Here is a 63,210-nt window from a genome sequence, read left to right on the forward strand (position 1 = left end):
TTAGTGCTGGTATGATCGCACCCATGACATGCCCTTCGAAACTCCCTTTTATGACAAAGCAGCAGACCTCGACGGCCCGAGACATTCGCGCCGCCGGGGCCGTTCTGGCGTAGCATTCAACGCGCTGGTCCCGCTATGCGGCATGGCACCGCCAGTCTCCGGACTCAGTTTATTTTCGGGGGAAAAAAATTATCCGAAGAGGAAAAGCCAAAAGCCGAAAAATTAAAAATAAATATTATCAAAAAATAAAAAAGCGGGCAAAAAATAAAAGGGGTGCAACACGAGGACTTCCCAGGGGGTCACCCATCCTAGTACTACTCTCGCCCAAGCACGCTTAACTGCGGAGTTCTGATGGGATCCGGTGCATTAGTGCTGGTATGATCGCACCCATGACATGCCCTTCGAAACTCCCTTTTATGACAAAGCAGCAGACCTCGACAGCCCGAGACATTCGCGCCGCCGGGCCGTTCTGGCGTAGCATTCAACGCGCTGGTCCCGCTATGCGGCATGGCACCGCCAGTCTCCGGACTCAGTTTATTTTCGGGGGAAAAAAATTATCCGAAGAGGAAAAGCCAAAAGCCGAAAAATTAAAAATAAATATTATCAAAAAATAAAAAAGCGGGCAAAAAATAAAAGGGGTGCAACACGAGGACTTCCCAGGGGGTCACCCATCCTAGTACTACTCTCGCCCAAGCACGCTTAACTGCGGAGTTCTGATGGGATCCGGTGCATTAGTGCTGGTATGATCGCACCCATGACATGCCCTTCGAAACTCCCTTTTATGACAAAGCAGCAGACCTCGACAGCCCGAGACATTCGCGCCGCCGGGCCGTTCTGGCGTAGCATTCAACGCGCTGGTCCCGCTATGCGGCATGGCACCGCCAGTCTCCGGACTCAGTTTATTTTCGGGGAAAAAAATTATCCGAAGAGGAAAAGCCAAAAGCCGAAAAATTAAAAATAAATATTATCAAAAAATAAAAAAGCGGGCAAAAAATAAAAGGGGTGCAACACGAGGACTTCCCAGGGGGTCACCCATCCTAGTACTACTCTCGCCCAAGCACGCTTAACTGCGGAGTTCTGATGGGATCCGGTGCATTAGTGCTGGTATGATCGCACCCATGACATGCCCTTCGAAACTCCCTTTTATGACAAAGCAGCAGACCTCGACAGCCCGAGACATTCGCGCCGCCGGGCCGTTCTGGCGTAGCATTCAACGCGCTGGTCCCGCTATGCGGCATGGCACCGCCAGTCTCCGGACTCAGTTTATTTTCGGGGGAAAAAAATTATCCGAAGAGGAAAAGCCAAAAGCCGAAAAATTAAAAATAAATATTATCAAAAAATAAAAAAGCGGGCAAAAAATAAAAGGGGTGCAACACGAGGACTTCCCAGGGGGTCACCCATCCTAGTACTACTCTCGCCCAAGCACGCTTAACTGCGGAGTTCTGATGGGATCCGGTGCATTAGTGCTGGTATGATCGCACCCATGACATGCCCTTCGAAACTCCCTTTTATGACAAAGCAGCAGACCTCGACGGCCCGAGACATTCGCGCCGCCGGGCCGTTCTGGCGTAGCATTCAACGCGCTGGTCCCGCTATGCGGCATGGCACCGCCAGTCTCCGGACTCAGTTTATTTTCGGGGGAAAAAAATTATCCGAAGAGGAAAAGCCAAAAGCCGAAAAATTAAAAATAAATATTATCAAAAAATAAAAAAGCGGGCAAAAAATAAAAGGGGTGCAACACGAGGACTTCCCAGGGGGTCACCCATCCTAGTACTACTCTCGCCCAAGCACGCTTAACTGCGGAGTTCTGATGGGATCCGGTGCATTAGTGCTGGTATGATCGCACCCATGACATGCCCTTCGAAACTCCCTTTTATGACAAAGCAGCAGACCTCGACAGCCCGAGACATTCGCGCCGCCGGGCCGTTCTGGCGTAGCATTCAACGCGCTGGTCCCGCTATGCGGCATGGCACCGCCAGTCTCCGGACTCAGTTTATTTTCGGGGGAAAAAAATTATCCGAAGAGGAAAAGCCAAAAGCCGAAAAATTAAAAATAAATATTATCAAAAAATAAAAAAGCGGGCAAAAAATAAAAGGGGTGCAACACGAGGACTTCCCAGGGGGTCACCCATCCTAGTACTACTCTCGCCCAAGCACGCTTAACTGCGGAGTTCTGATGGGATCCGGTGCATTAGTGCTGGTATGATCGCACCCATGACATGCCCTTCGAAACTCCCTTTTATGACAAAGCAGCAGACCTCGACAGCCCGAGACATTCGCGCCGCCGGGCCGTTCTGGCGTAGCATTCAACGCGCTGGTCCCGCTATGCGGCATGGCACCGCCAGTCTCCGGACTCAGTTTATTTTCGGGGGAAAAAAATTATCCGAAGAGGAAAAGCCAAAAGCCGAAAAATTAAAAATAAATATTATCAAAAAATAAAAAAGCGGGCAAAAAATAAAAGGGGTGCAACACGAGGACTTCCCAGGGGGTCACCCATCCTAGTACTACTCTCGCCCAAGCACGCTTAACTGCGGAGTTCTGATGGGATCCGGTGCATTAGTGCTGGTATGATCGCACCCATGACATGCCCTTCGAAACTCCCTTTTATGACAAAGCAGCAGACCTCGACAGCCCGAGACATTCGCGCCGCCGGGGCCGTTCTGGCGTAGCATTCAACGCGCTGGTCCCGCTATGCGGCATGGCACCGCCAGTCTCCGGACTCAGTTTATTTTCGGGGGAAAAAAATTATCCGAAGAGGAAAAGCCAAAAGCCGAAAAATTAAAAATAAATATTATCAAAAAATAAAAAAGCGGGCAAAAAATAAAAGGGGTGCAACACGAGGACTTCCCAGGGGGTCACCCATCCTAGTACTACTCTCGCCCAAGCACGCTTAACTGCGGAGTTCTGATGGGATCCGGTGCATTAGTGCTGGTATGATCGCACCCATGACATGCCCTTCGAAACTCCCTTTTATGACAAAGCAGCAGACCTCGACGGCCCGAGACATTCGCGCCGCCGGGGCCGTTCTGGCGTAGCATTCAACGCGCTGGTCCCGCTATGCGGCATGGCACCGCCAGTCTCCGGACTCAGTTTATTTTCGGGGGAAAAAAATTATCCGAAGAGGAAAAGCCAAAAGCCGAAAAATTAAAAATAAATATTATCAAAAAATAAAAAAGCGGGCAAAAAATAAAAGGGGTGCAACACGAGGACTTCCCAGGGGGTCACCCATCCTAGTACTACTCTCGCCCAAGCACGCTTAACTGCGGAGTTCTGATGGGATCCGGTGCATTAGTGCTGGTATGATCGCACCCATGACATGCCCTTCGAAACTCCCTTTTATGACAAAGCAGCAGACCTCGACAGCCCGAGACATTCGCGCCGCCGGGGCCGTTCTGGCGTAGCATTCAACGCGCTGGTCCCGCTATGCGGCATGGCACCGCCAGTCTCCGGACTCAGTTTATTTTCGGGGAAAAAAATTATCCGAAGAGGAAAAGCCAAAAGCCGAAAAATTAAAAATAAATATTATCAAAAAATAAAAAAGCGGGCAAAAAATAAAAGGGGTGCAACACGAGGACTTCCCAGGGGGTCACCCATCCTAGTACTACTCTCGCCCAAGCACGCTTAACTGCGGAGTTCTGATGGGATCCGGTGCATTAGTGCTGGTATGATCGCACCCATGACATGCCCTTCGAAACTCCCTTTTATGACAAAGCAGCAGACCTCGACAGCCCGAGACATTCGCGCCGCCGGGCCGTTCTGGCGTAGCATTCAACGCGCTGGTCCCGCTATGCGGCATGGCACCGCCAGTCTCCGGACTCAGTTTATTTTCGGGGGAAAAAAATTATCCGAAGAGGAAAAGCCAAAAGCCGAAAAATTAAAAATAAATATTATCAAAAAATAAAAAAGCGGGCAAAAAATAAAAGGGGTGCAACACGAGGACTTCCCAGGGGGTCACCCATCCTAGTACTACTCTCGCCCAAGCACGCTTAACTGCGGAGTTCTGATGGGATCCGGTGCATTAGTGCTGGTATGATCGCACCCATGACATGCCCTTCGAAACTCCCTTTTATGACAAAGCAGCAGACCTCGACAGCCCGAGACATTCGCGCCGCCGGGCCGTTCTGGCGTAGCATTCAACGCGCTGGTCCCGCTATGCGGCATGGCACCGCCAGTCTCCGGACTCAGTTTATTTTCGGGGAAAAAAATTATCCGAAGAGGAAAAGCCAAAAGCCGAAAAATTAAAAATAAATATTATCAAAAAATAAAAAAGCGGGCAAAAAATAAAAGGGGTGCAACACGAGGACTTCCCAGGGGGTCACCCATCCTAGTACTACTCTCGCCCAAGCACGCTTAACTGCGGAGTTCTGATGGGATCCGGTGCATTAGTGCTGGTATGATCGCACCCATGACATGCCCTTCGAAACTCCCTTTTATGACAAAGCAGCAGACCTCGACGGCCCGAGACATTCGCGCCGCCGGGCCGTTCTGGCGTAGCATTCAACGCGCTGGTCCCGCTATGCGGCATGGCACCGCCAGTCTCCGGACTCAGTTTATTTTCGGGGGAAAAAAATTATCCGAAGAGGAAAAGCCAAAAGCCGAAAAATTAAAAATAAATATTATCAAAAAATAAAAAAGCGGGCAAAAAATAAAAGGGGTGCAACACGAGGACTTCCCAGGGGGTCACCCATCCTAGTACTACTCTCGCCCAAGCACGCTTAACTGCGGAGTTCTGATGGGATCCGGTGCATTAGTGCTGGTATGATCGCACCCATGACATGCCCTTCGAAACTCCCTTTTATGACAAAGCAGCAGACCTCGACAGCCCGAGACATTCGCGCCGCCGGGCCGTTCTGGCGTAGCATTCAACGCGCTGGTCCCGCTATGCGGCATGGCACCGCCAGTCTCCGGACTCAGTTTATTTTCGGGGAAAAAAATTATCCGAAGAGGAAAAGCCAAAAGCCGAAAAATTAAAAATAAATATTATCAAAAAATAAAAAAGCGGGCAAAAAATAAAAGGGGTGCAACACGAGGACTTCCCAGGGGGTCACCCATCCTAGTACTACTCTCGCCCAAGCACGCTTAACTGCGGAGTTCTGATGGGATCCGGTGCATTAGTGCTGGTATGATCGCACCCATGACATGCCCTTCGAAACTCCCTTTTATGACAAAGCAGCAGACCTCGACGGCCCGAGACATTCGCGCCGCCGGGCCGTTCTGGCGTAGCATTCAACGCGCTGGTCCCGCTATGCGGCATGGCACCGCCAGTCTCCGGACTCAGTTTATTTTCGGGGGAAAAAAATTATCCGAAGAGGAAAAGCCAAAAGCCGAAAAATTAAAAATAAATATTATCAAAAAATAAAAAAGCGGGCAAAAAATAAAAGGGGTGCAACACGAGGACTTCCCAGGGGGTCACCCATCCTAGTACTACTCTCGCCCAAGCACGCTTAACTGCGGAGTTCTGATGGGATCCGGTGCATTAGTGCTGGTATGATCGCACCCATGACATGCCCTTCGAAACTCCCTTTTATGACAAAGCAGCAGACCTCGACAGCCCGAGACATTCGCGCCGCCGGGCCGTTCTGGCGTAGCATTCAACGCGCTGGTCCCGCTATGCGGCATGGCACCGCCAGTCTCCGGACTCAGTTTATTTTCGGGGGAAAAAAATTATCCGAAGAGGAAAAGCCAAAAGCCGAAAAATTAAAAATAAATATTATCAAAAAATAAAAAAGCGGGCAAAAAATAAAAGGGGTGCAACACGAGGACTTCCCAGGGGGTCACCCATCCTAGTACTACTCTCGCCCAAGCACGCTTAACTGCGGAGTTCTGATGGGATCCGGTGCATTAGTGCTGGTATGATCGCACCCATGACATGCCCTTCGAAACTCCCTTTTATGACAAAGCAGCAGACCTCGACGGCCCGAGACATTCGCGCCGCCGGGCCGTTCTGGCGTAGCATTCAACGCGCTGGTCCCGCTATGCGGCATGGCACCGCCAGTCTCCGGACTCAGTTTATTTTCGGGGGAAAAAAATTATCCGAAGAGGAAAAGCCAAAAGCCGAAAAATTAAAAATAAATATTATCAAAAAATAAAAAAGCGGGCAAAAAATAAAAGGGGTGCAACACGAGGACTTCCCAGGGGGTCACCCATCCTAGTACTACTCTCGCCCAAGCACGCTTAACTGCGGAGTTCTGATGGGATCCGGTGCATTAGTGCTGGTATGATCGCACCCATGACATGCCCTTCGAAACTCCCTTTTATGACAAAGCAGCAGACCTCGACAGCCCGAGACATTCGCGCCGCCGGGCCGTTCTGGCGTAGCATTCAACGCGCTGGTCCCGCTATGCGGCATGGCACCGCCAGTCTCCGGACTCAGTTTATTTTCGGGGGAAAAAAATTATCCGAAGAGGAAAAGCCAAAAGCCGAAAAATTAAAAATAAATATTATCAAAAAATAAAAAAGCGGGCAAAAAATAAAAGGGGTGCAACACGAGGACTTCCCAGGGGGTCACCCATCCTAGTACTACTCTCGCCCAAGCACGCTTAACTGCGGAGTTCTGATGGGATCCGGTGCATTAGTGCTGGTATGATCGCACCCATGACATGCCCTTCGAAACTCCCTTTTATGACAAAGCAGCAGACCTCGACAGCCCGAGACATTCGCGCCGCCGGGCCGTTCTGGCGTAGCATTCAACGCGCTGGTCCCGCTATGCGGCATGGCACCGCCAGTCTCCGGACTCAGTTTATTTTCGGGGGAAAAAAATTATCCGAAGAGGAAAAGCCAAAAGCCGAAAAATTAAAAATAAATATTATCAAAAAATAAAAAAGCGGGCAAAAAATAAAAGGGGTGCAACACGAGGACTTCCCAGGGGGTCACCCATCCTAGTACTACTCTCGCCCAAGCACGCTTAACTGCGGAGTTCTGATGGGATCCGGTGCATTAGTGCTGGTATGATCGCACCCATGACATGCCCTTCGAAACTCCCTTTTATGACAAAGCAGCAGACCTCGACAGCCCGAGACATTCGCGCCGCCGGGCCGTTCTGGCGTAGCATTCAACGCGCTGGTCCCGCTATGCGGCATGGCACCGCCAGTCTCCGGACTCAGTTTATTTTCGGGGGAAAAAAATTATCCGAAGAGGAAAAGCCAAAAGCCGAAAAATTAAAAATAAATATTATCAAAAAATAAAAAAGCGGGCAAAAAATAAAAGGGGTGCAACACGAGGACTTCCCAGGGGGTCACCCATCCTAGTACTACTCTCGCCCAAGCACGCTTAACTGCGGAGTTCTGATGGGATCCGGTGCATTAGTGCTGGTATGATCGCACCCATGACATGCCCTTCGAAACTCCCTTTTATGACAAAGCAGCAGACCTCGACAGCCCGAGACATTCGCGCCGCCGGGCCGTTCTGGCGTAGCATTCAACGCGCTGGTCCCGCTATGCGGCATGGCACCGCCAGTCTCCGGACTCAGTTTATTTTCGGGGGAAAAAAATTATCCGAAGAGGAAAAGCCAAAAGCCGAAAAATTAAAAATAAATATTATCAAAAAATAAAAAAGCGGGCAAAAAATAAAAGGGGTGCAACACGAGGACTTCCCAGGGGGTCACCCATCCTAGTACTACTCTCGCCCAAGCACGCTTAACTGCGGAGTTCTGATGGGATCCGGTGCATTAGTGCTGGTATGATCGCACCCATGACATGCCCTTCGAAACTCCCTTTTATGACAAAGCAGCAGACCTCGACAGCCCGAGACATTCGCGCCGCCGGGCCGTTCTGGCGTAGCATTCAACGCGCTGGTCCCGCTATGCGGCATGGCACCGCCAGTCTCCGGACTCAGTTTATTTTCGGGGGAAAAAAATTATCCGAAGAGGAAAAGCCAAAAGCCGAAAAATTAAAAATAAATATTATCAAAAAATAAAAAAGCGGGCAAAAAATAAAAGGGGTGCAACACGAGGACTTCCCAGGGGGTCACCCATCCTAGTACTACTCTCGCCCAAGCACGCTTAACTGCGGAGTTCTGATGGGATCCGGTGCATTAGTGCTGGTATGATCGCACCCATGACATGCCCTTCGAAACTCCCTTTTATGACAAAGCAGCAGACCTCGACGGCCCGAGACATTCGCGCCGCCGGGGCCGTTCTGGCGTAGCATTCAACGCGCTGGTCCCGCTATGCGGCATGGCACCGCCAGTCTCCGGACTCAGTTTATTTTCGGGGGAAAAAAATTATCCGAAGAGGAAAAGCCAAAAGCCGAAAAATTAAAAATAAATATTATCAAAAAATAAAAAAGCGGGCAAAAAATAAAAGGGGTGCAACACGAGGACTTCCCAGGGGGTCACCCATCCTAGTACTACTCTCGCCCAAGCACGCTTAACTGCGGAGTTCTGATGGGATCCGGTGCATTAGTGCTGGTATGATCGCACCCATGACATGCCCTTCGAAACTCCCTTTTATGACAAAGCAGCAGACCTCGACGGCCCGAGACATTCGCGCCGCCGGGGCCGTTCTGGCGTAGCATTCAACGCGCTGGTCCCGCTATGCGGCATGGCACCGCCAGTCTCCGGACTCAGTTTATTTTCGGGGAAAAAAATTATCCGAAGAGGAAAAGCCAAAAGCCGAAAAATTAAAAATAAATATTATCAAAAAATAAAAAAGCGGGCAAAAAATAAAAGGGGTGCAACACGAGGACTTCCCAGGGGGTCACCCATCCTAGTACTACTCTCGCCCAAGCACGCTTAACTGCGGAGTTCTGATGGGATCCGGTGCATTAGTGCTGGTATGATCGCACCCATGACATGCCCTTCGAAACTCCCTTTTATGACAAAGCAGCAGACCTCGACGGCCCGAGACATTCGCGCCGCCGGGGCCGTTCTGGCGTAGCATTCAACGCGCTGGTCCCGCTATGCGGCATGGCACCGCCAGTCTCCGGACTCAGTTTATTTTCGGGGGAAAAAAATTATCCGAAGAGGAAAAGCCAAAAGCCGAAAAATTAAAAATAAATATTATCAAAAAATAAAAAAGCGGGCAAAAAATAAAAGGGGTGCAACACGAGGACTTCCCAGGGGGTCACCCATCCTAGTACTACTCTCGCCCAAGCACGCTTAACTGCGGAGTTCTGATGGGATCCGGTGCATTAGTGCTGGTATGATCGCACCCATGACATGCCCTTCGAAACTCCCTTTTATGACAAAGCAGCAGACCTCGACAGCCCGAGACATTCGCGCCGCCGGGCCGTTCTGGCGTAGCATTCAACGCGCTGGTCCCGCTATGCGGCATGGCACCGCCAGTCTCCGGACTCAGTTTATTTTCGGGGGAAAAAAATTATCCGAAGAGGAAAAGCCAAAAGCCGAAAAATTAAAAATAAATATTATCAAAAAATAAAAAAGCGGGCAAAAAATAAAAGGGGTGCAACACGAGGACTTCCCAGGGGGTCACCCATCCTAGTACTACTCTCGCCCAAGCACGCTTAACTGCGGAGTTCTGATGGGATCCGGTGCATTAGTGCTGGTATGATCGCACCCATGACATGCCCTTCGAAACTCCCTTTTATGACAAAGCAGCAGACCTCGACAGCCCGAGACATTCGCGCCGCCGGGCCGTTCTGGCGTAGCATTCAACGCGCTGGTCCCGCTATGCGGCATGGCACCGCCAGTCTCCGGACTCAGTTTATTTTCGGGGGAAAAAAATTATCCGAAGAGGAAAAGCCAAAAGCCGAAAAATTAAAAATAAATATTATCAAAAAATAAAAAAGCGGGCAAAAAATAAAAGGGGTGCAACACGAGGACTTCCCAGGGGGTCACCCATCCTAGTACTACTCTCGCCCAAGCACGCTTAACTGCGGAGTTCTGATGGGATCCGGTGCATTAGTGCTGGTATGATCGCACCCATGACATGCCCTTCGAAACTCCCTTTTATGACAAAGCAGCAGACCTCGACAGCCCGAGACATTCGCGCCGCCGGGCCGTTCTGGCGTAGCATTCAACGCGCTGGTCCCGCTATGCGGCATGGCACCGCCAGTCTCCGGACTCAGTTTATTTTCGGGGAAAAAAATTATCCGAAGAGGAAAAGCCAAAAGCCGAAAAATTAAAAATAAATATTATCAAAAAATAAAAAAGCGGGCAAAAAATAAAAGGGGTGCAACACGAGGACTTCCCAGGGGGTCACCCATCCTAGTACTACTCTCGCCCAAGCACGCTTAACTGCGGAGTTCTGATGGGATCCGGTGCATTAGTGCTGGTATGATCGCACCCATGACATGCCCTTCGAAACTCCCTTTTATGACAAAGCAGCAGACCTCGACAGCCCGAGACATTCGCGCCGCCGGGCCGTTCTGGCGTAGCATTCAACGCGCTGGTCCCGCTATGCGGCATGGCACCGCCAGTCTCCGGACTCAGTTTATTTTCGGGGGAAAAAAATTATCCGAAGAGGAAAAGCCAAAAGCCGAAAAATTAAAAATAAATATTATCAAAAAATAAAAAAGCGGGCAAAAAATAAAAGGGGTGCAACACGAGGACTTCCCAGGGGGTCACCCATCCTAGTACTACTCTCGCCCAAGCACGCTTAACTGCGGAGTTCTGATGGGATCCGGTGCATTAGTGCTGGTATGATCGCACCCATGACATGCCCTTCGAAACTCCCTTTTATGACAAAGCAGCAGACCTCGACAGCCCGAGACATTCGCGCCGCCGGGGCCGTTCTGGCGTAGCATTCAACGCGCTGGTCCCGCTATGCGGCATGGCACCGCCAGTCTCCGGACTCAGTTTATTTTCGGGGGAAAAAAATTATCCGAAGAGGAAAAGCCAAAAGCCGAAAAATTAAAAATAAATATTATCAAAAAATAAAAAAGCGGGCAAAAAATAAAAGGGGTGCAACACGAGGACTTCCCAGGGGGTCACCCATCCTAGTACTACTCTCGCCCAAGCACGCTTAACTGCGGAGTTCTGATGGGATCCGGTGCATTAGTGCTGGTATGATCGCACCCATGACATGCCCTTCGAAACTCCCTTTTATGACAAAGCAGCAGACCTCGACAGCCCGAGACATTCGCGCCGCCGGGCCGTTCTGGCGTAGCATTCAACGCGCTGGTCCCGCTATGCGGCATGGCACCGCCAGTCTCCGGACTCAGTTTATTTTCGGGGGAAAAAAATTATCCGAAGAGGAAAAGCCAAAAGCCGAAAAATTAAAAATAAATATTATCAAAAAATAAAAAAGCGGGCAAAAAATAAAAGGGGTGCAACACGAGGACTTCCCAGGGGGTCACCCATCCTAGTACTACTCTCGCCCAAGCACGCTTAACTGCGGAGTTCTGATGGGATCCGGTGCATTAGTGCTGGTATGATCGCACCCATGACATGCCCTTCGAAACTCCCTTTTATGACAAAGCAGCAGACCTCGACAGCCCGAGACATTCGCGCCGCCGGGCCGTTCTGGCGTAGCATTCAACGCGCTGGTCCCGCTATGCGGCATGGCACCGCCAGTCTCCGGACTCAGTTTATTTTCGGGGGAAAAAAATTATCCGAAGAGGAAAAGCCAAAAGCCGAAAAATTAAAAATAAATATTATCAAAAAATAAAAAAGCGGGCAAAAAATAAAAGGGGTGCAACACGAGGACTTCCCAGGGGGTCACCCATCCTAGTACTACTCTCGCCCAAGCACGCTTAACTGCGGAGTTCTGATGGGATCCGGTGCATTAGTGCTGGTATGATCGCACCCATGACATGCCCTTCGAAACTCCCTTTTATGACAAAGCAGCAGACCTCGACGGCCCGAGACATTCGCGCCGCCGGGGCCGTTCTGGCGTAGCATTCAACGCGCTGGTCCCGCTATGCGGCATGGCACCGCCAGTCTCCGGACTCAGTTTATTTTCGGGGAAAAAAATTATCCGAAGAGGAAAAGCCAAAAGCCGAAAAATTAAAAATAAATATTATCAAAAAATAAAAAAGCGGGCAAAAAATAAAAGGGGTGCAACACGAGGACTTCCCAGGGGGTCACCCATCCTAGTACTACTCTCGCCCAAGCACGCTTAACTGCGGAGTTCTGATGGGATCCGGTGCATTAGTGCTGGTATGATCGCACCCATGACATGCCCTTCGAAACTCCCTTTTATGACAAAGCAGCAGACCTCGACAGCCCGAGACATTCGCGCCGCCGGGCCGTTCTGGCGTAGCATTCAACGCGCTGGTCCCGCTATGCGGCATGGCACCGCCAGTCTCCGGACTCAGTTTATTTTCGGGGGAAAAAAATTATCCGAAGAGGAAAAGCCAAAAGCCGAAAAATTAAAAATAAATATTATCAAAAAATAAAAAAGCGGGCAAAAAATAAAAGGGGTGCAACACGAGGACTTCCCAGGGGGTCACCCATCCTAGTACTACTCTCGCCCAAGCACGCTTAACTGCGGAGTTCTGATGGGATCCGGTGCATTAGTGCTGGTATGATCGCACCCATGACATGCCCTTCGAAACTCCCTTTTATGACAAAGCAGCAGACCTCGACAGCCCGAGACATTCGCGCCGCCGGGCCGTTCTGGCGTAGCATTCAACGCGCTGGTCCCGCTATGCGGCATGGCACCGCCAGTCTCCGGACTCAGTTTATTTTCGGGGGAAAAAAATTATCCGAAGAGGAAAAGCCAAAAGCCGAAAAATTAAAAATAAATATTATCAAAAAATAAAAAAGCGGGCAAAAAATAAAAGGGGTGCAACACGAGGACTTCCCAGGGGGTCACCCATCCTAGTACTACTCTCGCCCAAGCACGCTTAACTGCGGAGTTCTGATGGGATCCGGTGCATTAGTGCTGGTATGATCGCACCCATGACATGCCCTTCGAAACTCCCTTTTATGACAAAGCAGCAGACCTCGACAGCCCGAGACATTCGCGCCGCCGGGGCCGTTCTGGCGTAGCATTCAACGCGCTGGTCCCGCTATGCGGCATGGCACCGCCAGTCTCCGGACTCAGTTTATTTTCGGGGGAAAAAAATTATCCGAAGAGGAAAAGCCAAAAGCCGAAAAATTAAAAATAAATATTATCAAAAAATAAAAAAGCGGGCAAAAAATAAAAGGGGTGCAACACGAGGACTTCCCAGGGGGTCACCCATCCTAGTACTACTCTCGCCCAAGCACGCTTAACTGCGGAGTTCTGATGGGATCCGGTGCATTAGTGCTGGTATGATCGCACCCATGACATGCCCTTCGAAACTCCCTTTTATGACAAAGCAGCAGACCTCGACAGCCCGAGACATTCGCGCCGCCGGGCCGTTCTGGCGTAGCATTCAACGCGCTGGTCCCGCTATGCGGCATGGCACCGCCAGTCTCCGGACTCAGTTTATTTTCGGGGGAAAAAAATTATCCGAAGAGGAAAAGCCAAAAGCCGAAAAATTAAAAATAAATATTATCAAAAAATAAAAAAGCGGGCAAAAAATAAAAGGGGTGCAACACGAGGACTTCCCAGGGGGTCACCCATCCTAGTACTACTCTCGCCCAAGCACGCTTAACTGCGGAGTTCTGATGGGATCCGGTGCATTAGTGCTGGTATGATCGCACCCATGACATGCCCTTCGAAACTCCCTTTTATGACAAAGCAGCAGACCTCGACAGCCCGAGACATTCGCGCCGCCGGGGCCGTTCTGGCGTAGCATTCAACGCGCTGGTCCCGCTATGCGGCATGGCACCGCCAGTCTCCGGACTCAGTTTATTTTCGGGGGAAAAAAATTATCCGAAGAGGAAAAGCCAAAAGCCGAAAAATTAAAAATAAATATTATCAAAAAATAAAAAAGCGGGCAAAAAATAAAAGGGGTGCAACACGAGGACTTCCCAGGGGGTCACCCATCCTAGTACTACTCTCGCCCAAGCACGCTTAACTGCGGAGTTCTGATGGGATCCGGTGCATTAGTGCTGGTATGATCGCACCCATGACATGCCCTTCGAAACTCCCTTTTATGACAAAGCAGCAGACCTCGACAGCCCGAGACATTCGCGCCGCCGGGGCCGTTCTGGCGTAGCATTCAACGCGCTGGTCCCGCTATGCGGCATGGCACCGCCAGTCTCCGGACTCAGTTTATTTTCGGGGGAAAAAAATTATCCGAAGAGGAAAAGCCAAAAGCCGAAAAATTAAAAATAAATATTATCAAAAAATAAAAAAGCGGGCAAAAAATAAAAGGGGTGCAACACGAGGACTTCCCAGGGGGTCACCCATCCTAGTACTACTCTCGCCCAAGCACGCTTAACTGCGGAGTTCTGATGGGATCCGGTGCATTAGTGCTGGTATGATCGCACCCATGACATGCCCTTCGAAACTCCCTTTTATGACAAAGCAGCAGACCTCGACAGCCCGAGACATTCGCGCCGCCGGGGCCGTTCTGGCGTAGCATTCAACGCGCTGGTCCCGCTATGCGGCATGGCACCGCCAGTCTCCGGACTCAGTTTATTTTCGGGGGAAAAAAATTATCCGAAGAGGAAAAGCCAAAAGCCGAAAAATTAAAAATAAATATTATCAAAAAATAAAAAAGCGGGCAAAAAATAAAAGGGGTGCAACACGAGGACTTCCCAGGGGGTCACCCATCCTAGTACTACTCTCGCCCAAGCACGCTTAACTGCGGAGTTCTGATGGGATCCGGTGCATTAGTGCTGGTATGATCGCACCCATGACATGCCCTTCGAAACTCCCTTTTATGACAAAGCAGCAGACCTCGACGGCCCGAGACATTCGCGCCGCCGGGCCGTTCTGGCGTAGCATTCAACGCGCTGGTCCCGCTATGCGGCATGGCACCGCCAGTCTCCGGACTCAGTTTATTTTCGGGGAAAAAAATTATCCGAAGAGGAAAAGCCAAAAGCCGAAAAATTAAAAATAAATATTATCAAAAAATAAAAAAGCGGGCAAAAAATAAAAGGGGTGCAACACGAGGACTTCCCAGGGGGTCACCCATCCTAGTACTACTCTCGCCCAAGCACGCTTAACTGCGGAGTTCTGATGGGATCCGGTGCATTAGTGCTGGTATGATCGCACCCATGACATGCCCTTCGAAACTCCCTTTTATGACAAAGCAGCAGACCTCGACAGCCCGAGACATTCGCGCCGCCGGGCCGTTCTGGCGTAGCATTCAACGCGCTGGTCCCGCTATGCGGCATGGCACCGCCAGTCTCCGGACTCAGTTTATTTTCGGGGAAAAAAAATTATCCGAAGAGGAAAAGCCAAAAGCCGAAAAATTAAAAATAAATATTATCAAAAAATAAAAAAGCGGGCAAAAAATAAAAGGGGTGCAACACGAGGACTTCCCAGGGGGTCACCCATCCTAGTACTACTCTCGCCCAAGCACGCTTAACTGCGGAGTTCTGATGGGATCCGGTGCATTAGTGCTGGTATGATCGCACCCATGACATGCCCTTCGAAACTCCCTTTTATGACAAAGCAGCAGACCTCGACAGCCCGAGACATTCGCGCCGCCGGGGCCGTTCTGGCGTAGCATTCAACGCGCTGGTCCCGCTATGCGGCATGGCACCGCCAGTCTCCGGACTCAGTTTATTTTCGGGGGAAAAAAATTATCCGAAGAGGAAAAGCCAAAAGCCGAAAAATTAAAAATAAATATTATCAAAAAATAAAAAAGCGGGCAAAAAATAAAAGGGGTGCAACACGAGGACTTCCCAGGGGGTCACCCATCCTAGTACTACTCTCGCCCAAGCACGCTTAACTGCGGAGTTCTGATGGGATCCGGTGCATTAGTGCTGGTATGATCGCACCCATGACATGCCCTTCGAAACTCCCTTTTATGACAAAGCAGCAGACCTCGACAGCCCGAGACATTCGCGCCGCCGGGCCGTTCTGGCGTAGCATTCAACGCGCTGGTCCCGCTATGCGGCATGGCACCGCCAGTCTCCGGACTCAGTTTATTTTCGGGGGAAAAAAATTATCCGAAGAGGAAAAGCCAAAAGCCGAAAAATTAAAAATAAATATTATCAAAAAATAAAAAAGCGGGCAAAAAATAAAAGGGGTGCAACACGAGGACTTCCCAGGGGGTCACCCATCCTAGTACTACTCTCGCCCAAGCACGCTTAACTGCGGAGTTCTGATGGGATCCGGTGCATTAGTGCTGGTATGATCGCACCCATGACATGCCCTTCGAAACTCCCTTTTATGACAAAGCAGCAGACCTCGACAGCCCGAGACATTCGCGCCGCCGGGCCGTTCTGGCGTAGCATTCAACGCGCTGGTCCCGCTATGCGGCATGGCACCGCCAGTCTCCGGACTCAGTTTATTTTCGGGGGAAAAAAATTATCCGAAGAGGAAAAGCCAAAAGCCGAAAAATTAAAAATAAATATTATCAAAAAATAAAAAAGCGGGCAAAAAATAAAAGGGGTGCAACACGAGGACTTCCCAGGGGGTCACCCATCCTAGTACTACTCTCGCCCAAGCACGCTTAACTGCGGAGTTCTGATGGGATCCGGTGCATTAGTGCTGGTATGATCGCACCCATGACATGCCCTTCGAAACTCCCTTTTATGACAAAGCAGCAGACCTCGACAGCCCGAGACATTCGCGCCGCCGGGGCCGTTCTGGCGTAGCATTCAACGCGCTGGTCCCGCTATGCGGCATGGCACCGCCAGTCTCCGGACTCAGTTTATTTTCGGGGAAAAAAAATTATCCGAAGAGGAAAAGCCAAAAGCCGAAAAATTAAAAATAAATATTATCAAAAAATAAAAAAGCGGGCAAAAAATAAAAGGGGTGCAACACGAGGACTTCCCAGGGGGTCACCCATCCTAGTACTACTCTCGCCCAAGCACGCTTAACTGCGGAGTTCTGATGGGATCCGGTGCATTAGTGCTGGTATGATCGCACCCATGACATGCCCTTCGAAACTCCCTTTTATGACAAAGCAGCAGACCTCGACAGCCCGAGACATTCGCGCCGCCGGGCCGTTCTGGCGTAGCATTCAACGCGCTGGTCCCGCTATGCGGCATGGCACCGCCAGTCTCCGGACTCAGTTTATTTTCGGGGGAAAAAAATTATCCGAAGAGGAAAAGCCAAAAGCCGAAAAATTAAAAATAAATATTATCAAAAAATAAAAAAGCGGGCAAAAAATAAAAGGGGTGCAACACGAGGACTTCCCAGGGGGTCACCCATCCTAGTACTACTCTCGCCCAAGCACGCTTAACTGCGGAGTTCTGATGGGATCCGGTGCATTAGTGCTGGTATGATCGCACCCATGACATGCCCTTCGAAACTCCCTTTTATGACAAAGCAGCAGACCTCGACAGCCCGAGACATTCGCGCCGCCGGGGCCGTTCTGGCGTAGCATTCAACGCGCTGGTCCCGCTATGCGGCATGGCACCGCCAGTCTCCGGACTCAGTTTATTTTCGGGGAAAAAAAATTATCCGAAGAGGAAAAGCCAAAAGCCGAAAAATTAAAAATAAATATTATCAAAAAATAAAAAAGCGGGCAAAAAATAAAAGGGGTGCAACACGAGGACTTCCCAGGGGGTCACCCATCCTAGTACTACTCTCGCCCAAGCACGCTTAACTGCGGAGTTCTGATGGGATCCGGTGCATTAGTGCTGGTATGATCGCACCCATGACATGCCCTTCGAAACTCCCTTTTATGACAAAGCAGCAGACCTCGACAGCCCGAGACATTCGCGCCGCCGGGGCCGTTCTGGCGTAGCATTCAACGCGCTGGTCCCGCTATGCGGCATGGCACCGCCAGTCTCCGGACTCAGTTTATTTTCGGGGGAAAAAAATTATCCGAAGAGGAAAAGCCAAAAGCCGAAAAATTAAAAATAAATATTATCAAAAAATAAAAAAGCGGGCAAAAAATAAAAGGGGTGCAACACGAGGACTTCCCAGGGGGTCACCCATCCTAGTACTACTCTCGCCCAAGCACGCTTAACTGCGGAGTTCTGATGGGATCCGGTGCATTAGTGCTGGTATGATCGCACCCATGACATGCCCTTCGAAACTCCCTTTTATGACAAAGCAGCAGACCTCGACAGCCCGAGACATTCGCGCCGCCGGGGCCGTTCTGGCGTAGCATTCAACGCGCTGGTCCCGCTATGCGGCATGGCACCGCCAGTCTCCGGACTCAGTTTATTTTCGGGGAAAAAAATTATCCGAAGAGGAAAAGCCAAAAGCCGAAAAATTAAAAATAAATATTATCAAAAAATAAAAAAGCGGGCAAAAAATAAAAGGGGTGCAACACGAGGACTTCCCAGGGGGTCACCCATCCTAGTACTACTCTCGCCCAAGCACGCTTAACTGCGGAGTTCTGATGGGATCCGGTGCATTAGTGCTGGTATGATCGCACCCATGACATGCCCTTCGAAACTCCCTTTTATGACAAAGCAGCAGACCTCGACAGCCCGAGACATTCGCGCCGCCGGGCCGTTCTGGCGTAGCATTCAACGCGCTGGTCCCGCTATGCGGCATGGCACCGCCAGTCTCCGGACTCAGTTTATTTTCGGGGAAAAAAATTATCCGAAGAGGAAAAGCCAAAAGCCGAAAAATTAAAAATAAATATTATCAAAAAATAAAAAAGCGGGCAAAAAATAAAAGGGGTGCAACACGAGGACTTCCCAGGGGGTCACCCATCCTAGTACTACTCTCGCCCAAGCACGCTTAACTGCGGAGTTCTGATGGGATCCGGTGCATTAGTGCTGGTATGATCGCACCCATGACATGCCCTTCGAAACTCCCTTTTATGACAAAGCAGCAGACCTCGACAGCCCGAGACATTCGCGCCGCCGGGGCCGTTCTGGCGTAGCATTCAACGCGCTGGTCCCGCTATGCGGCATGGCACCGCCAGTCTCCGGACTCAGTTTATTTTCGGGGGAAAAAAATTATCCGAAGAGGAAAAGCCAAAAGCCGAAAAATTAAAAATAAATATTATCAAAAAATAAAAAAGCGGGCAAAAAATAAAAGGGGTGCAACACGAGGACTTCCCAGGGGGTCACCCATCCTAGTACTACTCTCGCCCAAGCACGCTTAACTGCGGAGTTCTGATGGGATCCGGTGCATTAGTGCTGGTATGATCGCACCCATGACATGCCCTTCGAAACTCCCTTTTATGACAAAGCAGCAGACCTCGACAGCCCGAGACATTCGCGCCGCCGGGGCCGTTCTGGCGTAGCATTCAACGCGCTGGTCCCGCTATGCGGCATGGCACCGCCAGTCTCCGGACTCAGTTTATTTTCGGGGAAAAAAAATTATCCGAAGAGGAAAAGCCAAAAGCCGAAAAATTAAAAATAAATATTATCAAAAAATAAAAAAGCGGGCAAAAAATAAAAGGGGTGCAACACGAGGACTTCCCAGGGGGTCACCCATCCTAGTACTACTCTCGCCCAAGCACGCTTAACTGCGGAGTTCTGATGGGATCCGGTGCATTAGTGCTGGTATGATCGCACCCATGACATGCCCTTCGAAACTCCCTTTTATGACAAAGCAGCAGACCTCGACAGCCCGAGACATTCGCGCCGCCGGGCCGTTCTGGCGTAGCATTCAACGCGCTGGTCCCGCTATGCGGCATGGCACCGCCAGTCTCCGGACTCAGTTTATTTTCGGGGGAAAAAAATTATCCGAAGAGGAAAAGCCAAAAGCCGAAAAATTAAAAATAAATATTATCAAAAAATAAAAAAGCGGGCAAAAAATAAAAGGGGTGCAACACGAGGACTTCCCAGGGGGTCACCCATCCTAGTACTACTCTCGCCCAAGCACGCTTAACTGCGGAGTTCTGATGGGATCCGGTGCATTAGTGCTGGTATGATCGCACCCATGACATGCCCTTCGAAACTCCCTTTTATGACAAAGCAGCAGACCTCGACAGCCCGAGACATTCGCGCCGCCGGGCCGTTCTGGCGTAGCATTCAACGCGCTGGTCCCGCTATGCGGCATGGCACCGCCAGTCTCCGGACTCAGTTTATTTTCAGGGGAAAAAAATTATCCGAAGAGGAAAAGCCAAAAGCCGAAAAATTAAAAATAAATATTATCAAAAATAAAAAGCGGGCAAAAATAAAAGGGTGCAACACGAGGACTTCCCAGGGGGTCACCCATCCTAGTACTACTCTCGCCCAAGCACGCTTAACTGCGGAAGTTCTGATGGGATCCGGTGCATTAGTGCTGGATGATCGCACCCATGACATGCCCTTCGAAACTCCCTTTTATGAAAAAAATTATCCAAAGAGGAAAAGCCAAAAGCCAAAAAATTAAAAATAAATATTATCAAAAAATAAAAAGCGGGCAAAAAATAAAAGGGGTGCAACACGAGGACTTCCCAGGGGGTCACCCATCCTAGTACTACTCTCGCCCAAGCACGCTTAACTGCGGAGTTCTGATGGGATCCGGTGCATTAGTGCTGGTATGATCGCACCCATGACATGCCCTTCGAAACTCCCTTTTATGACAAAGCAGCAGACCTCGACAGCCCGAGACATTCGCGCCGCCGGGCCGTTCTGGCGTAGCATTCAACGCGCTGGTCCCGCTATGCGGCATGGCACCGCCAGTCTCCGGACTCAGTTTATTTTCGGGAGAAAAAAATTATCCGAAGAGGAAAAGCCAAAAGTCGAAAAATTAAAAATAAATATTATCAAAAAATAAAAAAGCGGGCAAAAAATAAAAGGGGTGCAACACGAGGACTTCCCAGGGGGTCACCCATCCTAGTACTACTCTCGCCCAAGCACGCTTAACTGCGGAGTTCTGATGGGATCCGGTGCATTAGTGCTGGTATGATCGCACCCGTGACATGCCCTTCGAAACTCCCTTTTATGACAAAGCAGCAGACCTCGACAGCCCGAGACATTCGCGCCGCCGGGCCGTTCTGGCGTAGCATTCAACGCGCTGGTCCCGCTATGCGGCATGGCACCGCCAGTCTCCGGACTCAGTTTATTTTCGGGGAAAAAAATTATCCGAAGAGGAAAAGCCAAAAGCCGAAAAATTAAAAATAAATATTATCAAAAAATAAAAAAGCGGGCAAAAAATAAAAGGGGTGCAACACGAGGACTTCCCAGGGGGTCACCCATCCTAGTACTACTCTCGCCCAAGCACGCTTAACTGCGGAGTTCTGATGGGATCCGGTGCATTAGTGCTGGTATGATCGCACCCATGACATGCCCTTCGAAACTCCCTTTTATGACAAAGCAGCAGACCTCGACAGCCCGAGACATTCGCGCCGCCGGGCCGTTCTGGCGTAGCATTCAACGCGCTGGTCCCGCTATGCGGCATGGCACCGCCAGTCTCCGGACTCAGTTTATTTTCGGGGGAAAAAAATTATCCGAAGAGGAAAAGCCAAAAGCCGAAAAATTAAAAATAAATATTATCAAAAAATAAAAAAGCGGGCAAAAAATAAAAGGGGTGCAACACGAGGACTTCCCAGGGGGTCACCCATCCTAGTACTACTCTCGCCCAAGCACGCTTAACTGCGGAGTTCTGATGGGATCCGGTGCATTAGTGCTGGTATGATCGCACCCATGACATGCCCTTCGAAACTCCCTTTTATGACAAAGCAGCAGACCTCGACAGCCCGAGACATTCGCGCCGCCGGGGCCGTTCTGGCGTAGCATTCAACGCGCTGGTCCCGCTATGCGGCATGGCACCGCCAGTCTCCGGACTCAGTTTATTTTCGGGGAAAAAAATTATCCGAAGAGGAAAAGCCAAAAGCCGAAAAATTAAAAATAAATATTATCAAAAAATAAAAAAGCGGGCAAAAAATAAAAGGGGTGCAACACGAGGACTTCCCAGGGGGTCACCCATCCTAGTACTACTCTCGCCCAAGCACGCTTAACTGCGGAGTTCTGATGGGATCCGGTGCATTAGTGCTGGTATGATCGCACCCATGACATGCCCTTCGAAACTCCCTTTTATGACAAAGCAGCAGACCTCGACAGCCCGAGACATTCGCGCCGCCGGGCCGTTCTGGCGTAGCATTCAACGCGCTGGTCCCGCTATGCGGCATGGCACCGCCAGTCTCCGGACTCAGTTTATTTTCGGGGAAAAAAATTATCCGAAGAGGAAAAGCCAAAAGCCGAAAAATTAAAAATAAATATTATCAAAAAATAAAAAAGCGGGCAAAAAATAAAAGGGGTGCAACACGAGGACTTCCCAGGGGGTCACCCATCCTAGTACTACTCTCGCCCAAGCACGCTTAACTGCGGAGTTCTGATGGGATCCGGTGCATTAGTGCTGGTATGATCGCACCCATGACATGCCCTTCGAAACTCCCTTTTATGACAAAGCAGCAGACCTCGACAGCCCGAGACATTCGCGCCGCCGGGCCGTTCTGGCGTAGCATTCAACGCGCTGGTCCCGCTATGCGGCATGGCACCGCCAGTCTCCGGACTCAGTTTATTTTCGGGGAAAAAAATTATCCGAAGAGGAAAAGCCAAAAGCCGAAAAATTAAAAATAAATATTATCAAAAAATAAAAAAGCGGGCAAAAAATAAAAGGGGTGCAACACGAGGACTTCCCAGGGGGTCACCCATCCTAGTACTACTCTCGCCCAAGCACGCTTAACTGCGGAGTTCTGATGGGATCCGGTGCATTAGTGCTGGTATGATCGCACCCATGACATGCCCTTCGAAACTCCCTTTTATGACAAAGCAGCAGACCTCGACGGCCCGAGACATTCGCGCCGCCGGGCCGTTCTGGCGTAGCATTCAACGCGCTGGTCCCGCTATGCGGCATGGCACCGCCAGTCTCCGGACTCAGTTTATTTTCGGGGGAAAAAAATTATCCGAAGAGGAAAAGCCAAAAGCCGAAAAATTAAAAATAAATATTATCAAAAAATAAAAAAGCGGGCAAAAAATAAAAGGGGTGCAACACGAGGACTTCCCAGGGGGTCACCCATCCTAGTACTACTCTCGCCCAAGCACGCTTAACTGCGGAGTTCTGATGGGATCCGGTGCATTAGTGCTGGTATGATCGCACCCATGACATGCCCTTCGAAACTCCCTTTTATGACAAAGCAGCAGACCTCGACAGCCCGAGACATTCGCGCCGCCGGGCCGTTCTGGCGTAGCATTCAACGCGCTGGTCCCGCTATGCGGCATGGCACCGCCAGTCTCCGGACTCAGTTTATTTTCGGGGGAAAAAAATTATCCGAAGAGGAAAAGCCAAAAGCCGAAAAATTAAAAATAAATATTATCAAAAAATAAAAAAGCGGGCAAAAAATAAAAGGGGTGCAACACGAGGACTTCCCAGGGGGTCACCCATCCTAGTACTACTCTCGCCCAAGCACGCTTAACTGCGGAGTTCTGATGGGATCCGGTGCATTAGTGCTGGTATGATCGCACCCATGACATGCCCTTCGAAACTCCCTTTTATGACAAAGCAGCAGACCTCGACAGCCCGAGACATTCGCGCCGCCGGGCCGTTCTGGCGTAGCATTCAACGCGCTGGTCCCGCTATGCGGCATGGCACCGCCAGTCTCCGGACTCAGTTTATTTTCGGGGGAAAAAAATTATCCGAAGAGGAAAAGCCAAAAGCCGAAAAATTAAAAATAAATATTATCAAAAAATAAAAAAGCGGGCAAAAAATAAAAGGGGTGCAACACGAGGACTTCCCAGGGGGTCACCCATCCTAGTACTACTCTCGCCCAAGCACGCTTAACTGCGGAGTTCTGATGGGATCCGGTGCATTAGTGCTGGTATGATCGCACCCATGACATGCCCTTCGAAACTCCCTTTTATGACAAAGCAGCAGACCTCGACAGCCCGAGACATTCGCGCCGCCGGGCCGTTCTGGCGTAGCATTCAACGCGCTGGTCCCGCTATGCGGCATGGCACCGCCAGTCTCCGGACTCAGTTTATTTTCGGGGAAAAAAATTATCCGAAGAGGAAAAGCCAAAAGCCGAAAAATTAAAAATAAATATTATCAAAAAATAAAAAAGCGGGCAAAAAATAAAAGGGGTGCAACACGAGGACTTCCCAGGGGGTCACCCATCCTAGTACTACTCTCGCCCAAGCACGCTTAACTGCGGAGTTCTGATGGGATCCGGTGCATTAGTGCTGGTATGATCGCACCCATGACATGCCCTTCGAAACTCCCTTTTATGACAAAGCAGCAGACCTCGACAGCCCGAGACATTCGCGCCGCCGGGCCGTTCTGGCGTAGCATTCAACGCGCTGGTCCCGCTATGCGGCATGGCACCGCCAGTCTCCGGACTCAGTTTATTTTCGGGGGAAAAAAATTATCCGAAGAGGAAAAGCCAAAAGCCGAAAAATTAAAAATAAATATTATCAAAAAATAAAAAAGCGGGCAAAAAATAAAAGGGGTGCAACACGAGGACTTCCCAGGGGGTCACCCATCCTAGTACTACTCTCGCCCAAGCACGCTTAACTGCGGAGTTCTGATGGGATCCGGTGCATTAGTGCTGGTATGATCGCACCCATGACATGCCCTTCGAAACTCCCTTTTATGACAAAGCAGCAGACCTCGACAGCCCGAGACATTCGCGCCGCCGGGCCGTTCTGGCGTAGCATTCAACGCGCTGGTCCCGCTATGCGGCATGGCACCGCCAGTCTCCGGACTCAGTTTATTTTCGGGGGAAAAAAATTATCCGAAGAGGAAAAGCCAAAAGCCGAAAAATTAAAAATAAATATTATCAAAAAATAAAAAAGCGGGCAAAAAATAAAAGGGGTGCAACACGAGGACTTCCCAGGGGGTCACCCATCCTAGTACTACTCTCGCCCAAGCACGCTTAACTGCGGAGTTCTGATGGGATCCGGTGCATTAGTGCTGGTATGATCGCACCCATGACATGCCCTTCGAAACTCCCTTTTATGACAAAGCAGCAGACCTCGACAGCCCGAGACATTCGCGCCGCCGGGCCGTTCTGGCGTAGCATTCAACGCGCTGGTCCCGCTATGCGGCATGGCACCGCCAGTCTCCGGACTCAGTTTATTTTCGGGGAAAAAAATTATCCGAAGAGGAAAAGCCAAAAGCCGAAAAATTAAAAATAAATATTATCAAAAAATAAAAAAGCGGGCAAAAAATAAAAGGGGTGCAACACGAGGACTTCCCAGGGGGTCACCCATCCTAGTACTACTCTCGCCCAAGCACGCTTAACTGCGGAGTTCTGATGGGATCCGGTGCATTAGTGCTGGTATGATCGCACCCATGACATGCCCTTCGAAACTCCCTTTTATGACAAAGCAGCAGACCTCGACAGCCCGAGACATTCGCGCCGCCGGGCCGTTCTGGCGTAGCATTCAACGCGCTGGTCCCGCTATGCGGCATGGCACCGCCAGTCTCCGGACTCAGTTTATTTTCGGGGAAAAAAATTATCCGAAGAGGAAAAGCCAAAAGCCGAAAAATTAAAAATAAATATTATCAAAAAATAAAAAAGCGGGCAAAAAATAAAAGGGGTGCAACACGAGGACTTCCCAGGGGGTCACCCATCCTAGTACTACTCTCGCCCAAGCACGCTTAACTGCGGAGTTCTGATGGGATCCGGTGCATTAGTGCTGGTATGATCGCACCCATGACATGCCCTTCGAAACTCCCTTTTATGACAAAGCAGCAGACCTCGACAGCCCGAGACATTCGCGCCGCCGGGCCGTTCTGGCGTAGCATTCAACGCGCTGGTCCCGCTATGCGGCATGGCACCGCCAGTCTCCGGACTCAGTTTATTTTCGGGGGAAAAAAATTATCCGAAGAGGAAAAGCCAAAAGCCGAAAAATTAAAAATAAATATTATCAAAAAATAAAAAAGCGGGCAAAAAATAAAAGGGGTGCAACACGAGGACTTCCCAGGGGGTCACCCATCCTAGTACTACTCTCGCCCAAGCACGCTTAACTGCGGAGTTCTGATGGGATCCGGTGCATTAGTGCTGGTATGATCGCACCCATGACATGCCCTTCGAAACTCCCTTTTATGACAAAGCAGCAGACCTCGACAGCCCGAGACATTCGCGCCGCCGGGCCGTTCTGGCGTAGCATTCAACGCGCTGGTCCCGCTATGCGGCATGGCACCGCCAGTCTCCGGACTCAGTTTATTTTCGGGGAAAAAAATTATCCGAAGAGGAAAAGCCAAAAGCCGAAAAATTAAAAATAAATATTATCAAAAAATAAAAAAGCGGGCAAAAAATAAAAGGGGTGCAACACGAGGACTTCCCAGGGGGTCACCCATCCTAGTACTACTCTCGCCCAAGCACGCTTAACTGCGGAGTTCTGATGGGATCCGGTGCATTAGTGCTGGTATGATCGCACCCATGACATGCCCTTCGAAACTCCCTTTTATGACAAAGCAGCAGACCTCGACAGCCCGAGACATTCGCGCCGCCGGGCCGTTCTGGCGTAGCATTCAACGCGCTGGTCCCGCTATGCGGCATGGCACCGCCAGTCTCCGGACTCAGTTTATTTTCGGGGGAAAAAAATTATCCGAAGAGGAAAAGCCAAAAGCCGAAAAATTAAAAATAAATATTATCAAAAAATAAAAAAGCGGGCAAAAAATAAAAGGGGTGCAACACGAGGACTTCCCAGGGGGTCACCCATCCTAGTACTACTCTCGCCCAAGCACGCTTAACTGCGGAGTTCTGATGGGATCCGGTGCATTAGTGCTGGTATGATCGCACCCATGACATGCCCTTCGAAACTCCCTTTTATGACAAAGCAGCAGACCTCGACGGCCGAGACATTCGCGCCGCCGGGGCCGTTCTGGCGTAGGATTCAACGCGCTGGTCCCGCTATGCGGCATGGCACCGCGAGTCTCCGGACTCAGTTTATTTTCGGGGAAAAAAATTATCCGAAGAGGAAAAGCCAAAAGCCGAAAAATTAAAAATAAATATTATCAAAAAATAAAAAAGCGGGCAAAAAATAAAAGGGGTGCAACACGAGGAACTTCCCAGGGGGTCACCCATCCTAGTACTACTCTCGCCCAAGCACGCTTAACTGCGGAGTTCTGATGGATCCGGTGCATTAGTGCTGGTATGATCGCACCCATGACATGCCCTTCGAAACTCCCTTTTATGACAAAGCAGCACAATCAAGAGACAAAGATTATGACCAACCCAAGTAGGATGTTCTGACGAGCGAGGGACAATCCACAAATAGACCTCCTCTGTTTAATGGCACTAATTACACATACTAGAAAGCTAGGATGAGATATTCATTCAAGCTCTAGACTTATAACTTGTGGAATATCATAACTAGAGGACCACACACACCCACAAATTAGTATAGAGGGCACAATCATTCCCAAACCAGAAATGGATTGAAATGAGAGTGATAGAAGACTAGCACAACTAAATACTAAAGCAATTAATGTACTTTACTGTTCACTAGATGTAAGTGAATTCAATAGAATATCTACATGCATCTCCGCGAAAGAAATTTGGGATAAACTAGAAGGTCACACATGAAGAAACTAATCAAGTCAAGGAGTCAAAAATAAATATATTAGTACATAAGTATGAGTTTGTTTAAATGGAATCCAACTGAGTCATAACTGAAATGTTTACTCGATTCACGAAAATTCATAAATGGGCCTAAAGAGCTTAGAAAAGTCTTATACTAACTCTGAACTAGTGCGAAAAATTCTCAGGTCTCTACCAAGAGTTTGAAGGCCAAGGTAACTGCAATTCAAGAAGCAAAGGACCTCAATACACTGCAATTGGAAGAACTTCTAGATTCACTCATGACCCATGAGTTGACCATGAGGCAAAATTCAGAAAGATGGGGTCAAGAAAAAAAAAGACCATTGCCTTGAAGTCTGCCACTCCAAAATAGAAAACTGAATCAGAAGAATCTGTTGATGAGGAGGAATATGATGAAGAAGGAATGGCTATGCTTGCAAGGAAAATTCAGAAAATTTATGAGAGGAAAGAAAGAAATTTCATAAAAGGAAGCCCTTCCTCAAAGATAGCTCAAGCAAGGAAAAGGGTAAGGATAAAGAAAGAAAAGGAAAACACCAATTTGCTATGAGTGTAACCGCCCGGGCATTTCAAGATAGATTGTCTGGAATTGAAATGGATGGCAAGAAAACTTAGAAAGAGGAACCTCATGGCTAAATGGAGTGAAAAGTGAGGAGTCAAGTTCGGAAGAGAAAGATCAACAAGAGACGGCCCAAATCTGCTACATGGCCAATGACGATGAGGTAGATTTCTGAACTTGAATGTGATTTTACAGTAGAAGAGTTATAATGATGCATTTTTTAGAACTCATGGAAGAACACAAGAAATTAATCAATAAATAAAAGTTCTAAAACATGAAAATCAATCTCTTATCAAAGAAAAGCTAAAACTATCTAATAACTATGAAACATTAAGTAGAAGATTCACCAATGAAACCAAAAGTCAAATTGCTGAAAATATCCAAGTTAAAAGAAGATACAGAAAAATAACAAATCCTTAGTGGACAAGTTTACACTTAGCTCAACTAAATTAAATATGATTCTTGATAGTCAAAAAGCTGTATATGATAAAGCTGGATTAGGATATAAAACAAATAGAAATAAAAATACTTAAAGAACATATTTTGGAAGCCAAAAATGAAAATATAAACTTGTCATTGCTGCAATAAAGTAGGACATAAAGTATATGAATGTAATTATAGAAAAGTCTAGCTACAACAAATTGAGTGATAACTATAAGCTAAAATCCAAGAAAATTTGGGTTCCAAAAAGGAACATCAAGTACTAACCTTAAAGGACCCAACATAGCTTTGGATACCTAAAGCATATTCTTGATCTTGATTGCAGGGGTGTCTTGCAGCTAATAAGGTGGATAAACGATGGTATCTAGATTAGCGGCTGTTTCAAGACACGTGACAGGTGACGTAGAACAATTTGTCACCTTGAAATCTAAGAAGGGTGGAGTGGTAACCTATGGAGACAATAGAAAAAGATTTATCATTGGAAAGGGTAAAATTTATATTACTCCATCCACTTTATAGAAAATATTTTATTAGTTAATGGTCTGAAACATAACCTACTTAGCATAAGTCAATTTTGTGATAAAGGTCTTAAAGTCACATTTGAAGCCTCAGTATGCATAATCACAAATCCTAAAGATAATAGCATTGTACTTATAGGACAAAGGCATGAAAATATTTACATGGTAGACTCTTCATGATTTTAGGCAAGAAAAATGGATTATGTTTAATTACTAATGAAAGAAACAAAAAAATGAAACAAGTTGGCTTTGGCATCGTAGATTAGGACATGCTAGTATGGACTTAATATCAAACTAGTCAAAGAAGGATTTGATAAAAGATATGCCAAAATTGATCTTTAAAAAGGAAAAATCTGTGAACCATGCACATTAGGAAAGCAAACAAAAATCAATCCTTCAAATCAAAGAATATAGTATCAACCACTAGGCCTTTAGAAACTCATACACGTGATCTATTTGGACCTACTAGAACTACGAGTCTAGGAGGAAAGAAGTATGGACTAGTTATAGTAGATGATTTTTCAAGATATACATGGGTTTCATTTCTTGCACATAAGAATGAAGCATTTTCAGCATTCTTGAAATATTATAAAAATATCATAACTGAAAAGAAGCTCACCTTAATAGCAATTCGAAGTGGATCATGAAACGGAATTTGAAAATCAACATTTTGAAGAATTTTGTAATGAAAATGGTATCTTACATCAATTTTTCAGCACCTAGAACGCCTCAACAAAATAGGGTTGTTGAAAGAAAAAATAGAACCTTGGCAGAAATGTCACGCACAATGTTGTGCGAGTCAAATCTTCCAAAAGTACTTTTGGGCTGAAGCTATAAGTACTGCTTGCCATATTCTAAATCGGATTTCTAATACGACCTATAACCAAGAAAACTTCTTATGCAACTTTGGAAGAATAGAAACCAACTGCTAAATATCTTAGAGTATTTGGATGTAGATGTTTCATTTTAAACAATGGCAAAGAGAATCTAAGTAAATTTGATGCCAAGTCAGATGAAGGTATCTTCTTAGGATACTCTACATCTAGCAGGGCAAATAGAGTGTTTCAACAAAAGAACTCTTGTAGTTGAAGAGTCAATTAATATCATTTTGATGAGTCTGATAGTGAGTCTCCTAGGAGAGAAATACTCATGATGATGGATTAGGAATTATTGACTTTGAAAAATTGAATCTTTGATGACGTGCCAAATCAAGAAAAGAAAAATGATCGCGTGCCACCACAATCTCAAAACTTGCCAAAGGAATGGATGGTATGCACATGGACACCCTAAAGACCTAATCATTGGTGATCCATCTCAAGGGGTAAGAACTCGATCCTCTTCCTTAGAAATTTAAATGACTATCTTGCTTTGTTTCACAAATAGAACCTAAGACTTAATGAAGAAGTTGAAAAAGACATAAATTGGATAAATGCTGATGAAAGCACAAAAGTGCGACTACCATGTCACTAAAATTAGTTTTAATGCTAACCAATAATAATAAATTCACTAGATTAATATTATATTTGGGTTTGACACAGATTATCATAAATTAGAGATTAAATACACATTGAGTACAAATTTGATCTTCAGAAAGGATCCCTTTCCAGATTCGACCCGGTTGAAGATCGAGTCGGGTCCGAGTCGGGGTCGGGTCCAATTTTTGTTTGTGCTTTTGGGAAAGAATTTTGGAGCAAATCTAATTTGGTCATAGTCATAACTATGAGGTGCTGGGTGACCCATGACTTGAAAGACTTGCAATTGACCTCGAGTCAGAACAGATGCACCCGCGACGAACTAACTCCCATCTCAAGAGGGCAAAGAAAATCCCAGCCGTGTGCCCATTCTGAAGATCCAGCCCGTCCGCCTCTTCCGCGTTTCTTCCTTCCACGATCCATCCCAGCCACCCGTGAAAGGAGGAAACCAGCAACACCCGCTTCAACGGCCTGTGATTCTCCCCCAAGCATCCAAGTCCGTGGTCCAGCTCCAGCCATGATCCAAGCAGCGGATCCCAGGTTCCCTTCCCAAGTCGAATCCGCGTCATCCCGTGCGAAAACAGGGAGAGCAACGGTCCCCACCATCCCGTGATCCACTCCTTCCGAGCGATTCAAGCATCCCAGCATCAACGCGTCCGTCTTCATCTCCGCTTCATCACCGGCATCTTCCCAAGCCTTGCGATCCTGCTGCCTCGAGTCCGTGATCAACGTCCCAGCCATTCGAGAAGGCTCCTCCCAGCAACCGGTAATGCAGGTCCTCCGCCTCTGCTCCCTTTCCAATTCTTCATTCCGCAGTGCCCCAGCCATGGATTCATCGTCAGCTCCCTCCGCCTCTTCCGCATGCGTTCCCCTCTTCCGTGATCCGGCGATCCCGCACCGCGTCCAGCCCCTCTTTCCGGATTCCCAGGCGTCAACCCGTCCCGTCTCAGCGATCCCCCAACGTCCGCCCTCTCCAGCCTCCTGAGATCCCGCGTCGCGTTCCGAAGAAAGATCCCGCACGCGATCCCAGGCGCCCGTTCCTCCTCCTATCCATGGGCTGGCTTCAAGGTCTGGCGATTTATAAGAGGAGGAGGAGGGAGAGGAGAGTGGGGGGTGGTGGTGGCCGGCGGGTCCAAAGAAAAGGAGGTGGAGGCCATCGGTTTTGGAGGAAGGAAAACGGGAGAGGAGAAGTCGTGCTCTGTTTTCAAAACAGAGCACGTTGCTTGTTCTCCTTCTTCTTTTTATTTTTTATTTTTTTATTTTTTTAGTTTTAGTTTAATTAAGAGCAGTGTTGTTTTTAATTTTAATTAATGGCCTTATTTGTAGCTCTTTTTGTTGCACTTTTATTAGAGAGTTTTATTTAAGAGCTTTAGATTTGCAATACTTAATTTATGTTTTTCACATTCTGTAATTTTTCTTTTAATGTAATATATTTAAATTTCCTTTCATGCAAATTTAATATCCCAGGCTTCAATCTTCTTAGCTTTCATCCATTTTAATTTATGCCAAAGCCTTTCTTTTCCATTAAATATATAAATGCTCTTTAAATCTAAGTGTATGTCTTCTAGTTAATTTCAATTAAAAATAATTGTCTGGTTAGACCAGAAAATCAGTCAATATCCCCCGACATAATGTTTTCTTTTATCATTCAAAAATCGATTTCAAATCCGAGTGAACGTTCTAACTTTTATGCAACTCCAATCGCTTCCCTGTGGATCGACCTCTTACAACCGCTATTCTTCGAGTAGGAAAGATAAGAGTAGAATTAAATTAAACTTTGTTTGTCGGTTCTAACAACGATCTGTTTAGCATATTTTTAGTTAAACAAGAATTGGACGAACAGAATTTTGCGCCGTTGCCGGGAAGGCAAATCGAGAAGCAAGAATGATCACGAAGATCAAATCAAATTTGGATGCCCGGAGTGAACGCACTCCAGTAGTAAGTTTTTTTTTATTTTTATTAATTTTTCTTATTTTGATAATTTCTAGTTAATAATTTCGTAGTTATTAAATTCTAAAATTTGAAATTCAAAATTTGAAATTCAAAAAAAAAATTTGAAAAGAAAAAATACCAAATTCTAAAATTCAAAAAAAATAATTGAAAATTTGAATTCTGAATTTTTGAAATTCGAATTTGAAATTTAATTTTTTTAAAAAAAAAGTTAAAAAAAATTAATTAAAATAAAAAAAAAATCAAAATTTGTTTTTATTTTTGCTAGTAATTGATAGGGTGCAATCCTCCGAGATTATCATACCTCTATTGGGGCTCCTCATGGAGGTAACCTCCAGAGCTTATTCAATGGGCATTCGGAGATTGACTGACGCATAAGGATTGTGTTTAGTTTAAATTCAAGTTATTGCTATATAAAAATTAAAAAAAATAAAAAAAATAGTAAATTAAAAAAATTGCTTGCTCAATTTAAATCAGTACAACCTAATGACATTGCATAAACTTTAAAAAATTATTGAATTATTTGCTGCATTTAGTATTAAGCATTTGCATAAAATAATTTAAGGGGCAAAACCCATTAAAAAGATAAGGTCGGAAAGTCATTACCTGTCCTTACCCCAAAATCACCACCTTGCATACTTATCCTAAGCCAAATTAAATTAAAATCAAATTAGACGTTGGCCTTAGGATTTTCGAGCTCAATTAGGCTCTTGGAAAGAAGCGGCTGAAGCCACTCCAGTGAGTATTAGTAATTGATGATGTCTAGGAAGTTTTTACAACAGTGAGAACTGTTACGGGTTATTAGGTATCGGTGTATCCCTTCTGGCACCACCACACACCCCGAAACTTTTCTAGTCACTGGTTACTGGATCGCTTAACTGGTAAGCTCAAGCTTAATCTGAAAGGGAGATTAGGAGCTGTCTAATCTAGAGAAATTCAGGAGCTTTTTAACCTGATAAATCTCTGTGCAACTAGATTTAAAAAGCTACTAAACCTCACTTAATTCTAAAACTAATAGGGTCAAATTGTTGTGTGGTGTTGGTTGTGGTCATCTGTGTCTAGCCCTTCTCTTCTCTTAGGATTTCGTTTATTTAGAAGTCAAATCTAATGAATTGTTGATAATGTATGCATGGTAGAAGATCATTAAGGGATAAGTTAACTCCATTTGATCCTGAGATTGACAGAACTTTTCATCACAACCTGCGAACTGTAACAACCGTCAATCTCTACAATGGGCAATCATGTAGAACCCTGAATGAATTGTTCGCACCCGCATCTGCTAGTCCCCCTACTTGCATAGTATTACCAATTAATAATGCAACCCAATTCGAGATTCGGGCTGCAACAATAAACATGTTACCCCAAGTTTCATGGGTTCGAGAGTGAACAACCCTACATTCATCTAAATAAATTCATGATAATTTGTCAAACTTTTAAAAATCAAAATTTAGATGAGAAAGTGTAAAATTGAGATTGGGTTCCCAATGCCTTCAGGAGGATCGAGCCGCGGCATGGCTATATTCTCTAGCCCCAAATCCATCACAACATGGGAACAACTATCTAGGAAGGTTCATGACAAAATTTTACCCCATGATGAAAACAGAAAAAATTAAGGATGCCTAAAGAACTTTCAAAGAAAATCCTGAAGAAGAATTTTTTCAATCTTGGGAACGACTCCCATGACTTGTTGGTCAAATGCCCACACCATGGGCTTGATAAGGCTGATCTGGTCCACTTCTTTTATAAAGGACTACCTCCGGCACATAGAACATGATGAGTCCATGCACAAGGTAGGTTCATGAACCAAACCCCAGATCAAGCCTATGAATTTCTTGTTGACTTAGCCGAGAATGCCCAAAATTGGAGTAGCTCTGGTGAGAAGTAAATAGAGATGAGTTCGGATCTAGAGAACCAAGTCCTACGGAATAAAAACAGATCCAGAACTCAAAAATGTCATGTCCAATCTGGTGACTGGAATGAACAACTTAAGCAAAGAGTTTGATGCTTTCACTGTTTCCACTAACTCGAGTTCATATAAAGAGTTAAATCCCATCATGAAAGTGGATCACGAGTCACATAGTTTATGTGTCTTGTGTAACAGTTTGGAACATCTAGTAAAGTGCTGCCCTAATCTGCCCACCATTAAGGCCGAGCAAGCAAATGCTCTAAATTCATATAGTGCCTTTAAGAAGCCCACTCCCAACTCGTTCAGCCCAGTTTACCACCCCTGATAATAAGTTCCATCCAAATTTTCATACAAACAGAACGAACCTATTCAGCATCAAGGTGGTCCACCAGGTTTTCAGAACAACTTCTCTTGGATAGGTCCATCGCAAATGAACCAACCTTTGGTTCATCTGTACCTCCTTATAATGCCCCTATCCCACCGCAACCTTCACCATTAGGAAACCATGATGGCTAATATGATGAAAAACAACAAGATTTTATCAAGCAAACAACCAACAACCAATACAGCCCAAGCCCAGGACTAACCAATTCCATGGCGCAAGCGATTGGCCAAAACTTGAAGTTAGTCTAAGCCAAAATAGCAACTCTCTAGGGGATAGAAAGAAAGGTGGGAAATACCTAGTTTCAACCCATGTGCCGTAACCCTAGTAGACAACAAAATCAAAGGGTCAGAGAGGTCAGTATCTAAAGTCGATTCTATTGGAAAAATTCCGTACCTATGAAGTCCCAGGGCAATTACCACTTTAAACGGTCCTGGCAAGCAAGTGGACAATAAAGTCCAACTTTCCGTGGAAGTTAGGTGAAAGGGAAGGGAGAAGTAAAAATGAGAGGCCGATAAGAACCCTATTCCGTGAAGAAGGGATCAAGAACAGGACCAAAAAGGAAGAACCCATAGAAACATACAAACCTAGGTTCCCTTTTCCAGTAGACTTCAGGACTCCAAGAAACAATCTAAACTTTGATGAAATAATGGAAGTCTTTAAACTGTTCAAAAAAATATTACCTTTTCTCGATGCCATAAGACAAATTCCCTCCATATACAAAAATTCTTGAAAGACCTCACCACGGTCAAAAAGAAAAACCAGCATTTCTAGGCAAGCTGTTATGGCTGCACAAGCCTCATCTCTCATTCAACAACAGATTGCCCGAAATTCAAAGACCCTGGTTGCTTCCACCATTGAAATAAAAATAGGAGAGACGATCATCCAGTAAGCCCTATAGATTTTTGGAGCCAGTGTGAACTTACTTTTCCTTACTATATGTGACCAAAAAGTTAGGTTTGGGGGAATTAAAATCCCACAAATATTACCCTTTCCTTAGCAGATAGGATGGTGAAGTACCCCAAGGGGATTGTAGAGGATGTAATAGTGAAGGTAAACGAGTTTTACTAATCCTGTGGGACTTCGTTATCCGTTAAGACTGAACCTGCAATACATCCAGACAGTCACACACCTATAATTTAGGGTAGACCTTTCTTAGCCACAGCAAATGCTGTGATAATTATCGAATGGCATGCTGAAGTTATCTTTTGTCAACATGAAAGTCGAACTTAATGTCTTCAACATAAGTAAACAACCACCAGACGATGAAGAAATCAATGAAGTTGATATTGATTGAAGTCTGGTTCAGGAGACTTTCTTACAAACTTATAGTAAGGACCCTTTAGAGGCTTACCTTGCCCATTCCGATGAAGGGGTCGAGCATGCGCTCCCTAATTCTGTTCCCTCATGAGCATAGATCGTCATCAGCCAACTGTTCTTCCTCAGACTCTTCCAAAACCATTCTTAGATAATGGTTGAAAAAAAAATAAATCCACATTTTGTCTGGCTGAAGACATAAAACTTAGCGCTCTTGGGAGGCAACCCAACATGTAAATATTATAAAAAAATTTACTAACATGCAGGTTTGGGGTTTTTTTTACCCCAATTGTCAATTTACCTATCCATATCAGGTAACTTCTCCTCTATCCTATTACTATTTTAAATCTTCTTTAACATTGAGGACAATGTTAGATTTAGGTATGGGGGTGAGAATATTTTTGATTTTTTATGCCAAAAAAATTTAAAATTAAAATTTAAAAAAAAAAGGAGTTCAAATTTTTAACTCAAACTCTAATCTTTTTGGCTGTACAAACTAGGAATTGCTTTGACAATAGCTTTGAGTTAAGGAATATGATAGCAGTTCTAGCTTGAGTTTTCGTCCCACCTATCTTCTGCTAACATGATACAAGATGATTTAGCACCAACACGTAAGCACATGAATAGTGGGGTATGTATACTTGCAACTAATATGAATACTTTTAATCTTCGGAATAATTTAAAGTTATATGTGTGATGAACACTTTAATCAAAAAAAAAAGAAAGATAAAATAAAAGAAAAATAATGAGTTTATTTTAAGTCTTCTCACTGAGTAACCGGACCTCTTGCCTGGCAAGCAGCGAGTGTTCGCATAAAAAAGGTGAGGATGATTGAGATTAAACTCTGAGTGACTAATTTGGCCTTGAAGCCTAGTTAACTTGAGTTATTAAGCCTGTTAGGGGTGTCTCTACACCTAGTGCCCTGAGCCATCTGGATCGGAAGTCATTGGCCTAACACTCGCTACATGGGTCAGCTAGAAAGTCTAATAAGGCTAAATATGCACAAGTCATTCTTTTTAGCATTCAGTCTGATAAATAAATAAAATAAAATAAATAAATAAATAAATATGGGGTGTTCATTACCATTTAACTCTAGAAAGTCTTGAAAATTAGGAGTGATCATGTTGGAAGTAAGTGAAAGCCACTCATTTATATGATACTATGTTGCACCTCACTACATTCTTGACTTGTTAGCAGATAGATGGGGAGTAATGAAACTTGAGTTAGAGTCTGCTTAAATATGATAGCAATAAGTTTTTATTGTCCTTGCAATTCTAAGTTCATACAATAATGCTTGTTTCAAATTTTGAGTTAAACATTAGAAATCCATGACTAATGAAGTTTGTGGGTAACTTCACTGCAAACCCTCACGAGACAATACTCGTCCACTAGGATAACCTAGGGGTTTAAAGGCTTGTTGCACGTGCTAAGTGCAATCGTCACTCCCTACGAAAATGGGTACATATCTTAGTTTTGTGTATTTAGCTTCAATAAAAAGAAAAAGAGAAAAAAAAATTCATAAAGTAGACTACATCTTTTTGTGCCCTCATTTTATCGTTTGTTTGTTAATTGCTAAAGACTAGCAATAAGCTAGTTGGGGGGTGTGATGAGAGCACAAAAGTGCGACCTACATGTCACTAAAATTAGTGTTATTGCTAACCGATAATAATAAATTTACTAGATTAATATTATATTTAGGTTTGACACAGATTATCATAAATTAGAGATAAAATGCACATTGAGTACAAATTTGACTTCAGAAAAATTCCTCCCAGATCCGACCTGGTTGAAGATCGAGTCGGGTCCGAGTCGAGGTCGGGTCCGAATCGGGTCCATTTTGTTTGTGCTTTTGGAAAAGAATTTTGGGCAAATCTAATTTGGTCATATCATAACTATGAGGTGCTGGGTGACCCATGACTTGAAAGACTTGCAATTGACCTCGAGTCAGAACAGATGACCCGCGACGAACTAACTCCCATCTCAGGAGGGCAAAGAAATCCCAGCCGTGCGCCCATTCTGAAGATCCAGCCCGTCCGCCTCTTCCGTGTTTCTTCCTTCCGCGATCCATCCCAGCCACCCGTGAAGGAGGAAAACCAGCAACACCCGCTTCAGCGGCCTGTGATTCTCCCCCAAGCATCCAAGTCGTGGTCCCAGCTCCAGCCATGATCCAAGCAGCGGATCCCAGGTTCCTTCCCAAGTCGAATCCGCGTCCCATCCCGTGCGAAAACAGGGAAAGCAACGGTCCCACCATCCCGTGATCCACTCCTTCCGAGCGGATTCAAGCATCCCAGCATCACGCGTCCGTCTTCATTCTCCCGCTTCATCACCGGCATCTTCCCAAGCCTTGCGATCCTGCTGCCCTCGAGTCCGTGATCAACGTCCCAGCCATTCGAGAAGGCTCCTCCCAGCAACCGGTAATGCAGGTCCTCCGCCTCTGCTCCCTTCCATTTCTTCATTTCGCAGTGCCCCAGCCACGGATCACCGTCAGCTCCCTCCGCCTCTTCCGCATGCGTTCCCCTCTTCCGTGATCCGGTGATCCCCAACCGCGTCCAACCCCTCTTCCGGATTCCCAGCGTCAACCCGTCCGTCTCAGCGATCCCCCAACGTCCGCCCTCTCCTGCCTCCTGAGATCCCGCGTCCGTTCCGAAGAAAGATCCCGCACACGATCCCAGGCGCCCGTTCCTCCTCCTATCCATGGCTGGCTTCAAGGTATGGCGATCTATAAGAGGAGGAGGAGAGGAGAGTGGGGGGTGGTGGTGGCTGGCGGGTCCAAAGAAAAGAGGAGGGTGGAGGCTATCGGTTTGGAGGAAGGAAAATGGGAGAGGAGAAGTCGTGCTTTGTTTTCAAACAGAGCACGTTGCTTGTTCTCCTTCTTCTTTTTATTTTATTTTATTATTATTATTTTTTTTAGTTTTAGTTTAATTAAGAGCAGTGTTGTTTTTAATTTTAATTAATGGTCTTATTTGTAGCTCTTTCTGTTGCCCTTTTACTGGAGAGTTTTATTTTAAGAGCTTTAGATTTGCAATCTTAATTTATGTTTTTCACATTCTGTAATTTTTTCTTTAATGCAATATATTTAAATTTCTTTCATGCAATTTATGTCCCAGGCTTCAATCTTCTTAGCTTTCATCCATTTTAATTTATGCCAAAGCCTTTCTTTTTCATTAAATATATAAATGCTCTTTAAATCTAAGTATATGTCTTCTAGTTAATTTCAATTAAAAATAATTATCTGGTAGACCAGAAAATCAGTCAATATCCCCGACATAATATTTTTCTTTTATCATTCAAAAATCGATTTCAAATCCGAGTGAACATTCTAACTTTTATGCAACTCCAATCGCCTCTCTGTGGATCGACCTCTTACAACCGCTATTCTTCGAGTAGGAAAGGTAAGAATAGAATTAAATTAAATTTTGTTTGTCGGTTCTAACAACGATCTGTTTAGCATATTTTTAGTTAAACAGGAATCGGACGAACAAATGCTATGCAAGAAGAATTAAATCAATTCAAAAGAAGTAATGTATGGATATTAACTGAGAGACCAAAGCATAACTTTGTAATTGGAACAAAATGGATCTTTAGAAATAAATTAGATGAAAATGGGGTAGTTATAAGAAATAAAGCTAGACTTATAGCTAAGGGATACAATCAAGAAGAAGGGATAGATTTTGAGGAAACATTTGCTCCCGTGGCCAGATTAGAAGCTATTAGATTACTTCTAGCTTTTGCATGCTTCATGGATTTCAAATTGTATCGAATGGATGTAAAAAGTACCTTCTTAAACGGTTTTATAGAGGTAGAAGTATATGTAGAGCAACCTCCTAAGTTTAAGAATCATGAATTGCCAAATCATTTGCTTAGATTACATAAGGCATTATATAGATTGAAACAAGCACCTAGGGCTTGGTATGATCGACTAAGCAAATTTCTACTGAATAATAATTTCAGTAGAGGAAATATAGATAAAATACTTTTTCTCAAAAGAAAAGATAAAAATCTGCTAGTAGTACAAATATATGTAGATGACATAATCTTCGGTGCCACTAATGATAATCTTTGCAAAGAGTTTGCTAAATTAATGCAAGGAGAATTCGAGATGAGTATGATGGAAGAACTAAATTTCTTTCTCGGATTACAAATCAAGCAAACTAAGGAAGTATCTTTATTCATCAAACTAAGTACACAAAGAAAATATTAAAGAAGTTTGGAAATGAAAATCACAAGGGAATAGGCACCCCAATGAATCCCACTTGTAAGCTAAACAAAGATGAAAAAGAAAAAAGTATAGATATGAAGCTTTATAGAGGCTTAATTGGATCTTTGCTTTATCTTACTGCTAGTAGGCCAGACATAGTGTTTAGTGTGGAAATATGTGCTAGATACCAATCAGATCCTAAGGAGTCATATCTAAGTGCTGTCAAAAGAATCCTTAGATATTTGAGAGCAACCACAAACATAGGTTTATGGTACTCTAGAGACTCCTATCTAGATTTACTTGCATATTCTGATGCAGATTTTGCTGGTTGCAAATTAGATAAGAAGAGCACTAGTGAAACATGTTAATTTTTAGGAAATAACTTAGTATCATGGTTTAGCAAAAAACAGAATTCAGTAGCATTGTCAATGGCTGAGGCCGAATATATAGCTGCCGGGAGTTGCTGTGCTCAAGTACTATGGCTCAAGCAACAACTAGAGGACTATGGAATTAAACTAGATAACATTCCTATAAAATGTGATAACACTAGTGCCATTAACCTTATCAAAAATCCGGTTCAGCACTCTAAAGCCAAACACATTGAAATAAGATATCATTTCATTAGAGATCATGTGCAAAATGGGAACATATGTTTTGAGCATGTATGTAGTGAGAAACAATTAGCTGACATATTCACAAAACCTTTAAGTGAAGATAGATTTTGCATGCTTAGGAGGGAATTAGGCATATGTGATCCTTTTGATTGAAGAGATATAAAAGGAACAAGTTGTCTCATGATACTCTCCTCCCATTTCGAAAAACCTATGAAACATTAGTCAAACTAGCCATTTATAGACTCCTTACTCATGTATCATTGTCCCATAAAGAATTTGTAAGGATTGGAGGAAAGAAAGAATTTAAAAAAAAAAGAAAGAAAATTTTTCTGAATTGGGGCCGACCCGAGCCAGAATGGGGTCGACCCCACGTTGACTCGACCCAAGAAAAATCTGGGGTCGACCCAATGGCGGGACCCTGTTTTTAAAGAGGGACCCGTGAGCTATTCTAGGGTACTGTTTCATCTTGTCCTCTTCCTAAAATCATATTTTTCACTTTTCAATCCCTTCCAATCATCTCCAAACAGTGCTAGATTGCTTCTCTACGCCGTTAGATCAAAACCTAAGGAAGGATTTGGTGAAAATGGGACCCAAGCGAGCCATTGCTAAGAGATCCGGAAGAGTCTCACGCCCAACCATTGTAGATAGACATGTTAGAGATTCCTCTACAGTTCCTCCGCAAGGTGAGACACGTGTTGAGCCTCCTCCACCTCCTTCCCCTTCAGTTCAACTTGCTAAATATGCGGGGAGACCGGTAACCACGGGGAGAAGGATCCACTCCGAATTTTTGGATCAAGAAGGGTTCCGTTTGGGGGGTTGGATCCGAAGGCAAGGATGGGAGTATCTTTGCTCCCTAGATTTGGTGACCTACCCGGGCTTGGTTCGTGAGTTCTATGCCTTCCTAAAAGTTGGAATGGGAGGGCTTGTGTCTGAGGTCCGAGGTGTACGGGTTAGGGTTTCAGAAGAAAGTTTGAGTGAGTTGCTCCATCTCCCCTGCGAAGGTGCAACTCCAGAAAGGTCGGAAAGCAAGTTGAGAGCTCTACAGTTGATCTTTGAGAACGATGATTTTGACTATTCCGAAAATGTGATAGCTAGCTCTCTATCAACTGAGATGAGGTTGTTGCACAACTTCATAGGTCGGATTTTGTTTCCGAAAAGTTGGAGATTTGATCACATATCTGAGCGAGATTTGGTCATTATGGAGCACGTCATTCAGGCCATTTCCCTGAACCTCCCAGCTATGATGATCAGGCAGATGAGATAGGCTATATGCAAGTCGAGAGTTTTCCTGCCCTATGGGATGATACTCATCCTGGTCTTTCGACAGCATGACATATCAGTGGAGGGAGAGATCTCCAGGCATCTATTATTTACCGACACTTACACTGCACGGTCCCTAGTTCGCATGGGTTATGAGAAGGTGAACGGGCAGTGGGTGCGTAAAGGAGCAGGGATACATGCACCGGAGGGTGATGCACCAGAGGTTGGAGACCCCATCCCTGAGGCGGAGGTACCTGAGGATCATCCTACGGCACCTTCAGAGGCTGGCCCATCGTCATCCGTACCCACAGGGTGCACAGAGGAGTTTTGGAGTAGGATGACTGAGCTTGTGTCAACTCAGGTGAGGACTCTCTCTGACGGTTTGACGAGCAGGATGGATATTATGACTGCAGAGATTGGAGACCTCAGAGAGCAGATAGGAGCATTACGGAGAGAGAGAGAGAGGCTCATGGTCCATCTGTGCCCCGAGCAGCTGATTGGAGGTTTCGGCACAGAGTCATCCAGCTCAGCGAGGTCCACGCCAGACTCAGTTCCATCAGGCTCGACCTCCCCTCGCCACGTATGCTAGAAGGATGAGGACTAGATCACAGCCCTTAGATACCCCCTAGGCTGATGTTAGCATTATGATTAGTGCCTAGGATTTATCTAGCTATCATATGTATTTTGCCTTGTTGATGTACTTTGCACTTTGATTGAAGAACATTGTATTTTTAGCTTTAATATACTACAATGTTCCATTTTGATCAATGAAACTTGACTGGTTATCATTTACTGCCTCTACTTATCTATTGTCATGCACCTATTTGATGATAACGAAAAGGGGGAGAAGTAAGGAAAGAAAGAAGTTGCAATAAGTTGACAAACAAGTTTGAAAATTATAATAGGAGAAAATATACACTTAAGGGGGAGCGATATGTAACAATGAAAATGTTAAAGTCTAAACTTTTAATCAAATTTCAGAATTTGGCACATACCTCTTATACCTCGATACATAACCTGAAACTAATGCTTTATCTAAAATTTTTGAAGTTTCATCTTTAACCAAATATAAAAGAAAGGGGGAGAAAATCAAAAGTTCAAATTGGCAATATTTGGATGAAAAAGGGGGAGACTTCACTCTCAAATTTGAAAAGCTGAAATTCAGCAACTTGAGCTCTTCTAATACAAATTTTCTAATTTTAAGATATGTATCAATCTGCTCATACTCAATATTTTGTAATCATCAAAAAGGGGGAGATTGAGGATGATAGTGTTATTTTGATTAACACAACCATTGAGGAGATATCTAATTAAATACTACAAGTTAACATGATACATCTTACTGAGTTCGTCACTCTCGGAGATTGGAGACCTCAGAGAGCAGATAGGAGCATTACGGAGAGGGAGAGAGGCTCATGGTCCATCTGTGCCCCGAGCAGCTGAGTCGGAGGTTTTGGCACAGAGTCATCCAGCTCCGCGAGGTCCACGCCAGACTCAGTCCCATCAGGCTCGACCTTCCCTCGCCACTTATACTAGGAGGATGAGGACTAGATCACAGCCCTTAGATACCCCCTAGGCTAATGTTAGCATTATGATTAGTGCCTGGAATTTATCTAGCTCTCATATGTATTTTGCCTTGTTGATGTACTTTGCACTTTGATTGAAGAACATTGTATTTTTGGCATTAATGTACTACAATGTTCCATTTTGATCAATAAAACTTGACTATTTATTATTTACTGCTTCTACTTATCTATTGCCATGCACCTATTTGATGATAACAAAAAGGAGAAGAAGTAAGGAAAGAAAGAAGTCGCAATAAGTTGACAAATAAGTTTGAAAATTATAACAGGAGATAATATATACTTAGGGGGGAGCAATATGTAACAATGAAAATGTTAAAGTCTAAACTTTTAATCAAATTTCAGAATTTGGTACATACCTCTCATACCTCGATACATAATCTGAAACTCTTGCTTTATCTCAAATTTTTGAAGTTTCATCCTCAACCAAATATAAAAGAAAGGGGGAGAAAATTAAAAGTACAAATTGGCAATATTTAGATGAAAAAGGGGGAGACTTCACTCTCAAATTTGAAAAGCTGAAATTCAGCAACTTGAGCTCTTCTAAAACAAATTTTTTAATTTTAAGATAAGTATCAATCTGCTCATACTCAATATTTTGTAATCATCAAAAAGGGGGAGATTGAGGATGATAGTGTTATTTTGATGATTAACACAACCATTGAGAAAATATCTAATTAAATACTACAAGTTAACATGATACATTATTACTGAGTTCGACACTCTCGATACATTAGAAGAATGAGATCAAGATGTCTTTCAATGATTAATAATGAGATAAAATTTGCAATAGAAAAGGGATAGTGAATTCTAAATTCTAATTCAGCAAAGTTTCAAGTGAAACGTACTCATAAGGGCACAATAGTAATTTTCATTGTTAAGAGTATGTAGCACTACCATGGCATACATTCAAAATTGCTTGAAGTATATTTCATTGATTGTATGGATGAATCTAACCTTAAGATGCAGCAAAGTGTAGAATGAGTCGACCCCAAGAAAAATGGAGTCGACCCCGGCACATCATGGAACCTTCAGGCACGCCTCTGCGAAAATGGCACGGATGAACAGTAGTGGAGTCGACCCCAAGTATGCTTGAGTCGACCCCATCTTCAAGCCTCAAGAAAATAAGTCTCTGAAATTTACTGAGAGGGCCGACCCCAACCTTCCTTGAGCCGACCCCAGGAATGCTTGAGTCGACCCCAATGGAGTCGACCCCAACTGAACATGAGTCGACCCCAAGGCTGTGTCGTTCAAAACTGTGTCTCTGAAATTCTGGAGAGGGTCGACCCCAATGGAACTTGAGTCGACCCCACTGTACCTTGAGTCGACCCCAAAAAGAGTTGAGTCGACCCCAGTGAAAAATAGCTGAAATATAAGGTTCTGTGTTTCCTGAGAGGGCCGACCCCAATGTAGCAGGAGTCGACCCTAGTGAAAGTTGGGTCGACCCGAGTGAAAGTTGAGTCGACCTCAAGTATGATGAACAGTGGTTTGAGTCGACCCCAGAAAAGTTTTGGTCGACCCCAGCACGGGCAGAAGCATAACAGCTAGTTCTGCAGAAGTACTTTTTAACCTTCCAACAGCAAGTAACAGCTAGTTTTTGAAATCTAACCAATGAAAGGTGTCCAATGGATGAGGAAAACTATTTAAAGTTACACTATTCATCAGAGAAGTGATCCTTTTGAAAAATATCAAAGCTTACACAAGAAAGACAAGAGCCCTAATTTTCTTCATCCAAGTGCTTCATTCAAAGAGCCTAAAGGAAGTGATTGAGCATATTCTAAGAAACATTAAGAGCTCCATCAACCCTTGAAGAGTGAAGCAATCTTGACAAAGAAGAGAGAAGTCTCATCAAAGCGATAACTATATTCTAAACTCTTCTTTGTAGCTCATAGTTGTTATATTTGCTTATCTAGGAGTTTCAACTTTCTTCTTCTTCTTAATCACCTTGTAAAGGTTTGTTGGTGAGCCCGTAAAACCAACGGTGTAGGTTTATTGGTGAACCCGTAAAACCAACTGTAAAGGTTTGTTGGTGAGCCCGTAAAACCAATATAGATTTTTGGTGATCCCGAAAAACCAAAGTGTAAAGGTTTTTAGATTGTGAGCCCGAAAAATAATCCTACTGTAATCCGCAGGATTATAGTGAATTTTCCAGGGGTCGCTTGTGGAGTGGACGTAGGTGCTTAGCAGAGCACCGAACCACTATACTTCTTGTGTGTTTGCATTGTGTATTATTTTTAACTTCACTCACTCATCAATTGACTCAATTAAGGTAGTAAAAATTTAGAGAAACCAATTCATCCCCCCCTCTCCTGGCTTGTCACCTTGGGCAATACATCTTTCATTCGGGCGTTGAAGATGGCACAACTAGTTTTGTGCCTCTCAACATCGTCAGAAATGCCGAATGATTCATTCAACACTTGAATGATATATTCCGGCTGCGTATTCTCAAAACGCCTACTAAACTCATCACTCATTGCTGCCAACATGATGCATCGAACAGTGATCCGATCACTGAGCCACTTCTGATAAGTGTCTCTGGCCGATCTTGATGCATTAGCAGCGGGCTGCTCAGGTGCTTGATCCGTTATCACATAAAGGATCCTCTCATGCTCTAGCACTATTTTCAGTTTTCTATGCCAATTATTGAAATTTGGACCAGTCAACTTGTCATTGTCCAACAATGAGCAAAGTGACAAATTAGTGGCCATTTCTGCATTAAAAAAATGGCTATTAGTATATGAATTGACTAAACTCAATAGACTTGGACTTTAGTCTAAAGGTACTCCCACTATTTTATACAAATCGGTAGCCTCTATCTCTAATTCGAAAAATTACTCCTAAATCTTTAGTGGGCACTAGAACCCAATAGATCGCATATAGGCCCGAGTGTGGCTCGGCTAACCCATATGCACCTATTGGTAGGTTCTGAACCAGTTGCTTCACCAAGCAACTTTTAGTGATAATTTTGCCCTAGGTTCTTCGGCAGATGTGTGGCGCCTCCACCAAATATCCTAGTCAGGTCCAACCATTAAATGATAGGATTAAGTCTAATCAACTAATAGACGACAAAGCCCGAGTGTGGCTCGGCTCATCTGACCGCCTATTGAAGGTACACTTAACTTATCATATATTGAATGACAATTCCAATGCTTGATAAGTACCAGGCGTGTCGCGCCTCCAATAATTATCAAAATATTGGATCTATTATCATCCAACTTAATGGGAGGCTATGACCTAGTTATCCCCATAACCATTTCATTTTAAGGGCCTAATAATTTTAGAGGATTTCATAATTAGGATAGATGAGAAGATTCAGTTAGTCTAATTTCTTCCACTGACTTCACCAAATCAGATTAGACTCAAACCGGTTAAGGAGGCACCTAAATCAGTCAAACTGATTTTTCTTATAGGCATGGGCTAACTCGAATTATTAAGTGATCCGATCAAAATGTGATTGACCATGTCGGCCAGGTAAGTGAGATCGGTGGAAGGGATATGCCATTAACTCGACAAAGACGAATCAGTGCGAATAGCTCCCAATTAAAAACCAACGGTCAAAACTGCCAAACTTACCTTAGACACCGACTGGTTAATCAATTTCAATTTGATTACTCAAATGACTCGGGCTACATCTCTGAGCCTAAATCAAGTTTCATCTTGGTCTAATCAAAGATATGGACTTAATCCATAGCTATTGTAAATTGACCTAGAACTTTCTTGACCTAATTTAGTTACTACTTAATTAGATTTGATCAATTAATTCTATTTGTCCATGTATGATTCTAACCTTAAGTCTAACCCAATCCTAGAAACTTGATTCAAGCTAACCCATATGCCCAAAGAATCATGCAATGTCAATTAATTGAGTTACAATTCTATTTCATAACACTTAATTCTCAATTAAGTTTAGACTTATAAAAGTTTTGATCATTGCATATTTCTTTTTAAATTCATATTAATTACAATCCTTCAGTTCTTAAAACATATTTTCAGATCTGAGTTTTTGTAATTAATCACATGTAATCAGATTTAATTCATGTTTAAGTCATTATGTTTTATGTTCATGCATCATATATACATAACAACATGAATTAATACAAACAACATACATCTTATGTATTTGTTTTTTCACTTTTATTTTTAGATCTGATTTATTCATTAAAATCAGAGATCATATGAATCATAAACTTTATTTAGATCTAATCTAAACAATATTATCATTTCAAATTTATTCATGTTACTAATCCTAACATAAACATGCATCATATGCATCCAAAATTTCAGATCTATTTAATCATGCATAATCAGCAATTAAATCAATCATAAAAAGCACATTAGATCTAATCTAAACATATTAATGATTTCAGATTTAATTTCAAGAATTAAAACATAAAATTTTAAATATGAACATACCACTGAAAGTGAATCCTAGGTTCTTCTCGGTGTTAAGCATTCTGAATTTTTTTTTTTTGAAAACTATGGCTGAACCTGATCGGGTTGCCTACGTACCCCTTCACAAGGGGGATCAAGCCATACGTAGTTCTTTTTAAGTTTCAAAAATGTAGCGAAAAAATCGAATCAAACAATTTAATTCATGTATGCTTACAAGATCAAATCTAGAAATCAGCATTGTAAAAACACATAGGATTATGCCGGAATCGTTTAAACAATTATGCTAAAAATTTATGCATAATTAACTATCAGATCTAAAAGGTAAACACTTTATTCCAATTAATCTTCGAATATCCATCGAATGGATTCTGAAGATAACTCCGTGAGGAGCCCCAAAGGAGGGTAAAACCTCGAGAAATCGGACCTAGACCCTGACTCCAAAATAAAAGATTAATATAGAATTAATATCTTTTATGATGGAAGAAACTTATGGATCTGATCCTTGACTTCGCAACCACGTACATGAATGGCCTCTACGAGAAGTACACGTGAAGCCTTAGGTAGATCGTTTTCCACGGGAGTGCTAGCTCGCGCAGGAACATTGCAGTGGCTGAAGCTTTCTCCTTCTAAACACTCAACCTTTGATTGTTCTTTAAGGAGATGGAGGATGGACCTGAGGATGAAGGAGAAGAAGGGATGGAGGCCCTCAAAAAAAAATTTATAATTTTTTGAAACCTCTAAATATTATATATTTTGAACCCAATGCATTGGAATCTTTTATAGCCAAAAGATCACCCCACGCCTCACACCTAATTTAGCCAATTAATTTGGCTGATAAAATCCCCCAAATATTTTGGTGGTTTGGCAGCTAAGAGAAGATAAACATATCCAAATTTCTTGCATTTTGGATCCCTAAAAGATAGAAATTCATGCATCCAAAGTTCAGCCGCAGACTACCCTATTTCATGCGCCATGCAATCCCTACAAATTAGGAAATTCATCTAAATATTTTTAGGAAGATTTGAGGTTCCATTTTTATATAAAATATAGCCCCACACCTCCTCTCTTCTCACGCCAATTTTTGGCAAAAAATAAAGAGGATAGACATGGAAAATATTGGGGATAAATCAAGGTATCATTCTTCTCCAAGAAGATAAGGATGGGTTCCTAAAATTTAGGGATTCTTCTTCTTATCCAATTCTGATTATTTGGACTTATAATACTCATCAAATAAGGTCTTCTAATTGATTTGGATCAAGCCCAATCCAATTGGATCAATTTTCATCAATTGGGTCAAGCTCAATCTACTTGGGTTGAACCCAATCCAATTAGGTCAAACCCTGATGTAGCCCAAATTGAATCCTATTCAATTTGGCTCAACCTAAGCCCAATTACTCAATCAAATTAAGTTCATTAGCAATCTAATTGCTAATTAATCCTCCAATAATTTAATAATTATTTTAATGCAACTTTTGCTTAGGATAATTTGTCAATCGAATTGACCAAATTATCCCTAAATGATTCTTAATCATCAATCAGCCATTTGATCAATCTAGAAACTTCTATGCGTGTGACCTCAGAGGTTCGAACCTAAGCCGGTAGTATAGGAACGTCTTCCTATACTAATCGATGTGACCATCTAGCAATGGTACCCGATGTCCGGATAGGCCGAATATATGCAAAGCAAATTTTCTGAAATCCTGGACTATGGTTACTGTATAATTCAATCCCTTTGACTCCTAATGTCAGGATGACGTAGAGCTCACTGTCAACCCTATAATTAGTACATCCATTATGTGATTAACTTTAGATATCCTGTGACTTCTCACTGGGATTACTCTGGCCAAGGTTTTGCTAAATTAATCATAAGACATTATCTCCTATTTTCAGGAGGGGTCCATTCCATCTCGACTCACAACTGACTACGCAAGTACTTGACTGCACCCAGTGACCTTTCGTCATTGAATTAGAAATCGAGGTAGTCCGGTACCAAAGTACAATAAGTTGCTTGCTAGTCACAGGTTGCGGTCTCAGGTCAGAAGGCCAAACTTAGACCTATATCCACTCGGAACATCTCTTGACAGTAGAGCATTCCAAAATTGGTCACATTCAGTAAAATGTACTCCTACACTTTACCTGTGTGGCATACCAGTGTCTCCACACTCCTTGGTTGAGAGGACAACCAACGTATATGTCACACAATGACCTAATCTTGATAATGATGTCGTCCTTGTAACAACATATCATTTGGTCGTGAACTAGTTTAAGGACTCGAAGATAAATCCTTCTTTATCATTAATAAGTCCTAAGAACTTCATGATATAAGAGTTCATTTGAAGATGTAAAATGATGAATAATGCCAAAAAATACTTTATTGATTTGTCAATTCATTCAATCATCAACATGCTGACGACTGACATTTAGGATACAATTCCCAATATGAACTGTTAGCCCACTTGTAGACACAAGGTTCTTCTTCATTCTTAATGAAGCCATACGTTTTGATAGATTTATCGAAACGTATGTTCCAACTTTGAGAAGCTTGCTTAAGTCCATAAATGGACTTTTGTAGCTTGCATACTTTGGACTCGTCTGTGGATGTGAAACTCTTAGGTTGTATCATATACACCTCTTCTTCCAGCTCTCCATTTAGAAAAGCTGTTTTCACATCCATTTGCCAGATTTCATAATCCGTATATGCTGCTATAGCAAGCATGATTCGAATAGATTTTAGCATTGCCACATGAAAAAAAAGTCTCGTCATAGTCAATACCATAATGTTGACGATACCCCTTGGCAACCAGACGGGCTTTATAGGTCTCCATCTTTCCGTCTGCGCCTCTCTTTCTTTTGAAGATCTATTTCAACCCTATGGGTTTTATCCCTTCGGGTGGATCAACTAGTGTCCATATACTATTGATTTCCATGGATTCCATTTCAGATCTCATGGCGTTAAGCCATAACTCAGAGTCAGACCTCTGCATAGCATCCATATAGGTGATCGGATCCTTATTGTTCTCATCGAGCTCAATGGGATCTGCGTCTTGGACCAAGAAATCGTAGTATCTGTCCACTTGACATGGTACTCTACCTGATCGCCTTAATGGAGCTTCTACATTGGGCTCCAGGTTTGATCTAATCGAATCCGGTTCTATGGGTTCAGTAGATTGTGTTAAATCTTCCACCTGCTGAACTTCACTAAGTTCAACCTTAGAGGCAACGATTCCTTCACTAAGAAATTTCTTTTCCAAAAAGGTTTTCTTAAGTCCTACGAACACCTATTATTCATTAGGAAGGTAGAAGCAATAACCCCTAGTTTCCTTGGGGTACCCTACAAAATAACACTTATAGGACCTAGGACCAAGTTTGTCGGTTTGAGAGCGTTTAACATAAGCCAGACATCCCCAAACCCTAAGGTATGACAGTGTCAGCTTACGCCCAGTCGATATCTCATATGGAGTCTTCTCAACAGACTTACTTGGAACCTTATTTAGTATTATACACGCAGACTCTAAAGCATAACCCCAAAAAGATAGAGGCAGACTAGTAAACCCCATCATGGATCGAACCATGTCTAACAGAGTTCGATTCCTCCTTTCGGATACACCATTGTGCTGAGGTGTTCCTGGAGGGATCCATTGTGAGAGAATCCCATTCTCCTCTAGATAAGTCAAGAAATCACTGGAAAGGTATTCTCCTCCTCGATCTGACCGAAGGATCTTAATACTCTTTCCAGTATGTTTTTCTACTTCATTACGAAATCGTTTGAACATTTCAAATGATTCCGACTTATGCCTCATCAGATAGACATACCCATACCTGGATAGGTCATCTGTGAAGGTTATGAAGTAGGCATAACCTCCTTTGGCACTTACGTTCATAGGTCCACATACATCAGTATGTATGAGGCCAAGAACATCGCTGGCTCGTTCACCCTTTCCCGAAAAAGGTGACTTGGTCATCTTACCCAGAAGATAGGATTCACAAGTTGGCAATGATTCATAATCATTGATTTCTAAAATGCCCTGTTGGGCTAACCTGTTTATCCTATTTTTATTTATGTGACCTAGCCGGCAATGCCACAAATAGGCTTCATTGACATTATCTAACTTAGGGCGTTTATTAGAAGTGTACATTACATTCACAGACAGTGATAGAGTATAAATGTCATGTATCAATTGTCCACGAAAATTTTTAATACCATTCAGAATGATATCACAAAAAAAAAATTTTATTGATAAACAATAACCTTTTTTGGCCAAAAGGCCTATAGAGATGACATTCATCAAAAATACTGGACAATAATGACAATCATCTAATATGACTACTCTAGATTCAAAAACAAGCTTAATGACTCCTAAAGCTAGGATTGTAACTGATCTTCCATCTCCAACGTTCAGGAATGTTTCGCCATTCTTGAATCTTCTACAAACTTGAAATTCCTGCAATAAATTGCAGGTATCCAATACCCAAGCAGTAGAATCATAAACAGAAAAATTACAAGGTGTTATCATATAATTACCTTGTGCAGCAACTATTTGCTGCTTTTTCTTTTTAGGCCTGTTTGGATCAAGGGACGCTATGTAAGCCGGACAGTTCCGCTTCCAATGACCCATCTTCTTACAGAAGAAGCACTCTGCCTTGCTCTTATCGGCTTCATGCTTCTTAGTCTGGCTGGGCTTAGAGACCCCAGCACGAGCTTTCTGCACCTTCTTCTTCTTTCCTTTCTTAAAGGAAGAAAGTCCTGCAGAAGTCCCACCTACCACATTCACTGACTCCTTTTTGAGTTGGTGATCCTTCTCATAGGTCTGCAGTAAACCTAGCAAACCATGATAGGATACATCAGGTTTAGTCATTCTATAATGACTAAGGAAGGTCAGGTAGGACTTGGAAAGTAAGTTCAAAATGGCATCCTTGCCCAATTGCTCGTGTAAAGGAAAGCCAAGTTTACTCAGGCGATCGATTTGTTCGACCATATACAGTGCATGATCGGTGATCGATGCCCCTTCCCTCATGCAGGCATTGAATATAGCGCAAAAGGTCTTATGTCGTTCGACATCATCAGGTGTGCCGAAAGACTCCTTCAACATTTGAAGGATTTCCACTGGCTGCGCTTCCTCAAATTTACGACTAAACTCATCATTCATCAAGGCCCTCATGATGCAGCGCACTGTAGTGCGATCGTTGAGCCACTTCTGATAAACATCTCTGATTGCACGTGGTACATTGGCTGCAGGTTCCTCAGGTGCAGGATCCGATATCACATACAAGATCCGCTTATGCTCTAATACTATTTTCAACTTTCGATACCAGCTATCGAAGTTAGGTCCATTAAGCTTATCATTGTCTAATAGTGTTCGGAGGGACAATAAGTTAGCCATATCTGAAAAATAAAGAAAAATCCAACTAATCAGTATATGATTTATTTAATCCTAAAGACTTGGACTTTAGTCTAAAGTTTTCTCCCACTATGTTAATCGAATTAATAGCCTCTACCTTTAACTCGAGGAATTACTTTAATTCCCTAGTGGGTACTAGAATCCGCATAGACTGCATACAGGCCCGAGGAAGGCTCGGCCAACCCATGTGCATCTAAGAGTAGGTACATTACCAATTGTTTCTCTAAACAATTTCTAGTAATCAATTTTGCCCCAGGTGGTAATCAGTAGGCGGAGGCCTCCACTGAAAATTTTGGTTAGATCCAACCATTAATGAACTAACTCGATGACACTACCTAATGTATGATCAGGCCCGAGGAAGGCTCAGCCAACCTAATCACAATTAGATAGCTCAAAAAGCTATCATATAATGAAGGATAATTTCAGTATTCAGAGGAACACCAGACAGAAGCGTCCTGCATGTTCAACTGTAATATTGGACCCATTATCATTCACCTTAATGGGAGGCTATGATCTAGTTATCTATATAACTTTATCATTTTAAGGACCTAATAATTTAGAGAATTTTAATTGATATGTGACACTGACCAATAATTCTAAATCCTCCCACTGACTTCACCAAGTCATACAAAGGACTAGCTCTTATTGGTCTATTAGACACCTAAATCAGTCACACTGATTTTTCTTAATGGCATGGGTGAGTGCCAAGTCTCAAGGTACCTTAATCAAAACTTGATCGACCAAATTGGCCAGATAAGAGAGATCATAGGAGGGTTACGCCATTAACCACTTTCCTAGACACCAACTATGTTGGCCAGGTAAGAGGTAGCCCCAATTAAAAACCATGATCAAATGCCGACTTACCTTAGACACCAATTAGTTTATCAAGTTGATTTAGGTTATCCTTGGAAACTCGGGCTCGACCACTAAGCCCCAATCAGATCCAATTGAAATATTTGGATATGATAAACTACAATTATTGAGTTTGATCATTTTATAAACCTTGATTTAGTCTAGTTCAACTATTGATTAGATTAAATCATGTTTCTTAAGTTAGTCCATTTCAATTTGATTTCATGATTAGGTCTAACCTAGTCAACTAATCTGATTGTGCTAACCCATGCCCCAAATCCCATGTTCAAATTTAAATTTTAATTCCAATTTCAAATTTTGAATTTTAAATCTTTATTTGAAATTCAAATTTTAAATTTTAAATTCAACATCTAATTCTTAATTAAATGTATTATGATCATGGATTCAAGGTATCAATTTATTCCAAATATAAACAATTTATATTTAAATTTTGTGGTCATAATAAATTTAAAACTAAAATTTCATAAACATCAATTATGTATAATTTCACAAAAATAAACTAATTATTTTATGATACAAATAAATCTCAATCTTGTGCTAGGACAACCTTTTCACTATAAGGGGTAAATCTTATAGCAGGACAACCTTATAATTCAGCACAAGATTGATATTTTATCATTAAATCTGGATCTAATCTAAATTTAAAAATTAAATCATGCATAATTCTAGATATTAAAGGCCAATTCCATCGGCCAACCTGGCTCTGATACCAGTTGAAGGGAGAATTTCCCGAGTTGTCCGATAAAATCGGACGCCACGCATGAAAAATTAGTTTTAAAATTTTTATTTATAACAATTATAAATATTAAACATACTAATATGTAAAACATACCTCGATCCCGCAGCGGAAGTTGGATGAGGTATGCCGGATCTGGATCTGGATCTGGATCCCTAAAGGTAGCTCTGCGAGGCCTGGATCTATAGGCCCTATACTTCGCAAGCACGTCGAGCTTCGTAGGAAGGTAGGATGACTTTGATATTCGTGCAAAACACCTTTTGCAAAAGAAACCCTAGAAGAAAAAAAATTCCCTTTTTCTTTTCTTTCTTTTTCTTTTCCTTAACAGCAAATCACTGTTTTTTTTCCTCTCCCGTTTCTTCACGGCATGCCCGAGAGCAGTGACGCCTGAGTTTAATCCCGATCACAGAGGAAGAGGGAAGGCAGGAGAGACCGCCGGATCTGAGCCGAACTCCGTACCACTAGAGAGAGAGAACTTCTTCCTCTCTCTTCTTCTTCTTCACTGAATCAAGACTACCTCTCTCTGTCTGACGTTTTCTTTCCAAGAAAAAAAATTCTCTCTTCATCTCCTTCTTTGAGGAAACGGTGGCCTACAAATAGGCCAATGCTGAGAGGAGTTAAGAAGCATAAATGGCCGAGCGTTATTGTATTCATTCGTTATCTAATATGAATGAATTTTATAACGTTTGTTTCAAAAATAATCGTGGAAAAAAAATAGTGATTAATGCCGATAACTGCCATATTTCAAAAATCAAATTAAACTGGAATGTAGCCAGTTCAAAATCGGACATTTCAGTCTAAACGGCAATCCAAATGGAGTCTGGATGGAGACGTGGCGTGGCTTTGAAGCATCGGCGGAAAATCCTCTGTTTTCTCCCAGGCTTTCTCTCATCGCGGCTCACAGGACACTTCTTAAGGGTCCATAGCTTTTATCCATCGCGGCTCATAGGGGATGCTTAAGGGTCCATGGGAGCTTAAGGGTCCATGCGTCCATGGGTTATTTAAATTGGGATTGGGTCAGCAGTTCAATCAATTGGGTTAGCCTACTTGGTTTTAAACCAAATTGATGGCCCAATTGAATGATTTTTGACCAAAAAAAATTCCACATGAGTCCGACTCGTGGGAGGTTCAATTGGGTCCAGTCTTGGCTCGATCCAAGTCTGACTTAGATCAAAACAAATACGAAATTAAATTCTAATTAAATCATGATCGAGCCCAATTACTCTAATTGAGACCCAATCAAACCCAATCTCAACAATTGAGTCCTGATCAAGTTCAATTACATTAAATGAAACTTGATTAACCCTGAATACAGACTTAATTAGTTGTTCATCCATGAAATTTAGCATGTACCTCATGTTCAGTGCTAGCTGGACATAGACAGAACCAAATTCCAAATGACCCACAATTTAATTCTTAATTAAATTGGGTCAAGACCTTCCTACTTAGCTTGACTAATGTGCGTGACTCCGATAGGTTCGAATACTAAGCCGGTAGTATATGGACTACTCCATGCACTAATCGAGGTGACCATCTAGCAATGATACCCAACGTCCGGATAGGTCGAATATGCAAAGCAACATTCAAGAACCTAGACGTATGGTTATTGCATAATTCATCCCTATGACCATCGTGTTAGAAACCCCGATGTGCCGCTGAAAATTTAAAAAAAATTTAGATGCAGCGGAAGAGGCATGCGCGGGATCAACCGTTCATCGCATGAACGTTGTTCAAAAACCGTTCGTAGATAGATAAGGATTAAAAACTTTTTAGAAACATTAGGAAGATCAGATCTTCACCTTTGTGCGGGTAGATGATCACCGCAAACCGATGATCGTGGTTTAGGATGAAGGTTCGCTTGAAGCCGTTCAAGTGCCCGGCCTCTACGGGTATCCACACGAAGCAGAAAACCGATCCAAGCTTTCTATCTCTCCGGGGTGCTAGCTCCCTTGCAGAGATAATTTTGATGGCTGATATCCTCCCTTTCAATCAATCCTTGATTGTGCTTGGGAGGAGGAAGAAGAAGGATGAAGAGAAGAAGAGGAACGAAGCCCTGCAGCCTTCTTTTTCTTCCTTGCGTTGGAACCAAACGGTGGAGGAAGAAGGAGGCCACCAAGATCCTTTTCTTCCCTTTGTTGTTGGTGGCTGAAAAGAGAGGAGAGGAGGGTGGCCACGTGATGGAGAGGAGGAGGGCTTTACTTATCATTAGGGCACCTCCTTTCAAAGCCTTATAAAGGCATCTAAGGCTCCTATTTGGTTTAGCCCAAATCATGAATCAATTGGGTTCAATCTATGCTAGTCCTAATCCAATTAGAACTTGAATGAACCATGACTCAATTGAACTCTTCAATCCTAATTCAATTAGGAGTCATGTTGATTTATTAGATTAATAATTAATTAGGACTTAAGAAATCCTAATCCAATTAGGACTTGTTTAATTCTAGTCCTAATCCAATTAGGACTATAATTTGAATTCGAAGTCCTAATCCGATTAGGACTCTAGGAATCCTACTCCAAGTAGGAATCCAAATTTAATTCAAAACTTCTAATCTAATTAGGATTGTAGGAATCCTACTCCAAGTAGGAATCCCAGTCCTACTCCAAATAGGAATCCTAGTCCAAGTAGGAATCCTAGTCCAAGTAGGATTCCTAGTCCTAATCCAATTAGGACTCTAGGAATCCTACTCCAAGTAGGACTCTTGTTTTAAGTCCAATTAATTAATTCTCTTTGTTCCTTCTTCAGCTTATTATCAATCGAATTGATTACTTGTGATTCCTAATCACGATTCAACCATCGGATCGGTCAATGCCTCTAGTGTGTGTGACCCCATAGGTTCTACTCTGACTGGTAGTGAGATATATTGTGATCTCTATCACAATATCATTGAAAACTCTTTTCAATGGGTCGGAACGATTCCAACTCTACTCATTAGGGCTTATCGATCATCGAGATAATCCCTATGAGTCCCACCATCCACCAGTGACACCTAGCAGCATGTAGTGGCTACCCAGCAGAATAGAATGATGAACCTCTAGGCGCAGTTATCATGTGATACAGTCCTTCTATCGTGGATCCCTACAGGACGGAGGTCATGGATAACTCGTCAAACCCCTTCGTCTGTCATATGTCAAGATTTATTTGACTCGAGTTCGATAGTGGAAAACTCTTTCTCCACTTTATATTACTGCCCTGGCCAAGGTCTTAGAACTCAGTCTAACAAATTACATAGGATCACTCCTCTTCTATCAAGGTCGATAGATTCTATGTAAGTGCATACCCTACTCCTACAGTGAACTTACTGCAGCCAATCTACACTACAAGGACCCATATGACTAGAGACCATGTATACGTGTAGTCAAACTATAATAACCTCACTGTGAGTAGCTGAAGCACCGCAGGTCAAAGGACCAGTCATACTACTGCAACATCAAGCAAGTCACTGACGAGTGGATAGACATCCAAGTGACTTCTTGTCTTGGTCACGCTCAGTACCCTTGTTCTCTAACAAGCACCTGCACTATCATTTCAGTGTCCCTACACTGTGGACTCAAGTCTCGTCCATCCAGAAGGAAAGTGATCTGTGCACTGATCGGATCGATCACCGTCCTCGTGATGATCCATTGATCAGGAGCATTTAGAAATTAATCACCAATGATACATGGCTCAAATTTTCAACTCTTGAGAATATGCATCATCATCTTATTAATTTCTTGGACGATTCATAGACACATAAATAATATGAATGAAAAGATGCTTTTTATTTATTCAATAATAAATAGTCAAGTACAAAATTATGTTCCTAGAATTAACAATGTGTCAGTCAGATTGGCTTCTAGGGCATACATCTAACAATCTCCCACTTGCACTAAAACCAATCAGTCATATATCTAAGCCCCATCTTCTCAAGGTGGGCTTCAGTCTTTTGCTGACTCAGCTGCTTAGTGAACGGGTCTGCCACATTATCTGTGGAGTCTACTCTCTGCACCTCTACATATTTCTTCTCAACATAGTCGCGTATGAAGTGGAAGCGCCACTCTATGTGCTTGGACTTCTGATGAGACCTTGGCTCCATAGCTAGTGCTATGTGTTGGGAGCCCGCCCATGCCGCTGATATTTCAAAACAAAATCAGATGGCAGCGGAAAGGGGGCATGTGCGGGATCAACGTTCATCGCATGAACGTTGTTTCGAGACCTTTCGTAATTAGGTAAGAATTAAAACTTTTAAAACCATTAGAAAGATCAGATCTTCACCTTGCGCGGGTAGATGATCACCGCAAATCTGAATTCGTGGTTTTCGGAAGAGGGTTCGCTTGAAGCCGTTCAAATGTCCGGCCTCTACGGGTATCCACACGAAGTAGAGGACCGATCAAATCTTTCTTGTCTTCCCGGGGTGCTAGCTCCCTTGCAAAGACTTCTTTTGATGGCTGATCTCCTCTCTTTTAATCAACTCTTGATTGCACTTGAGAGGAGGAAGAAGAAGGATGAAGAAGAGGAAGAAGATCAAAGCCCTTCGCAGCCTTCTTCTTTTCTCATGCGTTGAAGCCAAGAGGAGGAAGAAGGGATGTCGCCAAGGTCTTCTTTCCCTTGCACCTTGCTTGCGGTTGAACCAAGGGAGGAGAGGGGAGGGTGGCGGCAGCAAGAGGAGGGCTTCAAGTGCATTAGGGCGCCGGCCCCTTGCCTCCTCTTATATAGCCATCTAGGGCTCCTACAATCTAGGAGCCCTAGAGTTAATTCCATAAGAAGGGGGCGCCGGCCCCTCTCTTCATGCCGCACACAAGGAGAGGAGGAGGGGCGTGATCCCTCCTTCTTGTGATGCCCTAATCCTCCTCTAAGGAGGATTAGGTGTCCCTCTTATGGCTAAGTCCTAATCCTATTAGGCTTTAACCAAATCATGAATCAATTGGATTCAATCCATGCTAGTCCTAATCCTATTAGAACTTGAATGAACCATGACTCAATTGAACTCTTCAATCCTAATCCAATTAGGAGTCATGTTGATTCATTAGATTAATAATTAATTTAGACTTAAGGAATCCTAATCCAATTAGGATGTATTTAATTTTAGTCCTAATCCAATTAGGACTCTATTTGAATCCGAAGTCCTAATCCAATTAGGATTTCTAGGAATCCTACTCCAAGTAGGAATCCAATTTTAATTCAAAATTCCTAAAATCATTAGGGTTGTAGGAATCCTATTCCAAGTAGGAATCCCAGTCCTACTCCAACTAGGATTCCCAGTCCTAATCCAATTAGGACTCTAGGAATCCTACCCGAAGTAGGATTTGTGTTTAAGTCCAATTAATTAATTCCCTTTGTTCCTTCTTCAACCGAATATCAATCGAATTGATTACTCGTGATTCATAATCACTATTCAACCATCGGATCGGTCAATACTTCTAATGTGTGTGACCCCATAGGTTCTATTCTGACTGGTAGTGAGATATATTGTGATCTCTATCACTTTATCATTGAAAACTCCTTTCAATGGGTTGGAACGATTCCAACTCAACTCATTAGGGTTTATCGATCATCAAGATAATTCCTATGAGTCCCACCATCCACCAGTGACACCTAGCAGCATGTAGTGGCTACCCAGTAGAATAGAAAGATGAACCTCTAGGTGCAGTTAACATGTGATACAGTCCTACTATCGTGGATCCCTACAGGATGGAGGTCATGGACAACTCGTCAAACCCCATCGTCTGTCATATGTCAAGATTTATTCGACTTGAGTTCGATAGTGGAAAACTCTTTTTCCACTTTATATTACTGCCCTGGCCAAGGTCTTAGAACTCAGTCTAACAAATCACATAGGATCACTCCTCTTCTATCAAGGTCGATAGATTCCTTATAGGTGCATACCCTACTCCTACAGTGAACTTACTGCAGCCAATCTACACTCCATGGACCCATATGGCTAGAGACTATGTATGTGTGCAGTCAAACTACAATAACCTCACTGTGAGTAGCCGAAGCACCGCAGGTCAAAGGACCAGTCACACTACTGCAACATCAAGCAATTCACTGACGAGTGGATAGACATCCAAGTGACTTCTTGTCTTGGTCACGCTCAGTACCCTTGTTCTCTAACAAGCACCTGCACTATCACTTCAGTGTCCCTACACTGTGGACTCAAGTCTCGTCCATCCAGAAGGAAAGTGATCTGTGCACTGATCGGATCGATCACCGTCCTCGTGATGATCCATTGATCAGGAGCATTTAGAAATTAATCACCAATGATACATGGCTCAAATTCTCAACTCTTGAGAATATGTATCATCATCTTATTAATTCCTTGGACGATTCATAGACACATAAATAATATGAATGAAAAGATGCCTTTTATTTATTCAATAATAAACAGTCAAGTATAAAATTATGTCCCTAGAATCAACAATGTGTCAGCCAAATTGGCTTCTAGGGCATACATCTAACAATCTCCCACTTGCACTGAAGCCAATTGGTCATATATCTTAGGCCCATCTTCTCAAGGTGGGCTTCAGTCTTTTGCTGACTCAGCTGCTTAGTGAACGGGTCCGCCACGTTATCCACGGAGTCTACTCTCTGCACCTTTACATATTTCTTCTCAACATAGTCGCGTATGAGATGGAAGCGCCGCTCTATATGCTTAGACTTCTGATGAGACCTTGGCTCCTTAGCAAGGGCTATGGCGCCATTATTATCGCAGTAGAGTGTTATGGCATCTGATGTCATCACGTCCAACTCTGCAATGAATTTCTTGAACCAGAAGCCTTCCTTAGCAGCTTCAGAGGCGGCGATGTATTCAGCTTCCATAGTAGAATCAGCAATGATTGGTTGTTTAGAACTCTTCCAATTTACCGTACCACCATTGCACAAGAACACATATCCCGATGTTGACTTCCTGTCATCGACATCAATCATGAAGTCTGAATCTGTGTACCCTTCTACCTTTAACTCTGATGATCCTCCAAAAACCAAGAATAAATCTTTAGTTCTTCTCAAGTACTTAAGAATATTCTTCACAGCTGTCCAGTGTTCTTCACCTGGATTCGACTGATATCTGCTTGTGACACTCACAGCAAGAGCTATATCAGGTCGTGTACACAGCATGGCATACATGAGGCTTCCTATTGCCGATGCATAGGGAATCTTGCTCATGCGTTGAATCTCTTCAGATGTGTTGGGGCACATCTTCTTGGAGAGATGAATTCCATGCCTAAGGGGTAAGAGACCCCTCTTGGAGTTTTCCATGCTGAACCTCTTCAGCACCTCCTCTATGTACATTTTCTGTGAAAGGCCAAGCATCCTTTTAGATCTATCTCTATAGACCTTTATTCCCAAAATATAGGATGCTTCCCCAAGGTCTTTCATGGAGAATTCTTTTGACAACCAGACCTTGACCGAGGTTAGCATGGGAATATCATTCCCAATCAGGAGAATGTCATCTATGTATAGTACGAGAAAAACGACAGCACTCCCACTAACCTTTTTGTAAACACATGGTTCCCCTTCGTTTTTGATAAAATCAAACATTTTGATTGCATCATCGAAACGAGTGTTCCAACTCCGAGATGCTTGCTTTAGTCCATAGATGGACCTTTGCAGCTTGCAGACTTTGTGATCTCCATCACTGGAAGTGAAACCCAAAGGCTGTTCCATATAGATATCTTCATTAAGATATCCATTCAGGAAAGCAGTTTTCACATCCATCTGCCAGATTTTATAATCATGAAATGCTGCAATGGCAAGCAATGTTCAGATGGATTTTAGCATGGCTACAGGTGAAAAGGTCTCCTGATAGTCAATGCCCTCGCGCTGACTATACCCTTTTGCCACAAGTCTTGCCTTATAGGTCTCTACCTCTCCATCCGAACCTATCTTCCTCTTGTAGATCCATTTGCATCCAATAGGTACAATACCTTCTGGTGGGTCTACTAAGGTCCAGACTTGGTTGGAATGCATGGAGTCTAACTCTGACTTCATAGCTTCCAGCCATTTCTCGGAATCGATATCAGATATCGCCTCGTTGTAGGTTTTGGGATCCTGTATGTGATCCCTATCTCCCACTAGGAACATTTCCTCGGTATCCTCTTCTAGTATACCTAAGTATCTATCGGGAGGATGGGAGACCCTACTAGATCTACGAGGTGGTCGAGGGACATCGTGTACTGGCTCTTTATGAATGGGTTCTATAGGATCCATGACTCGTTGCTTTTCAGAGACTTTCTCTTCAAGCTCAATTTTCCTCCCACTGCCTCTATCAAGGATAAACTGATTTTCCAAGAAGATGGCA

At 43.8% G+C, this 63,210-nt stretch overlaps 74 non-coding genes across 74 annotated transcripts; all 74 read right to left on the bottom strand.

Annotated features, from left to right (window-relative positions):
* Window positions 1-270: 270 nt before the first annotated feature.
* On the bottom strand, window positions 271-389 carry LOC120106407. Its single transcript, XR_005508560.1, has one exon. It is a non-coding gene; the product is annotated as a 5S ribosomal RNA (ribosomal RNA).
* A 246-nt stretch (window positions 390-635) lies between these two features.
* Window positions 636-754, bottom strand: LOC120106451. Its single transcript, XR_005508600.1, has one exon. It is a non-coding gene; the product is annotated as a 5S ribosomal RNA (ribosomal RNA).
* Window positions 755-999: 245 nt separating this feature from the next.
* LOC120106462 lies at window positions 1,000-1,118 on the bottom strand. Its single transcript, XR_005508611.1, has one exon. It is a non-coding gene; the product is annotated as a 5S ribosomal RNA (ribosomal RNA).
* Window positions 1,119-1,364: 246 nt separating this feature from the next.
* On the bottom strand, window positions 1,365-1,483 carry LOC120106473. The gene has a single exon (XR_005508622.1). It is a non-coding gene; the product is annotated as a 5S ribosomal RNA (ribosomal RNA).
* A 246-nt stretch (window positions 1,484-1,729) lies between these two features.
* LOC120106484 lies at window positions 1,730-1,848 on the bottom strand. The gene has a single exon (XR_005508633.1). It is a non-coding gene; the product is annotated as a 5S ribosomal RNA (ribosomal RNA).
* Window positions 1,849-2,094: 246 nt separating this feature from the next.
* LOC120106413 lies at window positions 2,095-2,213 on the bottom strand. The gene has a single exon (XR_005508566.1). It is a non-coding gene; the product is annotated as a 5S ribosomal RNA (ribosomal RNA).
* Window positions 2,214-2,459: 246 nt separating this feature from the next.
* LOC120106424 lies at window positions 2,460-2,578 on the bottom strand. The gene has a single exon (XR_005508577.1). It is a non-coding gene; the product is annotated as a 5S ribosomal RNA (ribosomal RNA).
* A 247-nt stretch (window positions 2,579-2,825) lies between these two features.
* Window positions 2,826-2,944, bottom strand: LOC120106434. The gene has a single exon (XR_005508587.1). It is a non-coding gene; the product is annotated as a 5S ribosomal RNA (ribosomal RNA).
* Window positions 2,945-3,191: 247 nt separating this feature from the next.
* Window positions 3,192-3,310, bottom strand: LOC120106440. Its single transcript, XR_005508590.1, has one exon. It is a non-coding gene; the product is annotated as a 5S ribosomal RNA (ribosomal RNA).
* Window positions 3,311-3,556: 246 nt separating this feature from the next.
* On the bottom strand, window positions 3,557-3,675 carry LOC120106445. Its single transcript, XR_005508594.1, has one exon. It is a non-coding gene; the product is annotated as a 5S ribosomal RNA (ribosomal RNA).
* Window positions 3,676-3,921: 246 nt separating this feature from the next.
* LOC120106446 lies at window positions 3,922-4,040 on the bottom strand. The gene has a single exon (XR_005508595.1). It is a non-coding gene; the product is annotated as a 5S ribosomal RNA (ribosomal RNA).
* Window positions 4,041-4,285: 245 nt separating this feature from the next.
* On the bottom strand, window positions 4,286-4,404 carry LOC120106447. The gene has a single exon (XR_005508596.1). It is a non-coding gene; the product is annotated as a 5S ribosomal RNA (ribosomal RNA).
* Window positions 4,405-4,650: 246 nt separating this feature from the next.
* LOC120106448 lies at window positions 4,651-4,769 on the bottom strand. The gene has a single exon (XR_005508597.1). It is a non-coding gene; the product is annotated as a 5S ribosomal RNA (ribosomal RNA).
* Window positions 4,770-5,014: 245 nt separating this feature from the next.
* LOC120106449 lies at window positions 5,015-5,133 on the bottom strand. Its single transcript, XR_005508598.1, has one exon. It is a non-coding gene; the product is annotated as a 5S ribosomal RNA (ribosomal RNA).
* Window positions 5,134-5,379: 246 nt separating this feature from the next.
* LOC120106450 lies at window positions 5,380-5,498 on the bottom strand. Its single transcript, XR_005508599.1, has one exon. It is a non-coding gene; the product is annotated as a 5S ribosomal RNA (ribosomal RNA).
* Window positions 5,499-5,744: 246 nt separating this feature from the next.
* LOC120106452 lies at window positions 5,745-5,863 on the bottom strand. The gene has a single exon (XR_005508601.1). It is a non-coding gene; the product is annotated as a 5S ribosomal RNA (ribosomal RNA).
* A 246-nt stretch (window positions 5,864-6,109) lies between these two features.
* Window positions 6,110-6,228, bottom strand: LOC120106453. Its single transcript, XR_005508602.1, has one exon. It is a non-coding gene; the product is annotated as a 5S ribosomal RNA (ribosomal RNA).
* A 246-nt stretch (window positions 6,229-6,474) lies between these two features.
* Window positions 6,475-6,593, bottom strand: LOC120106454. Its single transcript, XR_005508603.1, has one exon. It is a non-coding gene; the product is annotated as a 5S ribosomal RNA (ribosomal RNA).
* A 246-nt stretch (window positions 6,594-6,839) lies between these two features.
* LOC120106455 lies at window positions 6,840-6,958 on the bottom strand. Its single transcript, XR_005508604.1, has one exon. It is a non-coding gene; the product is annotated as a 5S ribosomal RNA (ribosomal RNA).
* A 246-nt stretch (window positions 6,959-7,204) lies between these two features.
* LOC120106456 lies at window positions 7,205-7,323 on the bottom strand. The gene has a single exon (XR_005508605.1). It is a non-coding gene; the product is annotated as a 5S ribosomal RNA (ribosomal RNA).
* Window positions 7,324-7,569: 246 nt separating this feature from the next.
* On the bottom strand, window positions 7,570-7,688 carry LOC120106457. Its single transcript, XR_005508606.1, has one exon. It is a non-coding gene; the product is annotated as a 5S ribosomal RNA (ribosomal RNA).
* Window positions 7,689-7,934: 246 nt separating this feature from the next.
* On the bottom strand, window positions 7,935-8,053 carry LOC120106458. Its single transcript, XR_005508607.1, has one exon. It is a non-coding gene; the product is annotated as a 5S ribosomal RNA (ribosomal RNA).
* A 247-nt stretch (window positions 8,054-8,300) lies between these two features.
* LOC120106459 lies at window positions 8,301-8,419 on the bottom strand. The gene has a single exon (XR_005508608.1). It is a non-coding gene; the product is annotated as a 5S ribosomal RNA (ribosomal RNA).
* Window positions 8,420-8,665: 246 nt separating this feature from the next.
* On the bottom strand, window positions 8,666-8,784 carry LOC120106460. Its single transcript, XR_005508609.1, has one exon. It is a non-coding gene; the product is annotated as a 5S ribosomal RNA (ribosomal RNA).
* Window positions 8,785-9,031: 247 nt separating this feature from the next.
* LOC120106461 lies at window positions 9,032-9,150 on the bottom strand. Its single transcript, XR_005508610.1, has one exon. It is a non-coding gene; the product is annotated as a 5S ribosomal RNA (ribosomal RNA).
* Window positions 9,151-9,396: 246 nt separating this feature from the next.
* Window positions 9,397-9,515, bottom strand: LOC120106463. The gene has a single exon (XR_005508612.1). It is a non-coding gene; the product is annotated as a 5S ribosomal RNA (ribosomal RNA).
* A 246-nt stretch (window positions 9,516-9,761) lies between these two features.
* LOC120106464 lies at window positions 9,762-9,880 on the bottom strand. The gene has a single exon (XR_005508613.1). It is a non-coding gene; the product is annotated as a 5S ribosomal RNA (ribosomal RNA).
* Window positions 9,881-10,125: 245 nt separating this feature from the next.
* On the bottom strand, window positions 10,126-10,244 carry LOC120106465. Its single transcript, XR_005508614.1, has one exon. It is a non-coding gene; the product is annotated as a 5S ribosomal RNA (ribosomal RNA).
* Window positions 10,245-10,490: 246 nt separating this feature from the next.
* On the bottom strand, window positions 10,491-10,609 carry LOC120106466. The gene has a single exon (XR_005508615.1). It is a non-coding gene; the product is annotated as a 5S ribosomal RNA (ribosomal RNA).
* Window positions 10,610-10,856: 247 nt separating this feature from the next.
* On the bottom strand, window positions 10,857-10,975 carry LOC120106467. Its single transcript, XR_005508616.1, has one exon. It is a non-coding gene; the product is annotated as a 5S ribosomal RNA (ribosomal RNA).
* Window positions 10,976-11,221: 246 nt separating this feature from the next.
* LOC120106468 lies at window positions 11,222-11,340 on the bottom strand. The gene has a single exon (XR_005508617.1). It is a non-coding gene; the product is annotated as a 5S ribosomal RNA (ribosomal RNA).
* A 246-nt stretch (window positions 11,341-11,586) lies between these two features.
* On the bottom strand, window positions 11,587-11,705 carry LOC120106469. The gene has a single exon (XR_005508618.1). It is a non-coding gene; the product is annotated as a 5S ribosomal RNA (ribosomal RNA).
* A 246-nt stretch (window positions 11,706-11,951) lies between these two features.
* Window positions 11,952-12,070, bottom strand: LOC120106470. The gene has a single exon (XR_005508619.1). It is a non-coding gene; the product is annotated as a 5S ribosomal RNA (ribosomal RNA).
* Window positions 12,071-12,316: 246 nt separating this feature from the next.
* LOC120106471 lies at window positions 12,317-12,435 on the bottom strand. The gene has a single exon (XR_005508620.1). It is a non-coding gene; the product is annotated as a 5S ribosomal RNA (ribosomal RNA).
* Window positions 12,436-12,681: 246 nt separating this feature from the next.
* LOC120106472 lies at window positions 12,682-12,800 on the bottom strand. Its single transcript, XR_005508621.1, has one exon. It is a non-coding gene; the product is annotated as a 5S ribosomal RNA (ribosomal RNA).
* A 247-nt stretch (window positions 12,801-13,047) lies between these two features.
* On the bottom strand, window positions 13,048-13,166 carry LOC120106474. The gene has a single exon (XR_005508623.1). It is a non-coding gene; the product is annotated as a 5S ribosomal RNA (ribosomal RNA).
* A 246-nt stretch (window positions 13,167-13,412) lies between these two features.
* On the bottom strand, window positions 13,413-13,531 carry LOC120106475. The gene has a single exon (XR_005508624.1). It is a non-coding gene; the product is annotated as a 5S ribosomal RNA (ribosomal RNA).
* Window positions 13,532-13,778: 247 nt separating this feature from the next.
* LOC120106476 lies at window positions 13,779-13,897 on the bottom strand. Its single transcript, XR_005508625.1, has one exon. It is a non-coding gene; the product is annotated as a 5S ribosomal RNA (ribosomal RNA).
* A 247-nt stretch (window positions 13,898-14,144) lies between these two features.
* On the bottom strand, window positions 14,145-14,263 carry LOC120106477. The gene has a single exon (XR_005508626.1). It is a non-coding gene; the product is annotated as a 5S ribosomal RNA (ribosomal RNA).
* Window positions 14,264-14,510: 247 nt separating this feature from the next.
* On the bottom strand, window positions 14,511-14,629 carry LOC120106478. Its single transcript, XR_005508627.1, has one exon. It is a non-coding gene; the product is annotated as a 5S ribosomal RNA (ribosomal RNA).
* Window positions 14,630-14,874: 245 nt separating this feature from the next.
* On the bottom strand, window positions 14,875-14,993 carry LOC120106479. Its single transcript, XR_005508628.1, has one exon. It is a non-coding gene; the product is annotated as a 5S ribosomal RNA (ribosomal RNA).
* A 246-nt stretch (window positions 14,994-15,239) lies between these two features.
* LOC120106480 lies at window positions 15,240-15,358 on the bottom strand. Its single transcript, XR_005508629.1, has one exon. It is a non-coding gene; the product is annotated as a 5S ribosomal RNA (ribosomal RNA).
* A 247-nt stretch (window positions 15,359-15,605) lies between these two features.
* On the bottom strand, window positions 15,606-15,724 carry LOC120106481. Its single transcript, XR_005508630.1, has one exon. It is a non-coding gene; the product is annotated as a 5S ribosomal RNA (ribosomal RNA).
* A 246-nt stretch (window positions 15,725-15,970) lies between these two features.
* On the bottom strand, window positions 15,971-16,089 carry LOC120106482. The gene has a single exon (XR_005508631.1). It is a non-coding gene; the product is annotated as a 5S ribosomal RNA (ribosomal RNA).
* Window positions 16,090-16,335: 246 nt separating this feature from the next.
* LOC120106483 lies at window positions 16,336-16,454 on the bottom strand. Its single transcript, XR_005508632.1, has one exon. It is a non-coding gene; the product is annotated as a 5S ribosomal RNA (ribosomal RNA).
* A 247-nt stretch (window positions 16,455-16,701) lies between these two features.
* Window positions 16,702-16,820, bottom strand: LOC120106485. The gene has a single exon (XR_005508634.1). It is a non-coding gene; the product is annotated as a 5S ribosomal RNA (ribosomal RNA).
* A 246-nt stretch (window positions 16,821-17,066) lies between these two features.
* Window positions 17,067-17,185, bottom strand: LOC120106486. The gene has a single exon (XR_005508635.1). It is a non-coding gene; the product is annotated as a 5S ribosomal RNA (ribosomal RNA).
* A 247-nt stretch (window positions 17,186-17,432) lies between these two features.
* On the bottom strand, window positions 17,433-17,551 carry LOC120106487. The gene has a single exon (XR_005508636.1). It is a non-coding gene; the product is annotated as a 5S ribosomal RNA (ribosomal RNA).
* A 247-nt stretch (window positions 17,552-17,798) lies between these two features.
* LOC120106488 lies at window positions 17,799-17,917 on the bottom strand. Its single transcript, XR_005508637.1, has one exon. It is a non-coding gene; the product is annotated as a 5S ribosomal RNA (ribosomal RNA).
* A 246-nt stretch (window positions 17,918-18,163) lies between these two features.
* Window positions 18,164-18,282, bottom strand: LOC120106489. Its single transcript, XR_005508638.1, has one exon. It is a non-coding gene; the product is annotated as a 5S ribosomal RNA (ribosomal RNA).
* A 245-nt stretch (window positions 18,283-18,527) lies between these two features.
* Window positions 18,528-18,646, bottom strand: LOC120106408. The gene has a single exon (XR_005508561.1). It is a non-coding gene; the product is annotated as a 5S ribosomal RNA (ribosomal RNA).
* A 247-nt stretch (window positions 18,647-18,893) lies between these two features.
* Window positions 18,894-19,012, bottom strand: LOC120106409. The gene has a single exon (XR_005508562.1). It is a non-coding gene; the product is annotated as a 5S ribosomal RNA (ribosomal RNA).
* Window positions 19,013-19,259: 247 nt separating this feature from the next.
* Window positions 19,260-19,378, bottom strand: LOC120106410. The gene has a single exon (XR_005508563.1). It is a non-coding gene; the product is annotated as a 5S ribosomal RNA (ribosomal RNA).
* A 246-nt stretch (window positions 19,379-19,624) lies between these two features.
* Window positions 19,625-19,743, bottom strand: LOC120106411. Its single transcript, XR_005508564.1, has one exon. It is a non-coding gene; the product is annotated as a 5S ribosomal RNA (ribosomal RNA).
* A 242-nt stretch (window positions 19,744-19,985) lies between these two features.
* LOC120106432 lies at window positions 19,986-20,104 on the bottom strand. Its single transcript, XR_005508585.1, has one exon. It is a non-coding gene; the product is annotated as a 5S ribosomal RNA (ribosomal RNA).
* Window positions 20,105-20,221: 117 nt separating this feature from the next.
* LOC120106412 lies at window positions 20,222-20,340 on the bottom strand. The gene has a single exon (XR_005508565.1). It is a non-coding gene; the product is annotated as a 5S ribosomal RNA (ribosomal RNA).
* A 246-nt stretch (window positions 20,341-20,586) lies between these two features.
* On the bottom strand, window positions 20,587-20,705 carry LOC120106414. The gene has a single exon (XR_005508567.1). It is a non-coding gene; the product is annotated as a 5S ribosomal RNA (ribosomal RNA).
* Window positions 20,706-20,950: 245 nt separating this feature from the next.
* LOC120106415 lies at window positions 20,951-21,069 on the bottom strand. The gene has a single exon (XR_005508568.1). It is a non-coding gene; the product is annotated as a 5S ribosomal RNA (ribosomal RNA).
* A 246-nt stretch (window positions 21,070-21,315) lies between these two features.
* On the bottom strand, window positions 21,316-21,434 carry LOC120106416. The gene has a single exon (XR_005508569.1). It is a non-coding gene; the product is annotated as a 5S ribosomal RNA (ribosomal RNA).
* Window positions 21,435-21,680: 246 nt separating this feature from the next.
* Window positions 21,681-21,799, bottom strand: LOC120106417. Its single transcript, XR_005508570.1, has one exon. It is a non-coding gene; the product is annotated as a 5S ribosomal RNA (ribosomal RNA).
* A 245-nt stretch (window positions 21,800-22,044) lies between these two features.
* On the bottom strand, window positions 22,045-22,163 carry LOC120106418. The gene has a single exon (XR_005508571.1). It is a non-coding gene; the product is annotated as a 5S ribosomal RNA (ribosomal RNA).
* Window positions 22,164-22,408: 245 nt separating this feature from the next.
* Window positions 22,409-22,527, bottom strand: LOC120106419. The gene has a single exon (XR_005508572.1). It is a non-coding gene; the product is annotated as a 5S ribosomal RNA (ribosomal RNA).
* Window positions 22,528-22,773: 246 nt separating this feature from the next.
* On the bottom strand, window positions 22,774-22,892 carry LOC120106420. Its single transcript, XR_005508573.1, has one exon. It is a non-coding gene; the product is annotated as a 5S ribosomal RNA (ribosomal RNA).
* A 246-nt stretch (window positions 22,893-23,138) lies between these two features.
* On the bottom strand, window positions 23,139-23,257 carry LOC120106421. Its single transcript, XR_005508574.1, has one exon. It is a non-coding gene; the product is annotated as a 5S ribosomal RNA (ribosomal RNA).
* A 246-nt stretch (window positions 23,258-23,503) lies between these two features.
* Window positions 23,504-23,622, bottom strand: LOC120106422. Its single transcript, XR_005508575.1, has one exon. It is a non-coding gene; the product is annotated as a 5S ribosomal RNA (ribosomal RNA).
* Window positions 23,623-23,867: 245 nt separating this feature from the next.
* LOC120106423 lies at window positions 23,868-23,986 on the bottom strand. The gene has a single exon (XR_005508576.1). It is a non-coding gene; the product is annotated as a 5S ribosomal RNA (ribosomal RNA).
* A 246-nt stretch (window positions 23,987-24,232) lies between these two features.
* Window positions 24,233-24,351, bottom strand: LOC120106425. The gene has a single exon (XR_005508578.1). It is a non-coding gene; the product is annotated as a 5S ribosomal RNA (ribosomal RNA).
* A 246-nt stretch (window positions 24,352-24,597) lies between these two features.
* On the bottom strand, window positions 24,598-24,716 carry LOC120106426. The gene has a single exon (XR_005508579.1). It is a non-coding gene; the product is annotated as a 5S ribosomal RNA (ribosomal RNA).
* Window positions 24,717-24,961: 245 nt separating this feature from the next.
* On the bottom strand, window positions 24,962-25,080 carry LOC120106427. The gene has a single exon (XR_005508580.1). It is a non-coding gene; the product is annotated as a 5S ribosomal RNA (ribosomal RNA).
* A 245-nt stretch (window positions 25,081-25,325) lies between these two features.
* LOC120106428 lies at window positions 25,326-25,444 on the bottom strand. Its single transcript, XR_005508581.1, has one exon. It is a non-coding gene; the product is annotated as a 5S ribosomal RNA (ribosomal RNA).
* A 246-nt stretch (window positions 25,445-25,690) lies between these two features.
* Window positions 25,691-25,809, bottom strand: LOC120106429. Its single transcript, XR_005508582.1, has one exon. It is a non-coding gene; the product is annotated as a 5S ribosomal RNA (ribosomal RNA).
* A 245-nt stretch (window positions 25,810-26,054) lies between these two features.
* Window positions 26,055-26,173, bottom strand: LOC120106430. Its single transcript, XR_005508583.1, has one exon. It is a non-coding gene; the product is annotated as a 5S ribosomal RNA (ribosomal RNA).
* A 246-nt stretch (window positions 26,174-26,419) lies between these two features.
* Window positions 26,420-26,538, bottom strand: LOC120106431. Its single transcript, XR_005508584.1, has one exon. It is a non-coding gene; the product is annotated as a 5S ribosomal RNA (ribosomal RNA).
* A 245-nt stretch (window positions 26,539-26,783) lies between these two features.
* On the bottom strand, window positions 26,784-26,902 carry LOC113462096. The gene has a single exon (XR_003384314.2). It is a non-coding gene; the product is annotated as a 5S ribosomal RNA (ribosomal RNA).
* Between the last annotated feature and the right edge of the window lie 36,308 nt (window positions 26,903-63,210).

This window comes from Phoenix dactylifera, unplaced genomic scaffold (genome assembly GCF_009389715.1).
Source record: "Phoenix dactylifera cultivar Barhee BC4 unplaced genomic scaffold, palm_55x_up_171113_PBpolish2nd_filt_p 000545F, whole genome shotgun sequence".
NCBI classification, from domain to species: domain Eukaryota; kingdom Viridiplantae; phylum Streptophyta; class Magnoliopsida; order Arecales; family Arecaceae; genus Phoenix; species Phoenix dactylifera.